This window comes from Macaca mulatta, chromosome 1 (genome assembly GCF_049350105.2).
Source record: "Macaca mulatta isolate MMU2019108-1 chromosome 1, T2T-MMU8v2.0, whole genome shotgun sequence".
NCBI classification, from domain to species: Eukaryota; Metazoa; Chordata; class Mammalia; order Primates; family Cercopithecidae; genus Macaca; species Macaca mulatta.
Genome location: NC_133406.1, coordinates 206,018,724 through 206,070,552, shown reverse-complemented (window position 1 = coordinate 206,070,552; position 51,829 = coordinate 206,018,724). Strand labels below are relative to the sequence as shown.

At 46.2% G+C, this 51,829-nt stretch overlaps 2 protein-coding genes and 1 long non-coding RNA gene across 8 annotated transcripts; 2 read left to right on the top strand and 1 right to left on the bottom strand.

Moving 5' to 3' along the window:
- Window positions 1-6,152: 6,152 nt before the first annotated feature.
- GJB3 (gap junction protein beta 3) lies at window positions 6,153-11,288 on the top strand. The gene is made up of 2 exons (XM_001108150.5): window positions 6,153-6,708; window positions 9,668-11,288. The coding sequence occupies exon 2, from the start codon at window positions 9,693-9,695 to the stop codon at window positions 10,503-10,505; it is 813 nt and encodes a 270-aa protein (XP_001108150.1). The 5' UTR covers window positions 6,153-6,708; window positions 9,668-9,692; the 3' UTR covers window positions 10,506-11,288.
- A 4,295-nt stretch (window positions 11,289-15,583) lies between these two features.
- Window positions 15,584-51,107, bottom strand: LOC106997660 (uncharacterized). Of its 5 annotated transcripts, none has more exons than XR_013404258.1 (6): window positions 50,973-51,107; window positions 49,248-49,333; window positions 23,418-23,493; window positions 17,784-17,883; window positions 17,196-17,303; window positions 16,050-16,189 (listed from the first exon to the last, which is right to left on the bottom strand). It is a non-coding gene; the product is annotated as an uncharacterized LOC106997660 (long non-coding RNA). The 5 variants fall into 5 exon arrangements; XR_013404254.1 differs by having other exon boundaries at window positions 49,248-49,419; window positions 50,973-51,094; XR_013404256.1 differs by lacking the exon at window positions 23,418-23,493 and having other exon boundaries at window positions 15,584-16,153; window positions 49,248-49,419; window positions 50,973-51,094.
- On the top strand, window positions 17,810-20,823 carry GJA4 (gap junction protein alpha 4). 2 transcript variants are annotated; one of them, XM_077964139.1, is made up of 2 exons: window positions 17,810-17,911; window positions 19,302-20,823. In XM_077964139.1, exon 2 carries the CDS (start codon window positions 19,319-19,321, stop codon window positions 20,318-20,320), a length of 1,002 nt encoding a protein of 333 aa, XP_077820265.1. In that variant the 5' UTR covers window positions 17,810-17,911; window positions 19,302-19,318; the 3' UTR covers window positions 20,321-20,823. The 2 variants fall into 2 exon arrangements, with proteins under 2 accessions (XP_077820265.1, XP_001108533.2); XM_001108533.5 differs by lacking the exon at window positions 17,810-17,911 and adding an exon at window positions 18,007-18,173.
- Window positions 51,108-51,829: the final 722 nt, after the last annotated feature.

Genomic DNA, 51,829 nt, shown 5'->3' with positions numbered 1-51,829 from the left:
AGTAAGTCTATTTCAGAGAGAAGAAAGAGCAAGTGCAGGGACACTGAGACCCGGAAACGCCTGGCACATACCCAGGATACAAGGAAGCCAATGAGGCAGCACAGCCAGTGAGCCGAGAGACGTGGAAATGAGGACGGAGCCTACGGGTGAGGCCTGAGAAGGACTCGGTCGTGTAGGGTCTTACAGGCCATCCTGGTGCCGTCGGCTGTCAGTCTGAGTGAGTCGGAAGCCAGTGCAACATTTTTAAGCAAACAGGAGCAAGATCCCTCTGGCAGCTCTGTTAGCAGCAAATGGATGGGGCAAAGGCTAAAGCAGGAAGACCAGTTACAAGGCTACTGCAATCATCCAGGAAAGAAATGGTTCTTGATTTCATTTTACCCCAGTAGTATCAATGGAGTCAGCGAGAAGTGGCCAGATCCTGTAAATATTTTGAAAGTAGCACCAAAATGATTCACCGACATTGGATGTGGGATATGGGAAAAGAGGATCAACGAAGACTCTAAGGTTTGGGACCTGAGCAAGTCAATGAGTAAAACTGCCATTTAGTAGAATAAGTGAGAGAAAAGGTCAGAGAGGAAGAAAAGCGGTAGGTTGCCAGATGAGCAAATTTCAGATAAACAATTTTTTTTTTTTTTTTTTTTTTTTTGAGACAGAGTCTCACTCTTCACTAGGCTGGACTGCAGTGGTGCAATCTCGGCTCACTGCAACCTCCACCTCCCTGGTCCAAGCGATTATCCTGCCTTGGCTTCCCGAGTAGCTGGGACTACTGGTGCACACCACCACACCCAGCTATTTTTTTGTATTTTTAGTAAAGATGAGGTTTCACCATGTTGGCCAGGATAGTCTCGATCTCTTGACCTCGTGATCCACCCGCCTCAGCATCCCAAAGTGCTGGGATTACAGGCATGAGCCACCGTGCACAGCCAACAATTTTTTAATGTGTGTACTAGCTGAAATTCAGAATTAACTGGGTGTCATGGTTGTGTTTTTGCGTTGTTCCCAAATCTGGCATCCCTAGTAAATAAGGAGCTTACCTACTAAACATCCTAGGAGAAAGCTGACTAACAGCTGGACATAAGAGTGCCGAATTTAGAGGAACGGTCTGGGCTGGGGATACATATTTAGGGGTTGTCAGCTGAATTTTCATATTTTAAACCCTGAGACTGGATGATGTTGCCATGTGAGTGAGGGAGGACAGAGAAGAGAAAGAGCACAAGGACTGAGCCCCAAGGCAGCCCAGCACTTAAAAGTCAGGAAGATCTGGAGGAACCAGCAAAGGAGACTGAGAAAGAAAGCACAGGAAGGAAGGAGAAAAGTCAGGAGAGTGTGACGTCTCCGAAGCCAAATGAAGAGTGTCAAGGCAAGAGGAATCAACTTCATTCAACGCTGCTGAGGGTTCAGGGAAAGATGAGGACTGAAACTTGGCCATGGGGTTTAGCTATAGGGACTTTGACAAGAGCAGTTTTGGTGTCATATAGGAAGCAAAAGCCTGATTAGAATAAGCTCAAGAGAAGATGAAAGAGAAAAAATGGAGATCATGAATCGGTACAAGTCTTTTGATAGATTTTGCTGTAAAGGAGTGGAAAGAAATGAAGCAGACGCTGGAAGGAGAAGTGGAGTTCAGGTTAAGGTGTTTTTTTGTTTTGTTGTTAAGATGGAGAAATACCTACATGGTTATTATAACAGGAAAGATCCAGTAAAGAGCAAAAAGTCAGTGATGGAGGAGAAAGAGAGGGGGTGGAGGGAGGTGCCTGGTGGGTAAGAAGGGGTGTGTGCACATTAGAATGGTTGGCTCCTGACAGCTGCTCAACGAAGTCACGTATTACCTCCATTCGAGGAGCAAGGTGTGTGGGCAGAAGTTTCGAGCAACTCTAGGTGACTTGGAAAATAAGCAACACTCCAGCCCAGGCCCCGGAAGACCGTCTCCTCCCTGCCTGCAGCCCCAGACATGCCTGAGCAGGGCTCGAAAGCCCCCATCCCTCTGCCTGACCTGTTTCCCATGGCTTCTGCCTGCCCCACCTCTCCGCTCATGGGAGGAAAGGGCTTACGCCTCTGCTGCAGACACACAAAGACAAGGAAAACTCCAGTCTGAGAGGTAGGGGGCGGGGGTCTTCCCATCCCAGGAAGCACCTGCCTGAGGCCTGGGCAAGAGCTCTAGGTGGAGAGGGTGGCCTGGGAGCAACACCACCTGGGCCAGGGCCAGGGCCAGAAGAGGTACAGGCTCAGGCCCTGCCACCTCCACAGAGCAGGTGTAGGCCCTGAGGGCAGCTGCCAAGCCCTGGTGCAACACAGCTTTGTCCTGAGGCAGGGGGATGGCCTAGATGGCCTCCTACACATTCCCCTACTCAGGGAGCAGAAATTTAGGGTGGGACCACAAGGCATTAAGGTCCTCAGAGCCATTCTCTCTGGAATGGGGAACTCTTCCAGCTCACTCCAGAAAAAGCAAAGGCCAATTGTTGGGGGCACTACCTCATGTCAAGAGTGAAGAGCCGGCATCTGGCAGGGTCAGAATGACAGGACCTAGGTGATAAAATCACCTGGTCACCAGAGCAGAATAACCCAACCACACATATAGACACCACTACACTCCACCACCTGACACACAACCACACACGCACACAGTCTCCCACAGCAGCCCAGCCATCTCCACCATCACACACATTCACAACCACGCAGGCACACAGCCTCCCACACCACCCCAGCCATCTCTGCCATCACACACATTCACAACCACGCACACACACAGCCTCCCACACCACCCCAGCCATCTCCACCATCACACACATTCACAACCACATGTGTGCACAGCCTCCCACACCACCCCAGCCATCTCCACCATCACACACATTCACAACCACATGTGTGCACAGCTTCCCACACCACCCCAGCCATCTCCACCATCACACACATTCACAACCACAAATGCACACGGCCTCCCACACCACCCCAGCCATCTCCGCCATCACACACATTCACAACCATGCACATCAAAGCCTACACACACGGCCCACATACCACCCTTAACACACAGATCTCCAGGCTCACACACACAGAAACAGTACTCGCACATAATCTTATGTGCACCCAGTGTTTACGAATAGTGACTGAGAATCTGTACATTCCTGGCCCTGGTAATGTGGCAGGAACATGACCAGCAAGCTCCCTGCTCTCCTGGAGATAATTTCAGAGACGGCTGTGAAGAGTGTCTGCTGAGGAAGTGGGGCAAGGAACCTTTGGGGCAGGGGTAGGGGAACCAGGGAACACCTCTATAAGAAGGTGAGACCTGAATAAGGAGGAGGAAGCTTCCAGGTAAAGAGCCAGCAGAAGGCAGTCCAGGCAGAGGGAACAGCAAAGGCGAAAACCAGAAGGCTACCCTGAATGTGGCTTGTTCAAGAACCAGAAAGAAGACCACTACAGCGCCCAAGGGGATGAGAGATAGGGGGAGACGCAGGACGAGGTCGCCTGGTGTCTGGGGGTTCAACGTCGGGTGGATATCAGTCTAAAGTTAATGATAAGTCACTATAAGATTTTAAGAGGGAAGTGGCATGATCTATTAGGTTGGTGCAAAAGTAACTGCCGTTTTTACCATTACTTTCAATGGCAAAAACCACAATTACTTTTGCACCAATCTAATAGATCATTAAAACACTACTTCGGCTAGAAGCAACCATGGGAAAAGATGTTATTGCAATCCTCAGAGTGGTGAAGGCATTTCTAGTGACAACAAAACCCAAAGGCCATAAAAGATGATTTTAATACACTGGACTACATAAAACATGTTTAATTCTGTATGGCAAAACCGCGCCATCTATAAAGTCAAATTACAGGTGCCAAACAGTAGAGGCGGAAGGAATCCTTTCTATTTGTATCACAGACAGAGGGCTTGTTTCTTTAGTGTGTAAAGAGCTCCTGAGCAAAAAATAATAAAAGTCAACCATCCAATAGAAAAATGGGCAAAGGCAAAGGACTGTTCACAGGATGACAAAAAAAGCGGCTCTTAAATATACGAAAAGATGCTCAATCTCACTCATCCCAAGAGACATGCACAATAAAGGATAATGAGCTATCACTGACAAAGATCATAAAGTTTGATAACACTCTCTATTGGTAAGGATATGGGGATACAGGCACTCCCTTGTCTCTTGGAGTGCAAACTGAAACACCTGTGAAGACGATTAGGCAACATCTATCAAAATTTTAAATCCACATACAACTTTAAGGCAAAAATTCCACTTGTAGGAATATACCCTATAAATACAATTTTCAAATGTGTTAAATAATGATTATCCAAGGATATTCACTGCAATTGTGTTTGTAATAGAGTGAAACAAAAGACTAGAAACAGCCTTAATTTTCATCAGAGTAAGACTGATTAAATATATTGTAGTACATATACTATTCAGCTGTTTTTAGAATGAGAGAGCAATATCAACTGATGGGAGAAACGTCTCATATTTTGTTAAATGAAAAAAGCAAAGTGCAGAAGAGTGCAGATAGCATAGCATACTTCCATAGGTTAAATGTGAAAAGAATATATAGTTGAATATGAACGGGCGATTTGAAAATGAAAACAAGAAACTAGGGACCCTGGTGTTCAGGTAAGCAGCTCCAGTTACAGTCTGGTGTTCAGGGAGAAGTCACGTCTGCTGTTGGAAATGTGTGAATCATCAGTGAGTGGGATGGTGTCTAGATCCCCAGGACTGGGTGAGCTCATCTGGAAAGGAAGAGACTGGTCCCTGGGACATGCCCACCTTAGAGGCCAGGATGTGAGGCCTGTGGTATCAAGAAAGCACAGGGAAGAAAGTGTTTCTAGAAGGAAGGAGTGGCACATTGTCCCAGGTGCTTCTGAAGGTCAAGGGGCATGGGGACAGAGGTGTGATTGCTGGATTTAGCATTACAGAGATGCGTGGAGACCTTGACAGGCCGTTTTTAGTGACATGGTAGGGACAGGAACATTGCTCAAATGAGTCAAAAAATGACTAGGAGGGGAGGCAGAGGGGAGCAAGTCTTGCTCTGACAGGGAGCAGAGCAGCAGGCGGCAGAGTCTGGGGCCCCACACCATCATGCTCACTCCCACACCGCCCATGCACAGAACACGGCACACGCACCTGGGCCACCTGGCACTCCTCAATCTCAGCAAAGATTTTCAAGGACCACAACCCCAGTGAGTACAAAGGGAGCCTCTGCTCTGTGACTTTTCTGTATCTGGAAGCAACACTGCTGAGGCCTCCAGAGCTGGGTCTACTGCTTATTATCTGTGTGACCCTGAGCAAGTCACCTCACCCGTGTGTGCTTCAGCTGTCTCCTTCATAAAAGCAGGAAGGATTGGACCTTCCTCATCTGGATGCTGCGAGCATGTGGGACAGTGTCAGGTACAAAGATGCCGCTGGGCTCCCAACTCAGTGCTCATTCCCTACCAAAATGAGTAGGAGGAGGGTGACCATAATTGATGCTCCTATGGGGCATTTTTTAAAGTAAAAGGGGACATTGTTAATGATGCCAGCACTGCAGGCATAAACCAATACAGTCCTGGGCAAACGCCGTGTGGAGCCACCATAGTGCCAGCAATATCACCTCTGTGGAGGCAGGACTCGGGCCTCACCCTAAGATCCAGGGACTCCCAGGGAGGCTGGCAACCCTGGGGTTTTCCAGAAAAGGCTGAAGCGCTGCAGGCTCTTATTAGTTCCCAGTCATGACACGCTAGTGAATAAGACAACGCATCCTTATCCCCAGGGCACAGCCCAGCCCCACCCCAGCCGCAGACCCACCTGCTTTGGCAGGGGCTAGTTATTGCAATGGCATTTGTAATAGAATGAAATAAAAGACTAGAAACAGCCTTAATTTTTATCAGAGTAGAACTGATTAAATATATGACAGTACATATACTATTCAGCTGTTTTTAAAATGAGAGAGCAAGGCAGCTCTATATCGACTGATGGGACAAATGTCATATTTTGCTAAATGAAAAAAAGCAAAGTGCAGAAGAGTGTTGATAGCATACTTCCATAGGTTCAATGTAAAAAAGAGGACTATATAGTTGAATATGAACCGGCGATTCGTGAATGAAAACAAGAAACTAGGGACCCTGGTGTTCAGGTAGGCAGCTCCGGTTGCAGTCTGCCCTTCTGAGTCACTCCAGGCGGTGACCTCCCCCACTCCGCCCTCATTCCTGCACGTCTTTCCTGGCACAGGACTCACTGTGCCCCTTCCCGCTGTGGGTACAAGGTCTGCCCCCGACCCCGGCTCTCCAAAGCGCACCGACCTCCCTGGAGGCCGAGGTGGAGGGCCCGTCGCACCGGGGGACCGGGCTGGGCCGGAAGCGGGCAGGGTACCCGCGGCAAACTAGCTTGGGCGAGTCCTGATTGCGGTCGGACCTGCAGCCGCGGCACTTAACAGTTTGCAGAGTGCTTCCCGCCCCTGATCTCATTGGAGCCTTCGGATGGCCCTGCCCACGATCACCGATGCCCCCATTTCACGCCTGAGGAAGCGGAGGCTCAGACGGGCCACCAGCCCCTCCGGAGGCTGGCCCGGGAGCACCTGGCAGCGTGCGGTCTAGGAGCCGGCTCCCTCCTGCTCCCTCCTCCGCACCGCCCGAGGTGTGCCCGCCGTCCGTGTGCACCACTGCTGAGCCCTGCCCCGGCGCCCTCGCCTCTGCCGTGGGCCCCGGGGACGCGGGCTCAGGCCTTCGCGTTGGCCAAGCCGCTGCAGGTAAGTGCTGGACCGGGCGGGGCCAGGCGGGGCGGGACCCTCAGGGGCGTCGAGCGCTCCCGGTGACCCCCTGCGGCAGGGCTGGGGCTTGAGCCTGCCAGTGCGCTGGGATGGGGCGCGAAGACGGGATGCGGGGACTCCTCTCCCGTGCCTCCCAATCCGCCCTCTCACCTCTCAATTCTGGGCCCATTAGGGGCCCCGGCTGCGGGAAGGTTCCGAGACACCCCCTCGCCAAGTCCGCAAGCTCCCAAGCTGCCTGGGATGGAGGGAAACTGGGGAGGAAAGGGAGCTTTATCCTTAGGGGACATTGTGGGGTGGGAGGCAAGGCTGGGCACAGTACAGTCTGGGGGTCTGGGAAAAAACAGTTGCACTGGGAGCTGGCTTTGTAGGGCAGCTGGGGGAACCAGAACTGGCTCCACCAGTCCCCAGCCTAGACTTGGGAAGGAAATTCTTTGCCTGTGAGGCTCCTCCCTGGGGTGTGTCAAGAGGGACTGGGCAGACAGCGCCCAAGGGTGGAAGGTGGGGGCCCAGGAGGGAGCTGCACCCCGGTGGGCAGCCATGGGAGGGTGTCAGGTGGAAGCAGCCGTCAGGGTCCCTCTCCTCTCTCCATCCCGACAGACGGGGCTCCAGCCTCCACTTCAGTTCCTGTGAACTCCCACCACGTGAGTGGCAGACCTGGGAGGGAACAGTCTCAGGATTCTCACCACAGCCCGGGAAAGTAGGAATTATTTCCCTTTAGAGATAAGTAAATAGGGTCAATGAGATTAGGAAATTCTTGGAAGTCGCCCAGCTACTAAGTGGCCCAGCCGAGGTTTGAATCCAGGTGGAACTCGGTGTTCAGTGCTATCCCACTGCCTTCCCGCACCACCAGGGCTTGGAAGGAGCAGAATAGGGGAGAAGAGGAGGCTTTCCAGGAATGAGGTCTTCCCAATCGCCCCATCCTGCCCAGACTGTGATTCCCAGAGGAAACACAGCCAGGAGAGCCAGGTGCTGAGAAGGAACTCCCTCTCTCCTTCTCTCCAGTGTAGGGAAGTCTTTCCCCCAATCCCCCGACCAGGCTGCCCCCAACCAGGATCCTGCCCACCCTCCTGTCCCCTCCCTCCAAGCTGCCTAGCTGAGAACTCAGCATCCATTTGTTTACCCATTCAGCATTGAGTGCCTACTATGTGCCAAGCACTGGGCACTAAATATAAAGCAAGTCCAAGTTGACATTCTAGAGGGGGAGCCAGATAATAAATAAGACCAAAAAAAAGGACAAAGTATTTAATTTCAGATAGTGACTAAGTGCTATAAAGAAAACAAAGAGGGCTGGAAAAATTAGCCGGGCATGGTGGTGCACACCTGTGGCCCCAGCTACTCAGGGGGCTGAGGTAGGAGGATCCCTTGAGCCTGGGAAGCAGAGGTTGCAGTGAGCCAAGGTTGCACCACTGCACTCCAGCCTGGGTGACAGAGCAAGACCTTGTCTCAAAAGAAAGAAAGGGGACAGGAACAGAGAGACAGAAGCAGGGGCTCTTCAGACCCAGGGTAATCTGGAGAGGCCTCTAAAGAGATGAGGTTTGAGCAGAGGCCTGTGTGATGAGAAAGGTCTACCCATGTGAGGTTCTGGAGGAAGAGCATTCCAGACAGAAGGAATCAATAAAAAGCCCCCAAGGCTCTTATTCCAGTGTGGCAGGGTGAAAATGTCGAATCTGGGGTTTTGCTAAGCCTAGCAAGAAGCTAGTAGAGTCTTAAACAAGGGAGTGGCATGAACTGATTTAATGGACTCTAGGGGCACAGGGGGAAGGTGAAAAGCTAGTAAAGAGGTCATAATACAGGCCAGAGTAATGGTGGTTTGGGGCAGGGTGGTGGCCTCGCAGGCATCACACTTGCTCAGAGGTGCAAATCCGCTCCAGGGGGAGTCACACGCACACAGGCCCACACACAGGCAGGTGGGGGCTCTCACACCCACAGCAGCGCAGAAACAAGGCATGCTCAGGCAGACCCACCCATTCACACCCTCTGAGTCACTCCAGGACTGGGAGGAAGATATGTGAATTGAGGCCTGAACAAAGCACATCTTTCCACCACAAGGCCCTGGCAACCAGCGTGGCTGGGGGTGGCTGGGCTTCCCCAGGCCCAGCGCAGGGAGCAGGGAGCTGCCTCTAGATACTCCCTGGATCCAGTGTCCTCCCAGGAGTCATATAAGCCTCCATATAAGGAGTCATAAGCCTCCATGCATCCCCCACCTGAACTGGTCTCCCCTCTTCACCACCCAGCAGCTATGAGACCTTGGGCTCGTTATTTCTCCTCTCTGAGCCTCAGTTTCCCCTCTGTAGAATGGGACTCATAACCGCAACTTCACAGTATAGTAGTGAGGCATCCACAAAGTAAGCGTTTCAAGAATCTGGTCTGGGGCAGGAGTCCATCGGAGAAGAGAAGAGGAGGTGGTGGAGAGCACAGGCTCTGGCACCCAACAGCCGGCCTTGAATCCACCTCTTATTTTAAGTGAGTTACTTGACCTCTCTAAATTTCACAGTAATGAGTAGCCAGCATTTATGGGGCACTTACTACGTACTACTTGTTTTGCAATCGTTCAATGATCAGTTTCATCTGTAAGTGAGGAGCACTGTAATAACCACCTTATGAGGTCATTCTAAGAGATTAAATGAGATTCTGCTCATAAAGTGTTTAGCTTCGTGCCTGGCTCAGAGTAAACACTCAACAAATGGTGATTGTTATTATCAGCAAAAGCACATTTGCTTCCTTCCAGCATACTAGTTCTGTTGCCTTTGGGTAAGTTATGTAACCTTGCTGTGCCTCAGTTTCCTATCTGCAGCTTGGGAGGAATAATAGTTCTGAACTCAGAGGGTCGTTCTGAGGATTGAACAAGTCAGAACTCAGAACACTGCCTGGTACATAGTAAATGCTCAATTAAGTCACCTATTCATTCACACGATGGTTTTTCCTCTAATTCTCTCAGGTAGGCACAGCCCCCACCAGACGCCATGGACTGGAAGACACTCCAAGCCCTACTGAGCGGCGTGAACAAGTACTCCACAGCGTTCGGGCGCATCTGGCTGTCAGTGGTGTTCGTCTTCCGGGTGCTGGTGTACGTGGTGGCTGCAGAGCGCGTGTGGGGGGACGAGCAGAAGGACTTTGACTGCAACACCAAGCAGCCCGGCTGCACCAACGTCTGCTACGACAACTACTTCCCCATCTCCAACATCCGCCTCTGGGCCCTGCAGCTCATCTTCGTCACGTGCCCCTCGCTGCTGGTCATCCTGCACGTGGCCTACCGTGAGGAGCGGGAGCGTCGGCACCGCCAGAAGCACGGGGACCAGTGCACCAAGCTGTACGACAACACAGGCAAGAAGCACGGAGGCCTGTGGTGGACCTACCTGTTCAGCCTCATCTTCAAGCTCATCATCGAGTTCCTCTTCCTCTACCTGCTGCACACTCTCTGGCATGGCTTCAACATGCCGCGCCTGGTGCAGTGCGCCAACGTGGCCCCCTGCCCCAATATCGTGGACTGCTACATCGCCCGACCCACCGAGAAGAAAATCTTCACCTACTTCATGGTGGGCGCCTCCGCCATCTGTATCGTACTCACCATCTGCGAGCTCTGCTACCTCATCTGCCACAGGGTCCTGCAAGGCCTGCACAAGGACAAGCCTCGAGGGGGCCGTGGCCGCTCATCCTCCACCAGCCGAGCTTCCACCTGCCGCTGCCACCACAAGCTGGTGGAGGCTGGGGAGCTGGATCCAGATCCAGGCAATAACAAGCTGCAGGCCTCAGCACCCAACCTGACCCCCATCTGACAACAGGGCAGGGGGTAGGGCAACATGGGGGCTGCCAATGGGACAGGCAGGGCGGTGTGGCAGGGTGGAGAGGTCCTACAGAGGCTGAGTGACCCCACTTTGAGTTCACTAAGCTATGCAACTTTCCTTTTGGCAGATATTTTTTGACACTGGGCACTGGGCTGTCTACCCGGGTATAGGTAACCCACAGGCCCAGTGCTAACCCTCAAAGGACACAGACTTTGAAACAAGCGAATTAACTATCTATGCCTGCAAGGGGCCACTTAGGGCGCTGCTGGCAGGGCTTCTAGCTAACCCAGGAAGGGGTCATCAGGAGAGGCTTCCCTGAGGACACAATGTGTAAGAGAGGTGAGAAGAGCTCCCAAGCAGAGACAACGGCAGCACAGAGGTCTGGAGGCCATACAAAAAGAGATGCTCGCCCTGGGCTAGCCTCAGCGGACCTAAGGCATCTCCACTCCTTCCGGAGGAGCCGCCCAGATTCCTGCAGTGGAAAGGAGGTCTTCTCCCAGCAGCAGCAGGTCTGGAGACCTGAGAGTGAGTCTGACAAGAGGTTCTGGAGACACCCAGGGGTCCTCCAGGTCATCACTTGGCTCAATGGAAGCCCTTTTCCCCCAAATCCTACTCCCTCAGCCTCAGGCAGTGGTGCTCCCATCTTCCTCCCCACAACTGTGCTCTGCCTGGTGCCAGCCTTTCAGACCCTGATCCTAGGGACTCGGGTGGATGCGCTGATAGCACATGCTCAAGACAGTTTCCTTGAAATCAATAAAGCCTGTGTTTTCTACAGGTTGGCTCTGCCCCTGGTTCTCCCACACTCCCACCCACTCACAGGACCCTGAAGGTAGGGAAGGTAAACCCTCAGAAAGGGAAAGAGTTCCACGGCTGGGGGTGGAGCTAGGGTGGGAGCTGTGGCAGTGGCTGCAGCTGGGGCTGGAGCTAGAGCTGGGTTAGGCTGGGGCTGAGGTTGACAGCGGGAAGCTGGGTTTGTATTAGAGGAGGAGGCTGGAGTGGAACCTACTGATATATATGTTGGGATTCTAGTTGTGGCCACAAGAGTGCGCTGTGCTCCCTCTGCAATAGCGCTTCCAGCCTTCGTAATTAGACTTCGCCCTGAGTACACACACAATCACTGCCACTCACTATAAATAAACCACACTCCCTCCTCTGTCATCCAGTCACTGCCATCACAACACACATCCCCACCCTGTGTACACACAATCCTTGCTATTCATACTCTCACTCCTTATGTGCACTCTCAACAGGGCATGTCGTCTGCACTCAAGCATGCCATCCCAGCCTCACCCCGCATTTTATTCGGCTCATTCCATTTTCCCCGAGCATTTTCGCTGAACCAGGGCCCTGGCAGGATGCTGGGACTGTACAAGGAGGTAGGACCTGTGCCCACAGAGCTAAGAGACAGGAACACAGGCTCATCTCCCGCTCTAACCAACCCCTGGGGTGACTCACGGTCCTGCTCCCGGTGCTGTGTCATGACCTGAAATTTAGGGAACACCAATACCCAAGGCCAGATGAGAATGGAAAGCAAAAGGGGGTGCAAGCCTATATTAACCCAGAGGAACACTTAGTGGCTATCAGAGTCAGGGCCGGGAGCCAGAAATTCAGGAGCCAGTGAGCCAAGTGCCACAGCCAGCAAAGAGAGGGGAGGTCATGACGGAGACAGAACAGCCAGTGGTTCACCTGTGCTCTCACAAGTGTCCATCAGAGAGTGAATAAGCCAGCCAAGTTTAAAGGGCCCAGGGCTGGCTGACACTGTTCCTGCACCCCCATGACTGATTCATAGCTTGACCATTCCCTGAGCACAGCTTCACCACACTACATCTTGGGCAGGCCTTCAGTACAATCAGGGCTTGCCATCAGTACAATGGGAATTTTATCAATCAGGGTCCTAGCAAAAAACAGATGGCACATTCAAACCAAGTAACTTTAAAAGGGGTTTCCTAGAGAGACTATTTTCAAAGGTATGGCTACTGCAATACTCCGGGGCTAGTACCAGTGTAACAATGGACAGGATGCATCCAATCCCAGCAACCAAGTAAATCCCCCCAACTTCACTTTCCCATCTGCTTGCCTGCCGGTGGCTCCCACTGACCTAACCCAACCGGAAGTCAGAGGGCAAGTCAGCCTCCCACTGCACAGGGCAGCGTGTAGAGTAGACCTGAGGGACACAGGGAATAGAGTCAGCATGACACCCAGTTGTTCCTACACAGAGGATTGTTGTAGAGGTAGGAGACACTGGAGGTAAAACATTAGCACAGCACTAATGTATCTGATAAATTCCCAGGTATGACTGTGCTCAGGAAAGCCTCTGCCTGATGCACTGGAGGTCAGCCTCTGCTCGGGCTGGAGGGTTGCAAAGGTCTCAGGGAGGAGTGATCTCCACCTACTTGCCGACATGCATTCCAGCATCTTCCTGGGTGGTTCTGGCTGCCTGGCCAAGGGTGGCTTGGAGGTCAGAGTAACCAGAGAACATCACTGGCTATTACTGCAGAGAATTAACACTCAGCAAGGACTGAGCTTCTAGTCAGTCCACAGAGCTGAGACAGGAACACAGGCTCATCTCCCGCTCTAACCAACCCCTGGGGTGACTCACGGTCCTGCTCCCGGTGCTGTGTCATGACCTGAAATTTAGGGAACACCAATACCCAAGGCCAGATGAGAATGGAAAGCAAAAGGGGGTGCAAGCCTATATTAACCCAGAGGAACACTTAGTGGCTATCAGAGTCAGGGCCGGGAGCCAGAAATTCAGGAGCCAGTGAGCATGTCTCTGAGCATTCCGGCCCTGCACAGCCTGCCTTTGACCTGGAGTTGTTCTGAGCAGTGCAGTTCACTGATCTCATCCAGTATGTGTTGGGTGACTACTGTTCACCACCAAGTCCCAGGGCACATCATGTCACCACAAGGTGGACCTCACGTCCCCTTGACCTTCTCAGGGTACGTGCCTCTACCTCCTCCTTCCCCACCCAGAGGATTCACTGCAAACTCCCTCCAATCACGCATATGAGGGATTAGGATTTCATATAGTCTTCAAATCTACATCTACTGTGTAAGGTCACAGACACCCTGCAGCCCAAGATAAACAGGACATTCTTTTGTACTCATTCACCCTAGTCCAAGTTCCCATGTGGACTGAATGTTTGTGTCTTCCCAAAATTCATATGCTGAATTTCTACCCCCCAGTGTGATGGTATTAGGAGCTGGGGCCTTCAGGGGTCATTAGGTCATGGGATGGACCCTCCTGAATGGGATTAGTGCCCTTATAAGAAGAGATAGGAAAGAGATTATTTCTCTCTCTCTCTCTTCTCCATGTGAGGATACAAAGAGAAAATGGCCCTCACCAAGAACTTGACCATGCTGGCACCTGAATCTCGGACTTCTGTGCTCCCCAGCTGTGAGAAATGAATGTTTGTTGTTTAAACTACTCAGTCTTATAGCAGCCCAAACTGGCAGTACATCATCTCTCCCCGGGATGACTGCTTCCATCTCTTGCTTCCTGCCTCTGACTCTGGGAAGTGGACTCTGAGGAAGGGTTAAGAGGGTGCACTGGGGAGTGACTCCTATAAGTGGAAAAGGGGAGGAAGAAGGATTGAGCAGCAAGATGTGTCCCAGGGAGCTCAGAAGCAGAGACTGTCCATGCGGGCAATTCTGCACCGGACAGCAATGGCGAGGCCTTGACCACCTCCTGGCTCAGTCATGGCCTGAGGTCACCCCAAGAAGAACATGGCCACCTAGACAGCAGCAGCACACCTGGAAGTGCTGATAGGTGGAGGCAGTCAGCTGTCCAGGCTCCACACCGCTAGACAGCAAGTCCTACATTGAAGGGGGATGTCTGTCTGTCATCCACCCCCATAGTCTATTCCCAGCACAGCAGCTGGGGTGATCCTGTCAAAACCTAAGTCAGGCCATGTAACTCCTCTGTCTCAAACCTCCAAAGGCATCTTACACAGGCCTTCAAGGGCCCTTAAGATCTACCCCATCCGCATCTCACCTGTTGCCTTTCTAAACTCACCTCTCTTTGCTCACCTGCTGCAACCACACTGACCTCCTGCTGTCCCCTAAGCCAGGAAACACCAGGCACCCTCCTTCCCCAGGGCCTTTGCATCCTAGGTGCCCTCTGTCTGAAATGCTGTGCCTCCAGATAGCCACGGGACTCCCTCCCTGCCTTCGGGGCTTGCATCAAATGTCAGCTGCTTAGTGAGGCGTTCTCTCCTCTTCTACTAGAAATTGAGGCCGCCCGCAGTGACTCACTCCTGTAATCCCAGCACTTTGGGAGGCCGAGGCGGGTGGATTACGAGGTCAAGAGATCGAGACCATCCTGGCCAACATAGTGAAACCCCATCTCTACTAAAAATACAAAAATTAGCTGGGCGTGGTGGCATGTGCCTGTAGTGCCAGCTACTTGAGAGGCTGAGGCAGCAGAATCGCTTGAACCTGGGAGGTGGAGGTTGCAGTGAGCTAAGATCGCACCACTGTACTCCAGCCTGGCAACAGAGCAAGACTCCATCTCAAAAAAGAAAAAGAGAGAGAAATTGAAACTTGCCACCCCTGCACTCTCACTCTTCCCTACTTCATTTCCCCCAGAGCATTCATCACCATCTAACATGTTCTACATTTTATTATCTGTCTTCTGGCCAGCTAGAATGTAAAACCTCTGAGGACAAGAATTTTGTTGTTGTTGTTCCCTGGTTATCTCCACTGTCTAGGATAGCACCACAGCACACAGGAGGTGCTCAGTAACTATTAGTTTTAATAGCAAAAACCACAATTACTTTTGCACCAAACTAAATACTTGTTGAGTTAACAAATTTATATATATATGGATCTGGTGCTCTGCTAGGTGGTGGAGATATAAAGACCCAGCTGCCTGCCCTCAAGGGGTTCACAGTCTAATGCAGGAGGGGAATAAACATAAGTAGACCATGCACCAGGGTATAGGGAAAGGGGGGAAGGGAAGTGGTTTACCAGAGACAGAGTTTCAGTTTTGCAAGAGGACAAAGTTCTGGAGATCTGTTGCACAACAATGTGAATATACTCAACACTACTGAACTGTACACTTAAAATCCTTAAGATGATACATTTTATGGTAGTTGCTTTTTAACACAATTAAAAATTTTTAAATAACAAAAAAACAAAGCACCATGGGTAGTAGCTGAGCTTCTGAGAGCACAAAGGCACACCTAGCACAGAGCGGGCCGCAAGGGGACTTCTGGGAGAAGGCAACAACTGAGAAAAGTCCTGATTCACAGCATTTAGCACGCGAGGGTGCTCCATGCAGAGGGAGCAGCATGGACAAAGGCAAGAACGCACAGAGAACCCCATCAGTGAGATCTGGTTGGGTCATGGCAAGAAGTGGCCATGAACTGGAGGTTGGGGAGCCTAGGGCTTACCCAGAAGGTGACAGGGAGCCATAGATGGTTTTTCAGCAGAGTGATGTTGGTCAGATTTCTAGGGAAGTATGGAGGCTGGGCTGGAGGGGTGGGGCTAGAGGCCAGGAGACCAGCTGGGATGGCAGCAGCCTGAACAGCACCAGGGCAATGGGAATGCAGGGAAGTGTGCGGTTCCAGGGACATTTCCAGGTGGAATGGCCAAGTTGTGGTAACTGTTGTCTTGGTGGCTCCCAATTTCTTCATCCTCTGGGGAAGAGCCGAGTTATTCAAACCTCTAAAGCCCTTGAGGAAGGAGTCAGAGCAGGGTGAGGGCAGCCTTGACGTCACTCCCGGCCCTCCACTGGTTCTTCCCTCCTTCCCAGTAGACGGAATCAGAAAGGCTTTGGGAGAGCTGGGCCCAGCCCCAAGAGAGGAAAACTTGGGAGTGAGCAGAGGCTGCAGTGGGGGCGTGGTGAGAACCAGCCTCCAGGGGCCTCGGTTCTCATGCCCTCAAGGGTCAGAACTAAGTGGGGCAGTTGTTAGCTTCAGAGATCCAGGAGACTCAGTTCAGCCTGGCCCTGATGGAGAGACCTAGAGGGGAAGCCAGCTCAGCCAGATCACCCAGGGCAGCTAGCCCTGAAGTTCTCAGGTCTGTGTGTCCCCAAAGATGTCCTCCTGCTGGTCCCGAAGACAGACCAGGGACCCAGCCCTGGGGCCCAGGGAATCCAAGGACTAAATCTTGCTGTGGAGGAAAAGGGACTTCTGTGTCATCAGCCCCAGGCCTCAACAGCCCCCTGCCAACTTCCCTTTCCTCAGCTGTGCCCGCCCCTACCACCGTCCAAGAACAACCCACAGACCCTTTTTGTTACAGTATCACAATGTTTTTAGCCACCACTCACTTGAAAAACTTTAGGTACCACTATTACACTATGTGCTTTGATCACACTGTATGCTGTCAACCCCACAAAGTAGGTATTATCACTATCCTCATTCTGCAGAGGAAGAAATTGAGGCACAGGGATTTGAGTAACTTGCCTAAGGGTGCAGGAGTCAACAGCAAAGTCTCAACTCTTAGGCTCAGCCACCAAGAAAGTCTCAGCACTCTGAGGGCGGTGTCCAGTCTCAGAACCCCACAGCTCCAGGCCCTCAAGCCACACTCATGCCGCCCCTCTACCTAGAATGTTCTTCCCCTCCACTTGGTTAATGGAGGGGGAAAAGCATTTCCTCTCCTCCAGGAAATGTTCCTAACCAAGTCCCCTGGGAATCACCCAGTACCTCCCAGGAGAACTTTCCACATTTATTATCTTACCGTTATCCAAGGGCTGATATGCTCAATCCCTGCACCAGCCAGTGAGGGAGGAGGCCAGATATCACGTTTGGCTGGTTCCTCGTGGTATCCCAGGTCCCCAAGCAGCGGCTGCAGAACAGCAGACACTCATTGATATTCATCCACCTGTGATGCCTGAATGCATGACAGCAGGCTCTGCATAGCCCTTTCACTCCTATGAATGTCCCCCGCACCACCCGGCCACCATTTAGAGGCATACCAATGGGTCCAAGCTAAAGGTCAGGTGGTTCCCCTACCCCCAGTCTCAAGGAGTCCATGGGACTCGCTTAATGGCCTCCGATTGTGTAGCCTGCCCAGGCATGGGGATGTTTGAGAATTCTGGAAGAACGTGGGCTGGGTGTGGGTAGAGACCCCAGCTCCACCACGTATGCGGGAAGCGTGGATTACAACCCCTGTCCCCCATTGGAGCTTCCCGCGCCGTAATTAGCCTTGAACGCCTCATCCTGGCACACTAGGGCCACCTAGCAAATGAGTGGTTCCCACACCCCGTCCCCATCCGCCCACCCCTCACAGCACCCCAGGCCAGTTGCCCAGATCAACAGCTCTTACTGCAACCCTTTCAAATCCAGATCCCCTAAGAGATCCTGGCCTGGGAGAACTCCTCTTCCCTGGCCAAAGAAACGACAGGAGAGTTTACCATCTGGAATACCTGGTGGAGAGAGAACAGGAGAGGAAGGGTAGGTCAGCCCCTCTTGCCCCTCCCCACCGCAAATCACAGGCCCACCTCCCCGGAGTGGGTTTAGGGAGTCTGCACCTCCCAGTCCCCGCCCCCGCCCTCTCTCCGGCCCCCGCCGCCCTCCCCGTCGCGTTTCCTGCCCCCACCCCGCCCCTCTGCGCTATTTAAGGCGCCCCCGCCGCCCGTGCGGTCCAGCAGGGCTCCCGCGGGCGTCGCTCCGGCCATCGTCCCCACCTCCACCTGGGCCACCCGGCAGGCAGGCGGTGAGTCGGGGGCTAGGAGGGGACCGGGGGTGCCACCTGCTCGCGGGAGGCCGGGCGGAGTCTTGGGTCCTCCGAGGCCGGGACGGGGGTTGCTGCGGAACGCCCGCCGCGACAGAGCCGCGCTCACCCAGGTGGCCTTGGCCAGGCTCCCACCCTCTTTCCATGGAATCCTTATAACAACCCGAGGCGGTAGGAATACTATTGTTTCCACTCTACCATGGAGGAGACTGAGGCGCCCAGAGGTTGTTCCTTATCCAAGGGGCCGCAGTTTCTAAAAGCCAAGATTTGAACCCAGGGCCACTTCCAGAGCCTGGCTCTAAACAGCTTTGCACTTGGGAAGAGGCACCTCCCTCTTGGGAACTTTGTGGCCTGTGCCTCACCCTGCAATAACAATTCCTTTCAAGAGTCTAGAATTTGCCAGCATCAGCTTTGGAGATGGAAGGGGGTGGGAGTGGAGGTGGACGAAGAAGACAGGACCAAGTGTCCCTCCTCAAGTGGCAGGTGGTCATTATTGCTGACCGGTGGAGCTAAAGGATGATGCTGCCTTCAGCTCCTAAAACCCCTCCCGCCTCCCAGCCCCTGCAGGCTCAAAGATTAGAGTGAAGCCAGCTGGGTAAGATATGAAGCAGGGAGCAGGGACCGGAGGCTTTGAGCCCCCTAAGAAGCAGAAGATAACACCTCTACCATCAGCACCAGCCCCCACTGTCTGGGGGCAGCCAGCCTTGGCTAAAAGGGAGGAAGGGCTTAGCCCAGCTGCACAACCTTGGATATATTCCTCAAATTCTGTTCCCACAGGCAAAGGAGCCTCAATTCCACCCAGATTTCCTTGGTCTGTGTCCATCCTAGGGCAGTGGCTTGGGGACAAGAGGGATATCGATGTCTGATTAGGCAGGGACCTTAGCCAAAGCAGAATGAGACCATACAAAGAGGTTGACAGCCATCATCCAAAGATCTGCTTTGGGTCCTGCCTGCACTGCTGAGTGGGAGCCTCCAGGCCAGTCCTTCCCCTTCCTGAGCCTGGGTTTCTATGTAGGTAGAACGGGCATGGCAGACCTCCCTGCAGGCTTGTTGCTGGGCGAACGAGAAGGATGCCATGCTAACATGCTGATGTGCTCTGTCTCCTTGCAGACGGAGGCCCGGGAGCCATGGGTGACTGGGGCTTCCTGGAGAAGCTGCTGGACCAGGTCCAGGAGCACTCGACCGTGGTGGGCAAGATCTGGCTGACGGTGCTCTTCATCTTCCGCATCCTCATCCTGGGCCTAGCCGGCGAGTCAGTGTGGGGTGACGAGCAGTCAGATTTCGAGTGTAACACGGCCCAGCCAGGCTGCACCAACGTCTGCTATGACCAGGCCTTCCCCATCTCCCACATCCGCTACTGGGTGCTGCAGTTCCTCTTCGTCAGCACGCCCACCCTGGTCTACCTGGGCCATGTCATTTACCTGTCTCGGCGAGAAGAGCGGCTACGGCAGAAGGAGGGGGAGCTGCGGGCACTGCCAGCCAAGGACCCACAGGTGGAGCGGGCACTGGCGGCCGTAGAGCGTCAGATGGCCAAGATCTCGGTGGCGGAAGATGGTCGCCTGCGCATCCGCGGAGCGCTGATGGGCACCTATGTGGCCAGCGTGCTCTGCAAGAGCGTGCTAGAGGCAGGCTTCCTCTATGGCCAGTGGCGCCTGTACGGCTGGACCATGGAGCCCGTGTTTGTGTGCCAGCGAGCACCCTGCCCCTACCTCGTGGACTGCTTTGTCTCTCGCCCCACGGAGAAAACCATCTTCATCATCTTCATGTTGGTGGTTGGACTCATCTCCCTGGTGCTTAACCTGCTGGAGTTGGTGCACCTGCTGTGTCGCTGCCTCAGCCGGGGAATGAGGGCACGGCAGGGCCAAGACGCACCCCCGACCCAGGGTACCTCCTCAGACCCTTACACGGACCAGGTCTTCTTCTACCTCCCCATGGGCCAGGGCCCCTCATCCCCGCCATGCCCCACCTACAATGGGCTCTCATCCAGCGAGCAGAACTGGGCCAACCTGACCACGGAGGAGAGGCTGGCTTCTTCCAGGCCCCCTCTCTTCCTGGACCCACCCCCTCAGAATGACCGAAAATCCCCCAGTCGCCCCAGCAGCTCTGCTTCTAAGAAGCAGTATGTATAGAGGCCTGGGGCTTATGTCACCCAACAGAGGGGTCCTGAGAAGTCTGGCTGCCTGGGATGCCCCCTGCCCCCTCCTGGAAGGCTCTGCAGAGATGACTGGGCTGGGGAAGCAGATGCTTGCTGGCCATGGAGCCTCATTGCAAGTTGTTCTTGAACACCTGAGGCCTTCCTGGTGCCACCAGGCACTATGGCTTCCTCTCCAGAACGTGGCTTTGCCTGAGCACAGACAGAGTCAGCATGGGATGCTCTGGCCTTTCGCAGCTGATCCAGAGGGACCCAGAGCCAACTTACCCCAACCTCACCCTATGGAACAGTTGCCTGTGTGCAGGTTGTCCTCAAACCCTCCCCTCACAGGAAAAGGCGGACTGAGGCTGCTGGGTCAGCCTGGATCGCACAGACAGAGCTTGTGCCGGATTTGGCCCTGTCTAGGGGACTGGTGCCTTGTTTTCATCACTCCTTCCTAGTTCTGTTCATGCTTCTAAAATAAACAGGACTGGATCACAAGCTAGGTGTGTATTGATGCTATCACGATGTGCTAGGGGTTGGGGGATAGAGTTATTTTGCCCAGGCTTCCTTTTCTTTTTGGTCCTGTATAATCTCTTTGGTCTCTGTAACCCCCAACTCCAGCCAGCACCTTCACCCCTCAAACTCATACCTTCTGCCTCCAACAGCCCTGATTCCTAAATGTTCTGCCTTTTGAAATGCCTCAGACACTATCTTCTTCTCATCCCCACCGCTCCAGCCCATTAATGAGTGGCCAAAGCATAAGTGTCCTTGCCCTGCCTCCCCCATGCCCATCATCGCCCTGGCCACACTGCCCCCTGCAAAATGCTTCCTTACTGGATGGTTTGCTCCTCAAGCATGCCTGCCAGCCAAGCCCTTCACAGTCCAGTTCAGATGGGCCCTGCACTCATCCCACCTCATCCTCATCCTTGGTATTGGGAAAGGGAGGTTTAGGTCACTAGTCTTTCCTACCTTGGCCCTTTCTAGTCTGCCCACCAGGAGGAGCAACTTAAGGATCTGCTTCATATCTGCTTTCCAGGCACCCAGACCTCAATGAGGACAATGGCAATGTACAGAAGTAGAAGAAACTGAATCTTGCCAATGACTCACAAAGGCTGCAGAAACAAAATGAACAATTGAACTGGGTCTTGACTAGGAGTTCACCGGGGAGGGAAAGAGAACACTGAGCATTCAAGAGGAGAAAACTGCTTGTGCAAAGTCAGAGGAGGGACTGACAGGCTGAGGGGGCACTTAGGTCCTGATGAGCCATCGAGACACAGGAGGTGTGGCTGAGGATGGGCCCACTGCTGGCAGAATTGACCTATGTGGAGGCGACCCAGGTAGGGGAGAGCACTAGGTATTGACCCTCAGAGGCAAGCTGGTTGTCCTCCCTTCCCAGGGATATCTGGGGCTAGGGTTAAAGAAGGAAAGGGGGTCTATCTGATGTGGCCACATGCTTCTTCTTGAGAGTCACGATGCCTTTACAGCAGGTTGGCAAGTTGGCCCCTCACCCATCAGGATAGGTGTTGAAAATACCAGCTCTGTACCCCTCACCCAGAGCTCACTGGCTCACTCGCTGCTTACCCAGCGAGTCTGAACACTCAGCCTCATAAATGACGACCCTCTTCCTCTTCCAGCTGTGGTTCCCATTGTTCCTTCTGAACTGCTGAAATGGATCAGGCCAGCTTCCTCATGGCTCCCAGATTGACCCAGTATGTTCCCACCCTGCCCCGTGTCAGCATGCAGTGTCCCTGCCCCCACACTTCAAAATTCCACAAATCTTTTAAATACTACTGGACCCTGGAAAAGGCCACAGTGCAGAAGAGTAAGATGAGCTTTAGCACCAGAGGTCCCTGAATTTAAATGCTGTGATCTGAAGTCAATCATTTCACTTCTCTGAGTCTCAGTTTTCTAATCTCTAAAATGTAAGTAGCATCACCTGCCTCACAACTGACAGGAAACCAAGTAAGTGAAAGTATGTGACTGTACCTGGCTCAGTAGCCATGCAGTAAAATTAAGCTCACACCTTTCAGCCAGGCTAACATAGGTTCTTCCTCCAGGAAGCGCTCCCTGACTTCTCCAACTAGTCTCCAGCAATGACCTCTGCCTCTCAGGGATCTGAACCACTGCTTGATTGAGTGAGGCTGGGCTCAATCCTGAAAGCCTCAAAAAGGAGGCTGTTCACATACTGGAAGTCCATGACCACTGGAAGCTGAGGTCCTCGTCTAAGAGATTCTCTTCCAGCCAGGGTGAGAGGCCAGAGGCTGCAGGTTAGAAGCCAGCGTTAGAGCCAGCGTTACCAGAGGGGCCTGAGAGCCCTGATTTGGTGTTTCTGTTATCCCCAACCTTTCCTACTTTGGAAAGGTAGGAGAAGAAAGGTTTCAGTGAGCAGAGATGGCATCCTTCCCCTCCCTCAAAGCTCACCCACTCTGAGCTTGGTGTCAGAGCTGGGGTCAGGCTGGGGCTCAGGAACTTGGACCTTTGGCAAGACAAGTTGGGTCCTAGACCAGTGGCCACACAAACACAAGCACATATGGGCTGGGGGTTTAAGAGTGAGGATAGTGTTGTGGGGCTGGGATCACACCGTTTAGGGTTGGGGGTATGGTGAAGACATGCAGGAAGAGTGGCTGTAAGCCCCGTCCCACCTGTATTCCCTTGCCAGGGCTACTGTACTAAAGTACCACAGACTGCACGGCTTAAGCAACAGAAACTGATTCTCAGTTCTGGAGGCCAGAAGTCTGAGATCAAGATATCCGAAGGGCTAGTTCCTTCCAAGGGCTGTGAGGGAGACTGTTCCAGGCCTCTCTCCTAGTTCTGGTGTGTTGCTGGCAATCTTTGGTGCTCCTTGGCTTTTAGACACATCACTCCCATCTCTGCCTTCATCTTCACCTGGTGTTCTCCCTTGTCTCTCTGTCTAAATTTCCCCTCTTTATAAGGACATCACTCATATTGGATTAGGACCCACCCTGATGACTTTGATTTAACTTGATTACCTCTGAAAAGACCTTATTTCCACATAAGGTTACATTCTGACGTATTAGGGGTTAAAACTTCAATATATCTGGCATACGACCACCCTCAGGGCCCCACTTCACCTCCAAGCACCGGTCAGGCAGGGGGCTCTGGAGAATGCTAGGTTTGTTGGACGCAGGCATCTCCTTGGTGATGTCACTAGGATGAAACACAGCAGGTTCACACCTTTCTTTTCCTTTGCTTCCTTCTTCCTCTCACCAGCCTATTCCTTGCTGCCACCAACCAAAATCTAAGTTGATAGCTGGTGACTCTCAGTTAGAGAAAGGGCCACCGTTTGGAGTCAGGAGACTTGGCTCCTACCTCGCACCTCTCAAACGTGCTTGACTGTGGCTCTTTCCCTTCTCTAGGCCTCAATTTCCCCATTGTGAAATGAAAGAGTTGGATGAGAAACACGTATGTGACAATTAGGTATGAGGAGCGTTGCACGTGGTAACCTGTCACTGATCATTGATCTGAAAACTCATGAGTGATGTGCTATTTTACACGAATCAGAAAAAAGTCAAGGTTGTTTCTACAATAAGATTAATTCCAGTTGCTTAAATTCACATTGCCTTCCTGAGTAGGAAAGACAGGGATGGGGTTATGTGGAGTGCGCTGGGAATTTTGCATAACCCAAGGTCATCTTATCTATGACCGATGGGAGCATGAGAACATCACAGGCTGCACATAAACAAGGCTGTCAAGCTGGGTGATGCCAAAACTTCTTCCCAATCTAACATGCCGGCTCACTGGCCACTGGCTTGCCAGCCTCATGGTTCTATCACCTCCAGTTCCTTGACTAGGGATTCTTCCTTTTCACACCAACCTCAGCATGACTATTGGCATTTGCAGGAAGAGGTATCCATCACAGCATTGTCAGAACATCTCTCTCCACCTTTAAGAATCTCTTTCCAGTCTTGGCTCTGATCCCAGAGCCACAGGACACTCAGTTCTGTCCTTCCCAAACAGTACTGCAGCCACATACAGACAGCCACCAGGTCCAGCCTGAGCCTGCTGTCCTCCCATTCCTCCAGATAATCCTGATTTCCAGAAGTCTCTGGCCAACCTGCAATTTGTTTAATTTCCTCTTTTTTTTTTTTTTTTGAGATGAAGTCTCCCTCTGTTGCCCAGGCTGGAGTGCAGTGCCATGATCTCAGCTCACTGTAACCTCTGCCTCCTGGGTTCAAGCAATTCTTGTGCCTCAGCCTCCCCAGTAGCTAGGATTACAGGTGTGCACCACCACGCCCGGCTAATTTTTGTATTTTTAGTAAAGATGGGGTTTCACCATGTTGGCAAGGCTGGTCTTGAACTCCTGACCTCAGGTGATCCACCCGCCTTGGCCTCCCAAAGTGCTGGGATTACAGGCGTGAGCCACCGTGCCCAGCCTACTTTCCTCTTAACATGTTCCACCCTCCCTGTACGCTGGACGTGACACTCCAGTTGGTCTGAATCCAGATTATTGCCTCTTTTGCCCCAAAACTTCTGCCTCTCTTAATGCAACTTAAGATTATAATTTTTTAAATTTTCTCCTCCTTTACATATGTTTAACTTCTTTTGAATTATAAAGATAATGCATGATAATTGTAGACAGTGAATGAGAGCCCACCATCCAGAGGTAACAACTGTTAATATTCAGAAGTAATTCCCTCCAGCCTTCTTCCATGCATATTTTAAAATAAAATCTTAGTAAAGATATACCTACAATTTTATATTATGCTTTTTTCATCTTACGACAAATCATAAGTTTTTTCCCATGTCGTTAAGAACATATTTTTGGAAATACCACTTAAAGGCTTTATCAGTGCCTACTTAAACCATGACCCTGATATTGGATTTTTAGGATGTTTGTAACTAATCCTCCTCTATTATAAATTGTACTGTGATGCAGATGTCTGTACCTAAATGTTTTACAAATTTCTATTTCCTTAAAAGAAAGAGATATTCCAAAAGTAAAATTACTGGGTCACAAGGTAGGAAATTTTAAATAAAGAAAATTTAGGGGCTTTTTTCTGATTGTGAAAGTGATTCATTGTGGGTGACTCAGAAACACAGAAAAGCACAAATTACAAGAAATGAAAGCACAAACTGCCTCTGAGTGGGAATGTGGCTGGAGCTGAAAACAGGAGAGCTCATTGAAAGCACCTAGGCCCCGGGGATTCCGTCCCGGCACTGAGCAGCTAGGTGACCACACCTTCCCAACTCTGTGAAGAGGTGGAGGTTTATTCTTTGGAGAGGATAAAACAGAGAAATGCAATGGGTGCGGTGGCTCATGCCTGTAATCCTAGGAGGGAGGCGGAGGCGGGAGGATCTCTTGAGGTCAGGAGTTCAAGACCAGCCTGGCCAACATGGTGAAACCCCATCACTACTAAAAATAAAAAAACTAGCCAGGCGTGGTGGTGCACGCCTATGTTCCCAGTTACTCGCACTCCAGCCTGGGTAACAGAGCAAGACCCTGTCTCAAAAAAAAAAAAAATCGAGAAATGCCAGGCATAATTGAGGGTAGGAGCACCATAAATAAAACAGAGGAATTAAGTGGAAGTTTACTGAACAGTGGGTCCTTCTGCCTTCTCCCCGAAATAGGCTCCCAAAACACTGGTTGATGGATCACACTTTAAAAAAAAAAAAAGAATCTGATCTAGCCTGAGGTCATGGAAGCCTGCCTGCAGGAGGTGGCCTTCAGAGCCTGAAAGGTGAGAAGGAATGATCTAGGAAGAGATGGGGAAGAGCATTCCAGGTAGGCGGAATAGCACTTTCAAGGCTCTGAAGAAGGAGGAAGCGGCTTGATATATTTGTTGTTCAGGTTTGCTTTTGATACAGACTGTAAAGCTGCTTTCCAGAAAAAAATTAGTCATTCGTTCAATAGCATTGTATGAAAGTGCTCATTTCATGGCCGGGCGCGGTGGCTCAAGCCTGTAATCCCAGCACTTTGGGAGGCCGAGACGGGCGGATCACGAGGTCAGGAGATCGAGACCATCCTGGCTAACACGGTGAAACCCCGTCTCTACTAAAAAATACAAAAAAAAAAAACTAGCCGGGCCAGGTGGCGGGCGCCTGTAATCCCAGCTACTCGGGAGGCTGAGGCAGGAGAATGGTGTAAACCTAGGAGGTGGAGCTTGCAGTGAGCTGAGATCTGGCCACCACACTCCAGCCTGGGCGACAGAGCGAGACTCCGTCTCAAAAAAAAAAAAAAAAAAAGAAAGTGCTCATTTCAAGGTATACATACGAGCCTGATTGTAATTTTTAAATTCTTTTGCTTATTATTAATTATTAAACAGGGAAAAAATGGTATCACCTTTCAATGCGTGAGGCCTGATTACTAGTGAGTGTAGACTTCTATGTGTGTGTGTGTGGCACAGTCTCACTCCGTTTCCTAGGCTGGAGTGCAGTGGTACAATCTCAACTCACTACAACCTCCATCTCCCAGGCTTAAGCAATTTTTGTGCCTCAGCATCCCTAGTAGCTGGGATTACAGGTGTGTGCCACCATGCGGGCTAATTTTTGCATTTTCTTGTAGAGATGGGGTTTCACCATGTAGCCTAGGCTGGTCTCAAACTCCTGGACTCAAGCAATCCACCTGCCCCAGCCTCCCAAAGTGCTGGGATTACAGGCATAAGCCACCATGCCTGGCTAGTTAGACTTTTTAACATATACTTCTTCAGCACTTATGTTTCTTCTATGAATGCTTTTTGCCCATTTTTCTATCAGGTTTTACTATTTTCTCGTCAATTTGTATAAGCTCTTTATAGATAGAGGGTATCAACCCTTTATCTGGCATATGTTATAAAAAATTTTTCTGTATTATTTTGTTCCTTTGTCTGCAGATGTTTTCAATTTCTATGTAGTCAAATTTATGGATTTTTTTCCTTTCCAGTAACTTTAGGCTTACACTGTTATCCCCTTTTCAATATTATTTTTAATTTTATACTTTAACCTGCCTTGAACATAATAGGGAACAAATAACTATTGAACAAAAGACAAAGCATGAACAAACAACCTAATTCTAGCATATAAGGTGAAGTGCTAACTTTTCCCCCCAAATAATCAATGGTTTTGGCAGCACTTATTGGATAATCCTTCCTGTACTAATTTGTGATAACAGCTTCACTATACTACGTGTAATAGGCTATGTTTTATAGACTACCTATAATTCTGTTCCATTAATCTGTCAATTTATGTGATACTACCACTCTTTTCATTAGTGGAGCTTTCTAACACAATCTTTTTGGTGTTTCGTTTGGTTTGGTTTGGTTTGGTTTTGAGATAGGATCTAGCTCTGTTGCCCAGGCTGGAGTGCAGTGGTGCGATCTTGGCTCACTGCAGTCTCCACCTCCTGTACTCAAGCCATCCTCCCACCTCAACCTCCTCAGGAGCTGGAACCACAGGCACACACCACCATGCCTGGCTAATTTTTGTATTTTTGTGTGGAGACGGGGGTCTCACTATGCTGCCCAGGCTGGTCTCGAACAGCTGAGCTCAAGAAATGCACCCATCTCAGCTTCCCAAAGTGCTGGGATTACAGGCGTGAGCCACCACACGCTGCATGTAAAACAGTCTTAATATCTGGTAGAATCCATTTTCCTTTTGTTACTTTTACTTTTCTTGAGAATCCTGGAAGCCAGGCATATATTTTCTATGCAAGTGTTTGGAAGAGTCTTGTCAGTGGATCTGACAGATCCGAAAGAAAAAACCTAAAGATATGGGCACCAGGGGCTCTCCAAGGAAATAGACAGCTAGATGGCCACACAATGAAAATCACAGTCATGAATCCTAACCATGCCCACAGATCGTCCAAACAGCTTTTTTTTCCCATTAAGTTAGGTTTTTATTTGCCTACTACAATGGCTAGAGTGTCCAAAACAAATGTTTTGTTTTTGTTTGTTGAACAGACTTTATCTTCTAAATATTCAAAAATGCTCCTCTAGAATATTTTTAGGTTCACAGCAAAACTGAGCGGAAGATAAAGAGATTTTCCTTATATCCTCTGCCCACTTTCCACATGCACAGCCTCCTCACTGTCAACATCCCCCACCGGAGAGGTACATTTGTTACACTTGATGAACCTACATTGATACATCATTATCACCCAAAGTCCATAGTCTGCAGTAGGATTCTCTTTTGGTCAGACAGCGTTTTAGTGACCCTCTTTTAAATACGAGCACATGGGTAAGGATCCCAGGCATGTGAGAAGATCATCTTATATGAAAGAGTCTAAAATAATCAGAATAAAGCTTTCCAGAGAAAAGAGAGATTATGCATGGATAATAAAAACATTTTTTAAACTATTATTACTTTATTCAGAAAGATTTTATCATATCTTTCTGATATGATAAAGAGGGTATTGCAGCCACGAAATAAGATAATACTTTAAGGAGCCACAAAATAAGATAATACTTTAAGGAACAGCTACATAGAGAACAGCAATGACAAAACCAAGGTATTGGAAAGTAAAAGTATGATAGCAGAATTGAAAACTTCAATAAAAAGGCTGGAAGACAGTGAATCAATTCCCCAGAAACTAGAATAAAAGACAAAGATACAAACACTAGAAAATATAAAAAATGATTTGAGGACAAGTCCAGAAGGTCTAACAAAAGCTTCAGAAAAGAAGAGTAGAAAAAATAGGAACGTAAGTAATCAAAGAAAATTCAATAATCTCTAGATTGAGAGAGACACTGAGTGCCCAGCCCAATGGATGAGTATAGGTACACTCTACTGAAAATGTTCGGCCGGGCGCGGTGGCTCAAGCCTGTAATCCCAGCACTTTGGGAGGCCGAGACGGGCGGATCACGAGGTCAGGAGATCGAGACCATCCTGGCTAATATGGTGAAACCCCGTCTCTACTAAAAATACAAAAAACTAGCCGGGCGAGGTGGTGGGCGCCTGTAGTCCCAGCTACTCGGGAGGCTGAGGCAGGAGAATGGCGTAAACCCGCGAGGCGGAGCTTGCAGTGAGCTGAGATCCGGCCACTGCACTCCAGCCTGGGCGACAAAGCGAGACTCCGTCTCAAAAAGAAAAAAAAAAAAAAAAGAAAATGTTCCGAACACTAGAGACAAAGGGATGAGCCTACAAGTTTCCAGAGAACACAGTTTCACACACAGGCTCAAGAATCACAGTAACATCAGACTTTGCAGTAACAATACTGGAAGCTACTAGACAGTGGAACACTGCCTTCAAAATCCTGAGGAACACAATTTCAACCTGGAATCCTATACTCAGGTCTGCAATAATTTTAATAGCATAATTCCTTGAAAGTTTAGATATGTTACTTGCCTATAAAGCCAACTGGATTCAGTGTCTTTTTTATATGTCATTCTTCAAAAACTTCTTCACTGTCTTCAGCAACTAGTTGTCTATTCAAATTCTCTTTGTCATAAATCTCTCTTAGTAATTTATACTTCTTCACCAAAACAATGCCCATGTGAATTAAGTATTCAGGCATCCTTATCTCATCACACCACATAGTCTCATTTGATTTAAATTTTTACCAAAAGCCCTAAGTAAAATTGTTCCTTGACATCTGTGTGTGCCATGTGAAGATGTTTTATAACTAGGGTTATGCTAGTTTTATAGTAAATTGGAAATATTTCCAACTAAAACCCCTGAGCCTTTTATAAGTGGGATGCCACTAAGCTATTACTAAATACGAGTTTATGTAATTGGGAATTTGGGCAATGAAAGTGACAAATACGACATCTGTACCAATTAAATATCATATCCACTTTAGCTCATTGATCCAACTAACAAGAACTATCCTCTTAAATCTGGATTTTGCCAACCAGAATATCAGCCACTCCTGGTTTTGATATAAATCAGGTTTATCCTTCATCTGATAAATCTAAGAAGCTTAACGCAATTAAGTGGCATTCCCTGGTGGAGATTATGCTTATTCCTGGGTTTGAGGTCTTCATTAAGTGAAAAATACTATTTCTAAAAGACCATATCCCTTGCTCCACCCAACCCCACAGAATGGGAAATGGAAAAGCAAAGTATCACAGAAGGCTGAGGTTAGGGGCCTGATTATCCAGGCTATTTGCCGATTTCAAGGAACCTCTATCAGTTTAGCTCAGCGATGACCCAGAGCAATCTCTAAAACCGAAAATAGGAACTCTTGTGTAAAGGGAGGGTGAATTCCCATGAAAGGCAGACAAAGGAAGTCAAGTCCAGCACAGGGTCCATAATGCTTTCCAAGAGGTGATGTCCAGGCATTAGGTTAGGATAACAGGTGGAAAAGCCAAGCTTTAGCCGTGGGAAGAACCAGCCTTATCCTATGGTGGTCAGTCCTGCCAAGGACAGAACCAGGGATAGGGAGCCCAGATGGTTTGCCATCTCTAGAGACCAGCCTTGTCCTGTGGTGGTCAGTCTTGCCAAGGACAGAACCAAGGATAGGGAGCCCAGATGGTTTGCCATCTCTAGAGAGGCCTCCAGAAGGACTGAGCAGATGACAAAAAGGTGTATCAGAGCCAGGCACACCTAGAATAGAGATAACAAGGGACAGGCCAAGACCAAGAACTTTACCAACCCAATAGCAACATCAATGGTATTTTTGACATTATTTACAAATAATGTTATACATACAATGGTGTTTTAGCATGTCTGTTTACAAAACAACGTTCACATATTTGAAACATTCCACAATGTTTGTAACTCTATCTATACAATCCTTTAATATTTACTATGGTGGCCAGGTGCGGCAGCTCACACCTATAATCCCAGCATTTTGGCAGGCCAAGGCAAGTGCATCACTTGAGGTCAGAAGAGACCAGCCTGGCCAACAAGGTGAAACCCCGTCTCTACTAAAAATACAAAAATTAATTGGGCATGGCAGCTCACACCTGTAATCCTAGTGACTCGGAGGCTGAGGCAGGAGAATCACTTGAACCCAGAGGTTGCAGTGAACTGAGATCACACCACTGCACTCCAGCTTGGGCAACAGAGACAGACTCTGTCTTAAAAATACATAATAATAATAATAATATTTACTATGCCAAAAAGTGAAAATGCCCCAAGCTTCTCAACATCTGAAAGGCTTTAAAAAGAGTAAAAAAAAACTGGACAAAGGAATTTTATATTATGAGTTTCTAGGTCTTTTAGGGTCTGAACTATGCATCCCCAGTGCTCAGAATCAGGGAATTCCTACAAAGAGCAACTATTTTCTGAATCAGGGAAATGAGTTCATTAAAGTTTATAGAATTTAATCAAACTGAATTCAGAGATTCTGACAGGACTCAGCCGGAAGCTCTTTCAAGACAGTAAAGTCTATGAGATTTTTGCTTTTGTTTTTGTTTTTCAAAGAATATGAAGAAGTAAAGAACACAGGAGATCTACCCTATCCACAGCCACATTAGAAATGAATTCTAACAGACTGCATGAGAGGCAGGCAAGGAACACAAAAGGAAAGGAAAGTATACATCCCTGGACCTGGAGTGGGGACAGGCTGGCAGCAGCGGGGGAGGTGTTGGGTGTTATAATAAAATGGGGCAAATGGGGATCCAGCTCAATAAGAGAATTGTCTTCCTTGGGGTTAGCAGCTATCTCTGAACAGACATATGAATCCCTTCCTATTGAGGAGAGCATCCTAAGATCAATTGAAGGCAGATTCTGTCTTCCATTATGGCAGCCAAAGTGAAGAGACAGTACCTTTGTACCAAAACCTAACAAGCAGGGCAAGCCCATGACTTAAGTTCAGCCAACCAGATGCTTCCACCCAGGACCCTCCAGAAAGTGCTGCAAAGACACGAGGAAGGTAAAGATAAGCCCAGTAGTATGATAGTGAGTGAGCAGGGACTACAGAATCTGAGAACAGAGCAGGACATGTCCAGTGACAGCATCATCAGATAAGGAATTCTAAGCAAACTATGTCCATGATAGTATGAATCTTGGCTGGTGTCTTAGCCAGTTTGTGCTGCTATAATAAAATACCTGCAAGTGGGTAATTTATTTAAAAAAAAATTATTTCTCATAGTTTGGGAGGCTGGGAAGGCAAGATCAAGGCACCGACAAGTTCAATGTCTGGTGAGGGCCTGGTCTCTGCTTCCAAGATGATTCCTTGCTGCTGTATCCTCCAGAGAGGATGAATGCTGTATCATCTCATGGTGGGAGGGACAGAATGGCAAAAAGGAGGGCCTAGCTAGTCCATCCAGCCCTTTATAAGTCCATCCATCCCATATATGAGGGCCCTGCTCTCATGACTGAATTACCTCCGAAAGGCCCTACCCCACATCTTAATACAACTCTGGCAATTAAGTTCTGACATGAATTTTAGAGGGGACACAAACATTCAAACCACAGCATTCTGCCCCTGACTCCCAAAATTCATGTCCTTCTCACATGTAAAATATTTGCCATTAAAAGTAATAGCAAAAACCGTAATTACTTTTGCACCAACCTAATACATTCCTTCCATTCCAGTAGCCCCAAAAGTCTTAACTCACTTCAGCATCAAATCAAGAGTCTAAAGTCTAAATCAGATATAGGTGAGACTTAAAGAAATGACTCATCCTTAGGCAAATTCTCCTCTAGCTGTGAGCCTGTGAAATCGAACAAGTTATGTGCTTCCAAAATACAAAGGTATAACGGGCACAGGACAGACTTTCCCATTCCAAAAGGGAGCAACAGAAAAGAAGAAAAGGGTAACAGGTCCCAGGTAAGTCCAAAAGCCAGCAAGGCAAACAGCAGTAAATCTTGGGGCTTAAGAATAATCTTCTTAGCCAGGCACAGTGGCTCATGCCTGTAAACCCAGCACATTGGGAGGCTGAGGCAGGTGGATCATGAGGTCAGGAGTTTGAGACCAGCCTGACCAATATGATGAAATCCCGTCTCTACTAAATGTACAAAAATTAGCCAGGCATGGTGGCGCGCATCTATAATTCAAAATGGAACACAAAAGGAAAGAAAAGTAGGCTACATCCCTGGACCTGGAGTGGGGACAGGCTGGCAGCTGCAGGGGAGGTGTTGGGTGTTTTAATAAAATGGGGCAAATGGGGATCCAGCTCAATAAGAGAATCATCTTCCTCAGGAGGCTGAGGCAGGAGAATCACTTGAAACCGGGAGGCGAAGATTGCAGTGAGCCAAGATTGTGCCACTGCACTCCAGCCTGGGTGACAGAGCAAGACTCCATCTCAAGAAAAAAGAAAACGAATAATATTCTTTGACTCCACGCCTGTGCCACCTTCTGGACACAGTAAGATGAAGGTTGAACCCCCAAGGCTCCAGCCAGCCCCACCCCCATGGCTTCTCTGAGCATAGCCCACACAGCAGCTCCGAAGGGTTGGAGTTAGGTGTCTGTGGCTCTCCCTGGCTGACGTTACATGCTGGTGGCTGGTGGCTGGTGGCTCTACAGGTCTGGGATCTTCGGGGGCAGCCCTGCCTCCAAAGCTCTACTAAGCATTGCCCAAGTTGGGGCTGTCTGCAATCTCTCTGACCTCACAGCTCTGCTGGGTATTACCCTAGTGGGGACTCTGGGGTGGCCCCACTCCCATGGTCGCTAGGCATTGGCAAGGCTGTTTGAAGCACCCTTTGCAATGTAGGTGGAAGTAGCCGTGCCTCCACAGCTTGCGCACTCTGTGCACCTCCAGAGTTAGCACCACAGGAACGTTGCCAAGTTTTGCCATTTGTGCCCTCCAGAGCACAAGCCATACCCGGGCCCACTTGAGCCACAGCTCGGGTGGTTAAGGAGCACTGTACCAGAATTTGGGGAGCAGAAACTGAAGGCAGAACTGGGCAGTGAGTCCTGAGGTATCATGGGTGCCCTGGGCCCTTCCCTTGAAACCATTCAGTTCTCAAGGCACTCTGGAACTATAATGGGAGTGGCAGCCTCAAAAATCTCCAAAATGCCTTTGGGGTCATTCTTTCTTTATCCTGATGAATAGCATCTGGCTCCCTTTCATCTGTGCTAATCTCCTTATCAAACATTCGCTTGACTACCCCCTTGGTATTCTCTCCTGAACATGCTTTTTTATTCTGTACATAGCAAGGCTGAAAATTTTCCAAAGGCTTAAATTCTGCTTCCCTTTTGATTATAAATTCCATCTTTAATTCATTTCTCTCTTCTTACATTTTACTATAAGCATTCAAGATAAATCATCCAGCACCCTGAACACTTAGATTTCTTCTGCCAAATATCCTAGGTCATGGCTCCTAAGTTCTGCCTTCTACAAAGCAGTGGGGCATGAATACAGTTCAGCTAAATTCTTTGCCACTTTGTAACAAGAATGGTCTTTCCTCCAGTTTCCAATGACATATTTCCTCATTCCCATCTGAGACCTCATCAGGATTGCCTTTACCACTCATATTTTACTTTATTTTTTATATACAGAGTCCTGCTCTGTTACCCAGGCTGGAGTGCAGTGGTACAATCCTGGCTTACTGCAGCCTTGACCTCCCGGGCCCAAGTGATCCTCCCACCTCAGCCTCCCAAGTAGCTAGGACCACGGGCATGCGCCATCAAGCTTGGCACATTTTTTTTTTTATTTTTGCAGAGATAGGGTCTCCCTATGTTGCTTAGGCTGGTCTCAAACTCCTGAGCTCAAGTGAGCCTCCCAAAGTGCTGAGATTACAGGCGTGAGCCACAGCACCCAGCATACTACTCATATTTTTACCAACATTCTGCTCACAACAACTCAGTCTCTAAGAAGATTTAGGCTTTCTCTACAGCTCTCTTCTTCTGAGCCCTCACCAGAATCACTATTCATGGTGATTAATGCTCTGTTCAGGATCATCTAGGCTTTTTCTGGCATACACCTCCAATCTTTTCCTTCCAGCCTCTACCCATTTCTAAATTCCAAAGCTGCTTCCACACTTTTAGGTGTTTGTTACCATAATGCCCCACTTCTCATACCAACTTCTGTCGTAGTCCATTTGTGTTGCCATAACAAAATATTTGAGAGTAGGTAATTTACAAGGAACAGAAATTTATTGCTCATAGTTCTGGAGGATGAGAAGTCTAACACCAAATCCTGGCAGGTTTGGTGTCTGGCAAGGCCCTGTCTCTGCTTTGAAGGTGGTACCTTGCTGTTGCACCCTTCAGAGAGGACAAACACTGTGTCTTCACATGGCAGAAGGGATAGAAGGGCAAAAGTTGGGGGGCACTGTTTCCCTCCAGCCCTGTATAAGGTTTCTAATCCCATTCATGAGGGCTCTGCTTTCATGACTTAATTACCTTAGTTACCACCTCTTAATATTAGCACATTGACAATTAAGTTTCAACACAAACTTTAGAGGGGACACAAACATTCAAACTATAACAACTGGGCTTTTCCTTTCTTGGATCCTGTTCAAACCTAATTCCGGCCGGGTGCGGTGGCTCACGCCCGTAATCCCAGCACTTTGGGAGGCTGAAGCGGGTGGATCACGAGGTCAGGAGATCGAGACCATCCTGGCTAACACGGTGAAACCCCGTCTCTACTAAAAATACAAAAAAATTAGCCGGGCTTGGTGGCGGGCGCCTGTAGTCCCAGCTACTCAGGAGGCTGAGGCAGGAGAATGGTGTGAACCCGGGAGGCAGAGCTTGCAGTGAGCTGAGATCTAGCCTAGGCAACAGAGCGAGACTCCATCTCAAAAAAAAAAAATTTAAAAAAACAAACAAAAAACCTACTTCCATCTTCCCATCAGTTGTACAAGTTAAATAATACCTTTTCAATTAAATTCATTTTCTTTTTAAATTAATCAGAGTCCATTTCTTGCTTTTAACCAAGAATCTTGAGTGGTAAAAAGCTTGTATAGTTCTCTGACACAGTCCATAAATGTCATTATCCAATCATTCATTAAAAGGTTGACTAGAACAGACTAGAACAGTCTTAATGCAGGCAACCAGCAAGCTTTTGGAAACCACACTTGAAAGTACTTTGACTAACTAATATCACATACACGACTGTAATGACACGTGGTAAATATCATGACTATTCATTCAACAAACACTTACAGAGGGCCTGCTATATTCTAAGCATTGTACTAAGCTCTGGGAATTAGTAGAAAACAAAAAGATCTGATCTCTGTTTATGAGGAGCTGAGAGTCTAACGGGAAAAGCAGAAGTTAAATAAGCATGTAAGATCACAAAATATAAAAATACTATGAAGGAAAATAATTTCCCCATGAGAAAGAATAAGAAGAATATCTAATTTACCAGAGGATTCAGAAGAAATGGAGTCTAAAGTATAAGTGGATATTGGGAATAATCCAGGAAAAGAGAAGAGCATATACAAAATAGCAAAATAGCTAATGAGAGAACCTGAGAAACCTCACTATACAAAACAGATAGAGACACCGGGTAAACAGCAATCCTATTACTGGGTATATACCCAAAGGAATATACATCGTTCTATTATAAAGATACGTGTATGTTCACTGCAGCACTATTCAAAATAGCAAAGACATGGAATCAACCTAAACGCCACTCAATGATAGACTGAATAAAGAAAATGTGGAACATATACACCATGGAATACTATGCAGCCATAAAAAGAAATGAGATCATGTCCTTTGCAGGGACATGGATGGAGTTGGAAGCCATTATCTTCAGCAAACTAACACAGGAACAGAAAACCAAACACCGTATATTCTCGCTTATAAGTGGGAGGTGAATGATGAGAACACACGGACACCCAAGGAAGGACCGACACACACTGCGGCCTGTGAGGGGTGCTGGGGAGGGAGAGCATCAGGAAAAATAGCTAATGAATGCTAATGAATGCTATCACCTAGGTGACAGGATGATCTGTGCAGCAAACCACCATGGCACATGTTCACCTATGTAGCAAACCACACACTGTGCAGGTACCACTGAACTTAAAATAAAAGCTGAAGAAAAAAACAAAGAAATGTTGGGTAAATTTTTACAAGCAACTTTTCAAGTGTAGCACTGAGCTAAAAATAAAGACAACAAAACTAAAGAGGAAATTAAAACTAAAATGAATATGTGGGTACCAATGCTTTTGTTGTTGTTGTTGTTGTTGTATTTGTTTTTGTTTGAGACAGAGTCTCACTCTGTCGCCCAGGCTGGTGTGCAGTGGTGCAATCTTGGCTCACTGCAACCTCCACCTCCCAAGTTCAAGCAATTCTCGTGCCTCAGCCTCCCAAGTAGCTAGGATTACAGGTATGCACCACACTCGGCTAATTTTTTGTATTTTTAGTAGAGATGGGGTTTCACCACGTGGGCCAGGCTGGTCTCAAATTCCTGGCCTCAAGTGATCTACCCACCTCAGCCTCCCAGAGTGCTGGGATTACAGGCGTGAACCACCGTGCCTGGCCTACCAATGCTTTTTGTTGTCCTGCTTTTGGTAACAAGGGGTTGGCTTCCAATGATGATGTAGGAATAAGGCACAAGGCTTTGGGCCCACTTGAGGAGGTTAAACTGAGTCTCCTGCATAAAGCCAGTACACAATCTGTCTCTCTCAGCCCTGGTTCTAGTAAGAGGAAAAATGCCTCACCAGAGATTTGGTAACCACTGCTCTACATGATATAGAGTTCAATTTTCTTTTTTTTTTTTTTTTTTTTTTTTTTTTTTTTTTTTTTTTTTTTTGAGACAGAGTCTTGCTCTGTCGCCCAGGCTGGAGTGCAATGGTGTGATCTCAGCTCACTGCAACCTCTTCCTCCTGGGTTCAAGCTATTCTCCTACCTCAGTCTCCCAAATAGCTGGGATTACAGGCACCCGCCATCATGCCCAGCTAATTTTTGTATTTTTGTAGAGACGAGATTTCACTATGTTGTCCAGGCTGGTGTTAAACTCCTGACCTCAGGTGATCTACCCACCTCAGCCTCCCAAAGTGCTGGGATTACAGGCGTGAGCCACTGCTCCCAGTCTAGGGTTCAATTTTCTACTCCTTGCAAAGTTCACATACCTCCAATCTGAGAAATTAACATAATAAAGAGTCCTTGTCTAATGTGAACCTTAGGGTACCTAGAAGAAACTGACAGAAAATTATTCTTGAGAGATGTTTCCTCAAGCCAGGCCACATGGAAGTTCCATTTCTAAAAGCCCTACCATGTCTGAACACCAATCCAAAATGACAAGATACACCAGAAAATAATGCACCATGAATGGGAGTATGCAAAAACAATATACAGAAGAATTTCACTTCCAAACACTTCAAATCATTGAACCATTGGTCAGGATTTTAAATTCATGTAATAAACCAGGTGCGGTGGCTCACACCTGTAATCCCAGCACTTTGGGAGGCTGAGGTGGTCAGATCATTTAAGGTCAGGAGTTTGAGACCAGCCTGGCCAATATGGTGAAACCCCGTCTCTACTAAAAATACAAAAATTAGCAGGCGTGGTGGTGCACACCTGTACTCCCAGCTACTTGGGAGGCTGAAACACGAGAATCGCTTGAACATGAGAGGCAGAGGTTGCAGTGAGCCAAGATTGTGCCATTGTACTCTAGCCTGGGCAAGAGAAAGAGACTCTGTCTCTAAATAAATAAATAAATATAAAATTTATGTAATAGTTTGAATTACTGGCTTCAATACTTTATCCTTCCCTGCATCCACACCCTTGCCCTGGCCCCACTGTAGGCAGAGTATACTTTTACACCTTTCAGCTTAGAGCTTGGCTAGGTGCCTTGTTTTGGCAAATGACTTGAGGAGGAAGTAGCCATGGATGATTCCCGGACTCAGCTTTAAGAAGCCTGAATGCTTCTGCTTGTTCTTTTGTGCCTCTGCGATCAACACAAGAACTTCCTCGGGGTGGCTGCTGCCTTTCAGCCAGGGCCCTGAATGAACACTAGAAGCAGAACTGCCCCAACTGACCACAGATCTACAGTAAAAAGTGGAGCCACATCGGCTGCCCCAGTTTTAGGCAGAGGCCCCCAGCTGAGCCCAGCCTAGTTCCAGCCAGTCAACAGACTCATAAAAATATGTGATTTTTGTTTTAGGCCAGTGAGTTTTGGGGTGATGTGTTATATAATATTATTATGAAAATATTCATGTAATATGAATAAGTATGCTTTATATTATTGAGAAAAAAACAAAAAGGCACCAAAAGTGACGAAAAAAAGGTGTTTTTCTAAGTCCATGGAGAAAAAAATCTAAATCAAACACAGAAATAATTTTAGAAGTTATTGAATTTAAAAGCTAATGGAGAATTCTGCTTCTACTCACAAATGACACTTATATGCAAACTTTCTTCCAACCATAAACAACTAGAAAACCAGGCAAAATATATGAAGCAACTCCTTTTGGACATTGAACAATAGGCAGTGAAGAACTCTGAGAAAAGGGAAATAAAGTGAGCCGTACCATTGCCCCAGTTACTTGTGAAAACAGTTTCCAGGCTGCAGAGCAGGGAGAGAAACCCAAACAGAGACCCACAGTCTTGCTGAATTGAAGAGAAAGAGCTCAGAATTCAGGGAGGCAAAAATGTCCAGACTTTCTAGGACAGAATACCACAGAAGATGGAGCTGCACAGAGAAAGAGAGTTCCAGAGATCTTCAGAAGGGTACCCTTGAGTGTTTTCCTAAGTAGCAATCACTACATGTATAAGGTGAAACTCCTAAGGCAATCATCAATAAAAAACTATAAGCTGAACAAATCCTGGAGCTCCACAAGGCTAATAGTTCATGTTTGCATCTTCCAGAGTGGAAAAACCACAGAATACACGGGGCATTGGATAAAGTCCTGACATTAGCATCACATAGGAGCAGGCTAAATTAGCCCCACACGAAATGATCCTCTTGACTCACCCTAACAAAACTAAAAAGCAAACCTCAAGAAGATCTAATATCCCAAGTGGCTCAACTGCATGGCAGAGCAATTCCAATATTTTATAAAGGAATACAACAAAACCCAGCATCCAAAAATTATAACTTACAATGTCCAACACTCAATAAAAAATTACCAGGCATGCAAAGAAGCAGGAAAAAGTGACCCAAAACCAAGAAACTATTTAATAAATAGAAACAGGCCCCTAAATAACAGAAATGATGGAATTAGCAGAAAATGAATTAAAAGAGTCACTTTATAAATATAAAAATATATTCTCAATGATATAAACGAAAACATGAACATGCTGAAGAAAAAAAGGAAAATAAATTTTAAAGACCAAAATGGGATTTGTAGAGAGAATAAAATGCAATATCAGAAGAAAAAAAGTACATTGGATGAGATTTACATTAGAATAGACACTACAGTAAACATGAAGACACACCAGCAGAAACTACTAGAAATGAAGTGTAGAAAGAAAGTCATTCAAAAAGATTGAGCAGAGCATCAGTGACCTATGAGACAGTATCAAGTAGTCTAACAAAGAGAAAGTCTGAGAAGTGAAAAGAGAAAAGAGGGATTAGGAACAGCATTTAAAGAAAAAAAATGACCAAAAAATTCAAATTTGATGAAAATAATAAACTCACAGAATCTCAACTAAGAAGCTCAATGGAGACCAAGCAAAATTAATATAAAGAAAACCACACCACGACACATCATAATCAAAACTTGAAAATCAGAAATCTTAAAAGCATCCAAAGAAAAAATATGACACACAGAGGAACAAAAATAAGAATGAAAGAAAACTTCTCATCAGAAACTAAGCAAGCCAAAATCAAGAGCAACATTTTTAAAGCTAAAAATAAAAAGAAAAACAAACAACTATCAGGCTAGAACGCTAAACCCAGAGAAAATATATTCTAAAAATAAAGGTGAGTGATATATGCTACAACATGTATAAAAACATTATGCTAAATTAAGGAAGCCAGTCACAAGGACAACAGATTGTGTGATTTTATTTTATTAAATGTCCAGATAGACAAATCTATAGAGACAGAAAGTAGGTTAGTGATTGCCTAGTGCTGGGAGCTTGAGGAGCAATGGGAAGTGACTGCTAATGGGTACAAAGTTTCTTTCTAGTATTAAAAAAATGTTTTAAAATCATGCTGATGGGTTACACGGCTCTGTGACTATACTACGGACCACTGAATTTGCATACTTTAAATTAGTGAATTGTATGTTATGTGAATTATATCTCATCAAAGCTGTTATTTTTTTAAATGAAAGCTAAACAAAGACATTTTCAAACAAGAAAAAAACTAAGGGAATTCATGCCAGCAGATATGTACTACAAGACATGTTAAATGAAGTTCTTCAGGAAGAAGCAAAATAATACAGATGGAAATTTGGATCTACATAAATGAATGACGGAGAAAATATTGTAAATATGTAGGTAAACATAAAAGACACTTTTTAAAATCTCATTAAAAGATAACTGTGGCTGGGCACTGTGGCTCATGCCTGTAATCCCAGCACTTTGGGAGGACAAGGCAAGAGGATTCCTGAGTTCCAGACTAGCATTGGCAACATAGGAAGACTGCATCTGTACACACAAAAAAAATTAGTCCAGCGTGGTGGCATACACCTGTAGTCGCAGCTACTCAGGAGGCTGAGGCAGTAAGATCGCGCAAGCCCAGGCCTTTGTGGCTGCAGAAAGCCATATACGCACCATTACACTCCAGTCTGGGTGACAGAGTGAGACCTTGTCTCAAAAAAACAATAAAAATAAAAAAGATAATTGACTGTTTGAAGCAAAAAATAATGTTATATTATGATGTTTATAGCATATGTAGGAATAAAACATGATAGTAATAGCTCATAGGCCAGGAGAAGAAAAAAAATAGAAATATACTATTATATGGTTCTTGTATGGGAAGCAGTATAATATTGCTTGAAGGTAGAATGTGATAATAAGTTAAAGATTAATATTGTAAGCCCTATGGAAATCACATTAAAAATATTTTTTAAAAGAGGTATAACTCATAAGCTAGTAGTAGAACTAAAACATAACCATGTAGCTTCCACTTCCATAAAGATGACCTAGGGACCTTAGGACCAGAGGAATGACATGAGATGACAGAGTTCACTGGATTTTCTTTTGGCCTCAAAAATCCCAAATTTGGAGGTGAAGAAGCTGGCAACCTTTAAATGCCAACAGGCACAGACCAAAAAAAAAGCTCCAACAAAAGCCTACTCTCTTTAGCCAAAGGACAAGAAAATGGCAGCACAGAAAGAAAGAAAACCTTTAGACAATAACCAGTCTACTCCAGGAAAACACCAAGAAAAAACCGTATAACTCACAATGTTGTATATGTGTACATTTGTACATAACGTTGTACAGTGTAGCCACACTCCTATCTATACTAGCAAATATTGAGTGAGGAGCCTAGACGTTCACCTTCATTAGGCTATAACAAGGTGCTTCCAACACCCCTGTCAGTGTGATGTAGAGAAAGCCAAATAGGGAGCCAGGAAATAAAAGATATACATATTTGAAAGGAAAAAATAAAATGTCCCTATTTGCAGATGACATAATTGTATATGTAGACAACCATCTCTATTTCTATACAATAGCACTGAACTTAACATTAAAGTTAAAAATACAATACCACTTACAATCACCCAAAAAAATTGAGGTGTAAATCTAACAAAACAGGTGCAGGACTTGTTTCCTTAAAACTACACAATGCTGCCAGGTGCAGTGGCTCGTGCCTATAATCCCAGCACTTTGGGAGACCAATACAGGCAGGTGAACTGAGGTCAGGAGTTCGAGACCAGCCTGTCCAAAATGGTAAAACTGTCTCTACTAAAAATACAAAAATTAGCCGGGCATCGTGGCGCATGCCTGTAATCCCAGCTACTTGAGAAGCTGAGACAGGAGAATCACTTGAACCCGGGAGGCAGAGGTTGCAGTGAGCCAAGATCACACCACTGCACTCCAGCCTGGGTGACACAGCGGGACTCCATCTCAAAAAAAAAAAAAAAAAGAAAAAGAAAATACACAATGCTTATGAAAAAATTTTAAAAAGAGCTAAATAAGTGGAGAGATATGCTATACTCATGGATTGGAAGATTCAACAGAGTAAAGATGATAATTTTCCCCAAATTACAGAATTAATGCAATTCCTTTCAAAACCCCAGCAAGTCTTTCTATACATAGAGACAAGGTCATCCTAAAATTATATGGAAAGGCAAAGGAACTAGAATAGCTAATAAAAACATTGGGGGAAAAAGAATATAGTGGGAGAAACCAGTCAACCCAATTTCAAGACTTATCACATAGCTATATAATCCGAGCCACATGGTGCCATGCAGGGACAGACACATCAGTGGAGCAGAATAGACACTTCAGAAATAGACACACACAAATATTCCCAACTAATTTTTGAGAAAAGCAATTCAATGAGGAAAGATAGTCTTTTCAACAAGCAGTGCTGTAGCAATTGAGCATTCATAGGCAAATAATAATAACAGTAATAATGCACTTCAACCTAAGTCTCACACCTTATACACATGGATCATGGACTTAAATGTAAAATCATAAAATTTTAGAAATGAAATCTAGGGCTAGGCAAAAAACATTCTTAGGCTTGACACCAAAAGCATGATCTGCAAAGGGAAAAACTGATGAATCAGACTTCATCAAAATTAAAAACCGTGTGCTTTGTGAAAGACCCTGTTAAGAGGATAAAAAGACAAGCTGCGGAGAGAACAAAATATTTGCAAACCATATATCCAACAAAGGATTAGTATCTAGAATATATAAAGAACCCTCAAAACTCAACAGTAGGCCAGGTGCAGTGGTTCATGCCTGTAATCACTGCACTTGGGAGGCTGAGGTGGGAGGATCACTCAAGCCCAGGACTTCGAGGCTGCAGTGAGCCATGATCACCCTACTGCACTCCAGCCTAGGCAACAGAGATCCTGTCTCAAAAAAGAAAAAAACTCAACAGTAAAAAAAAAAAAAACCCAAACAATCCAATTAAAACGTGGGCAAAAGATGTGAAGAGACATTTTACTGAAGAAGATATACAGATGGCAAATAAGAACTTGAGAATGTACCCAACATCATAAGCCATCAGGAAAACGCAAAGTAAAATCACAATGAGGCCGGGCACAGTGGATCACACCTGTAAGCCCAACACTTTGGGAGGCTGAGGCGGGTGGATCACCTGAAGTCAGGAGTTCAAGACCAGCCTGGCCAATATGGTGAAACCCCATCTCTACTAAAAATACAAAAATAAATTAGCTGGACGTGGTGGCATGTGCCTATAACCCCAGTTACTCGGGAGGCTGAGGCAGGAGAATCACTTACACCCAGGAGGTGGAGGTTGCAGTGAGCTGAGATTGTGCCACTGTCCTCTAGCCTGGGCAACCTAGCAAGTCTCCATCTCTAAGTAAATAAATAAATAAATAAATATAAATGTAAATGTAAATAAAATCACAATGAAATATCACTATACACCTATGAGAGTGGCTAAAATAAAAAATAGTGTCAACACTAAATGCTGGGAATGATGCAGAGAAACTGGATTCCTCATACACTGCTGGTTGGAATGTAAAATGGTACAATGTTTCTAGAAAATAGTTTGTCAGTTTCTTTAAAAAGTAAACACACAACTATTACATGACCCAGAAATTACACTCCTGACATTTATCCCAGAGAAATGAAAACTTTTGTTTACCAAAAAAAAAATCTGTAGACAAAAGTTTGTAACAGCTTTACTCATAATAGCCAACAATTGGAAACAACTTTAATGAGGGAATGGTTAAACAAACAACAGTATATCCATACTGTGGAATACTACTCAGTAATAGAAAAGGAACAAACCATTGATACATACAACAACCTCAATAAATTTCCAGAGAATTATGCTGAGTGAAGTAAGCCACTCCCAAAAGATTAAATACTACATAATGTCATTCATATAACATCTTCAAATTAAGAAAATTATAGAAATGGAAAAAAAGTAGTAGTTGCCAGGGGTTATGGAGAAGGTATAAGTAGAAGGTAGGCAGGTATGGCTATAAAACGGCAACATGAGGGTGCTTGTGGTAGTAGAAATATTCTATATCTTGACTATATCAAAGTCAATAAATTGGTTGCAATATTATGCCATAGTTTTGCAAGATGTTACCACTGGGAGAAATTAGATAAGGATTCATGAAATCTCTCTGTATTATTTCTTACAATTGCATGTGAATCCACAGTTATCTCAAAATAAAAGTTTAATTTAAAAATGTAATCATACAAAATAATTAATTCAAAAGGAGGCCAAAAAAAGGAAAAAATAAAGGACATATAGGACAAAGAGAAAAAAAATAACAAGATGATAGATTTAAATCCAACTATATCAGTGCTTACATTAAATGCAAATGATCTAAGCATTCCAATTAAAAGAAAGAAATTACAAAATTGGATAAGAAAGCAAGAGCCCACTATATGCTGTCTACAAGATACTCACTTCAAACATAAAGACATAAATAAATTAAAAATAAAAAGAATGGAGAAAAATATACCACACAAATACTAACAGATAACTATATTAGTGGCTATATTAATACCGGACCAGCTAGACTTTAGAACAAGGCATATGACTAGGGATAAGCGGGGCATCTCATAATATAAAGGGATAAGTTCAAGAAGATGTAGCAATCCTAAATCAGTATGCACCTAGTTACAGAGTCTCAAAAATACATGAAGCAAAAACTCATAAAATTGAAAGGAGAAACAGATCTACAATTATAGCTGGAGATTTTAGCCCTCGCTTTTCAGTGATTGATACAAGTAGACCAAAAAAAAAATAGTGAAGATTTAAAAGCCTCAAAGAATACTATGAAGCAACTCAACCCAACTGACATTTTTACAATTCTCCACTTATTAAGCACAGGGTATACATTTTTTTTTAATTCACATGAAACATCACCAAGATAGACCAAATATTAGACCATAAAACCAGTCTCAACAAATTATAAAGATTTGGATCATGCAAATTATGTTCTTTGACCACAATTAAATTGAATTTAAAACTAAGAAAGGTACCTGGGAAAAACAAAACATTTGGAACACAACACAAAGAAATAAATCAAGGGTCAAAGAAGTTACAAGAAAAATTAGGAAATATTTTAAACTAAATGAAAATGAAAACACACACAAAATTTGTAGAATGCAGCTCAAGCAGTGTTTAGAGGAAAATTTGTAGCTTTAAATGCTTATATTAGAAAAAAAGAAAATACCAAAATCAATAATCTAAGTTTCTACTTTTAGAAGCAAGAAAAAAAAACTGATCCCAAAATAAGAGAAAAAAATAATAAAGATAAGAACAGATGGCTTATGCCTGTAACCCCCGCAATTTGGGAGACCAAGGCAAGTGGATTGCCTGAGTCCAGGAGTTTGAAACCAGCCTAGGCAACATAGTAAGACTCTGTATCTATGAATAATTTAAAAATTAGGTGGGCATGATGGTGTGTGCCTGTAGTCCCAGCTAATCAAGAGGCTGAGGTAGGAGGATCTCTTGAGTCAGAGAGGTCAAGGCTACATTAAGCTGTGATCATACTATTGCACTCCAGCCCGGGTGACAAAGAAAGACCCTGTCTCAAAAACAAAAAACAAAAAAAGAACAGAAGTCCTTATGAACAATAGAGAAAATCAAACCAAGCTGACTTTTTAAAAATAAATATAAAGATAAATAAAGTGGATAATCCACCAGCCAGATTGATCAAGACAAACAGAAAAAGACACAAATTACCAATATCAAGTATAAAAGAGTACAGATCCCATAGGTATTAAAGGAATAATGATATATCATGAATAACTTCATGCCAACAAATTCAACAATATAGATAAAATGGGCACATTATTTGAAAATACAAACAATCAAAGCTCGCTCAAGAAGACATAGATAACCTGGACAGTCTTAAATAAAGTTCATAGTTTAAAACCTTCCCACAAAGAGAACTCCAGGCCTACACGACATCACTGATGAATGCTATCAATCATAAAGAAAAAGCATTAACACTTCTACACAAACTCTTCTAGAAAACAGAAAAAGAAGGAACGTATCCCAACTTAATTTGCAAGCAAGCATCTGCCTGAGTAAAATAACAGATACTCACAAAAAAGAAAGAAATTACAGACTACAGCCAGACATGGTGGCACATGCCTGCAATCCCAGCTACTTGGGAGGCTGCGACAGAGAACTGCTTAAACCCAGGAGGCGGAAGTTCCAGTGAGCCAAGATCATACCACTGCACTCCAGCCTGGGTGACACAGCGAGATTCCATCACCGCACCCCCAATACACCAAAAAAAAAAGAAATTACAGATTAATATCCTTTGTGAACACAGACACAAAATATTCTTATAAAAGTGTAGTGATATATAGAAAAGATAATACAGTATGAATAAGTGGGCTGATTCTTGGAATGCAGGATTGGTGTAACATTATAATATCTGAAACACATGATCATCTCAAAGGATGCAAGAAAAGCATTTGACAGAATTCAACACTTGATGATTATAAACTCAGTTTTCTAAGAATAGACTTCCTCTATCTGGTAAAGAGTGTCTATAAAAAACCTACAACTAACATCATACTTAGTGGTAAATTAGGCAAGGATGTCTGACCACACCACTTCTGTTTAATATTTTACTGTCCAGTGCAGTGAGACAAGGAAAAGGAAATAAAGTGATATATCTTGTAAAGGAAAAAGTCAAATTATTTTTATTCTCAGATGACATCATTATTTAGAAAATCCTAAGGAATATACAAGAAGATACTAGAAATAATAAGTGAATTTAGCAGGATCTCAATTTATAAGGCCAATATACAAAAATTAACTATATTTTTATATACCACAAAGGATCATTGGAATCAGAATTTTTAAAAACACTATTTGCAATAGCATTGAAATCATTTTTTAAAAAACTAGGCATCAATTTAACAATATGTACAAGACCTCTACTCGGAAAACTATGACAAATGGTGAAGAAAATTAAAGATCTAAATAAATAAGATAGATACCATGTTCATGGATAACAAGACTCCATGTTTTAAGATGCTGGTTCCTCTGAAATTGATTTACAAATTAAATACAACCTCAATGAAAATCTTAGCACGCTTTTGGATAAAAACTGGCCTAGAAAAAGAACAAGATTGGTGTATATACCTTACCTATTTTCAAGATTTACTGTAAAACTACTATGATCAAAAGGGTGTGGTATCAACATAAGGATAAACATATAGAGAAATAAAACAGAATAGAATCCAAAAATAGACATATACATATATAGTCAGTTGATTTTTGACAAATATTCCAAAGTAAATCAGTGAGGTCAGGATTTTTTTTTTCATTAAATGGTGCTGGAACAATTGGATATGGAGAAAAAAATTAATGTCAGCCTATACTTCACACCATGCATAAAAATTAACTTAAAATAGATTTAAAAGCCTAAACGAAAGAGCTAATAATATAAAACTTCCAGAGAAATTCTTGATTTAGGTAAAGATTTGTGACATTGAATTCTTAACAACACAACAAGCACAAACCATAAAAGAAAATAATGATAAATGGAACTCCATAAAAAGTATTAACTAAAAGACATGAAATGATGCTCAATACTAGTTGTTAAGGAAATGCAAGTTAAAACCACAATAAAATGCCACCACAAAACCCTGTAGACAACCTAAAATGAAAAAAACTGATCACACCAATAACATGGGTGAATCTCAAGAGCATGCTCAATGAAACAAGCCAAACACAAAAGATACCATGTAATTACATTTATATGAAATTCTACAAAAACAAAACTTTAGTGAGAGAAAGCAGATGAATAGTTACCAGTTTCCTGATCTATAAAGTGGAGGAATCATCTCCGTAAGTACCTACCTTCTTCACAGGGTTGTTGCAAGTATTAAATGGGAATTAAATGAAATAACCTCTACAGAGCACAGTATCATACACATAAGTGTTCAATAATTGTTAGCTGTATTTTTAAATGATTATTATTGTGGTAGAGCCTGCTAGGATTCACTTATGTCATGTTGCCCTCTTCTTCCTGATAATGCTGCTGGACCTCATTTCTAGACTCCTTGAATCTAGGAGAACTACACAACTAGTTCTCACCAATAGAATTAGAGTAAAAATGATGTGTGTTACCTCTTAATAAGGTAGTTAAGGCTGCGGTGCCTTCTCTATGCTCTGTTTGCTGGAGGATAAAGAGGATCCAATGGAGGACTCAGACCCTAGAAGACAATGGAACCACAGCATGACAGGGGCCTGAGTCCCTGAATGACTGCCTGGAGCAGAGCTGTCCCCATTGCACTGGACTCTGAAATAAGCAAAAACCAAACCTTTATTGTGTTAAGCAATAGAGAGCTGGGTTTTTGTTTTTGTTGTTGTTATAGTATTAGTCTAACTAACCCAATATACCCAGATATATGTATAACCATATACAATACTGCTCTATCCTTATCCTTCCTACTTTGAACACAACTCCTCAAAAGCCGTAGTTCATACTGAGCTCAGCCTCTCACTCTTCAGTTTCCATTCCTGGCCCTATACTTGAACCTACATTTTTACTTCCTGTTACAACCTGAGTCTACAATCATTGATGAGCCAAATCTCCACCAACAGTCCAGGATGTTAAGTAGCACATCTTTATCGCTAGGCAGGGAGGCACAATCAAATGAACATGGCTTGGTGTTTCAAAGACCCAGACTGAAATCTCTGCTCTACAAATTACCAGTCACATGGCCTTGGCCATGTGATATCATGTCTCTGAGCCTCAGTGTCACTATTTATAAGATTGGGATAATAATGTCCTCTTCACAGAGTTGTTGTGAAGATTAAACTAGGTAATGGATGTGTAAGGACCCAGCACAGCCTCTGACACACATGAGTCTCTTGGTAGACCCAGAATTACTTTCCCAATTCCCAAAGACTACTAGAGCTGACCAGGCTCCCAGGGGCCAGCATACCATACAGAGAAGCCTGTGGATTAGTAGAGAGATGCACTCTCAGCCCCAGTAGAAGTGGCATCTGCTCAGCTCTCTTTCCTGTACCCATGGAAACAAAAGTAAGTACAGACCTCTTACTGGAAATATTGTAACAACCTCCTCTCAATCACACACTGACAATACCACCACCAACAGCAACAGTCTGATGATAGGTAAAATCTATTGGGTTTATTGTGTTGTACACTCCCCATAAGAAAGTTGAGATGCTAGAAGCACATTTAATTTTCACAATAATTCTATAAGGTACATATTCTACAGATGAGGAAAATAGGGCCCAGAGAAGTTATGTAACCTGCTGGAAGTCACACAGCCACCAGGTAGCAGAGCTAGAAATTAAATGTATTCATATGTTCAATCTTTCATTGATTGGGTCAAGAAATTGTTTCTGCCATGTGCCCTGTGCCAGGTCATACACCGGGCCTGAAGACACAAAGATGCAGAGACACAAAATCCTCAAGGTGTCCCAGGGGAAACAGATCACGACTCATTAGCGACAGTCCCATGCAGAATGCAGCCTGTGCCGTGGCAGTCCCACTCTGGCCCCTTCCCCCAGCCCTGCTGCCTCCAAAAGCTGTGGAACCCCAGCAGCAGCCCAGAGATGTTTCCTGAGGCTGCTGTTTTCCTTGGCCCTGAGGTGGGAGACAGTGTGCCCAACAAGGTGGAAAACAAGACAGAGGGTGGGGGAAGTAAGAGGACAGCAAATCTCCCCACCCCATCAACCTGTCTCTGTCACTGGTGGAAGCAGGGATCAGAGGGGGCTGCCTTTCCACCCACCCACCCACCAGCCCGTCCAAGCCATTGTTCCCTTGTTGTGACAGGGGGTTCAACTGGGGCCCACGGACTGGGGGCTTCCTCCCCAGCTCACCGTGCTTGGACAGCTGGAGGAAACAGGCGGCTGGCCGGCCAGCTCTCCACTCCAACAACAACAGGCTGCCCGCCCACTGGCAGCCTCGCTGGGGGCCCAGCCTGGAGCCAGAGAGGCCACCCCACTCCACCCCGTCACTGGCAAAACATGTTTTCTTGTTTTCCAAAGGGGAGGAGGAGGAGTGTACCCACGCTGAGCAAACACAGACACTGATAAGCATGGACAGGCCTGGCTGCCAGGTGGGGCTGCAGAGGCAGGGCCAGGACCAGGCTGGCCCTGGAGGTCATTCTGGCCAGCCTGCCAGGTTCGGAGTCAGGTCGGGGGACAGAAAGCGCCTGCCACGCCAGGAATAAAGCACCCAACCACAAACCTTTCAGAGAAAGAGAAGAGACTGCCAGGCCACAGATATAATCACTGACCTCAGAAGCACAGCAGGCTAGCCTTCAAGAGCTGGAATGCTCTACCGGGTGCCTGCTCCTCGGCCAGTCTCTATGCCAGTCCCTTTGCCAGCAATATGCTTTTCAGTGCTTGTAGAGACCATGAGAAGTATGGATTGATGCCCATGGCCTTCTTCAGATAAGGAAATAGAGGTTTAAAGAGGCTGAGTGACTTGTTCAAAGTCACGCAGCAATTGGTATCCAATTGGGATATTAATTTTTATCTGTCTGACCACAGAGTTCATGTGCTTTTCACCATGCCCTGGCCAGTCCCAGAGCCCTGTATATTTGTAGGAGTCTTTAGTTTACAAAGCACTTACCAGTTTATTGTATTAGTTTCCTAGAGAGCAGCTGCAGAAACCATCATCAACCTGCCAGAGCTTTTATCAGAAAGCTCACAACAGACCAGTTAGGTTAATG

Bases quoted from the DNA above. Each gene is read 5' to 3' on its own strand.
- GJB3 (XM_001108150.5), top strand. From the start codon at position 9,693: ATGGACTGGAAGACACTCCAAGCCCTACTGAGCGGCGTGAACAAGTAC.
- GJA4 (XM_077964139.1), top strand. From the start codon at position 19,319: ATGGGTGACTGGGGCTTCCTGGAGAAGCTGCTGGACCAGGTCCAGGAG.